At 34.0% G+C, this 72089-nt stretch overlaps 2 long non-coding RNA genes across 2 annotated transcripts; both read right to left on the bottom strand.

Annotated features, from left to right (window-relative positions):
• Window positions 1-4018: 4018 nt before the first annotated feature.
• On the bottom strand, window positions 4019-20097 carry LOC114074390. Its single transcript, XR_003574775.1, has 4 exons — window positions 19842-20097; window positions 16011-16075; window positions 5495-13031; window positions 4019-4205 (listed from the first exon to the last, which is right to left on the bottom strand). It is a non-coding gene; the product is annotated as an uncharacterized LOC114074390 (long non-coding RNA).
• Window positions 20098-29402: 9305 nt separating this feature from the next.
• Window positions 29403-36675, bottom strand: LOC114074356. Its single transcript, XR_003574730.1, has 2 exons — window positions 36199-36675; window positions 29403-29800 (listed from the first exon to the last, which is right to left on the bottom strand). It is a non-coding gene; the product is annotated as an uncharacterized LOC114074356 (long non-coding RNA).
• Between the last annotated feature and the right edge of the window lie 35414 nt (window positions 36676-72089).

Raw genomic sequence — 72089 nt, forward strand, 5'->3', positions numbered from 1 at the left:
GTTGTTTAGCCCCTAAATTATGTGTTTTTGGAGCTTTTTGGCCTAGTAAACTAATTATAACCTACCCTAGTAAATTTTTACTCAAAATAGTTGATAAAAATTAGAACCAGAGGAGAAAAAGTCGACCAGAACTTTCCAAAGTGCGACAAGTTTTTCATCCGTTCGAGCCCGAAATCAAAAGATTTTTCTGTGGAATTCGTCACTAGGTATGTGAGATTTCACGAGTGGGTTCCTTTTACCCATTAGGTCCCAAGATTTCAGTCAGATTCTTGATTCCCTTAATATAATCTAGACATAGGGTTTCTTGAATGTTAGAAATTCTTGGGTTTTAAGTTTTAGAATGATCCAAATTAGATTTTCATAAATTTAGTATCATTTTCTGTAGATTCTTTCACGAATTAAGAACCCCTAGTAATGTAGATTCTTTTACTTCATGAGCTACACATGCTAGACCATTTACTTCATACATATAAATATATGGCACAATTTTCAAATGTTTCATTATCAGTATATTAATGTCGTATTCTCAGTTTTCATGTATGTATTTTGAGCTATCCAATATTACAAAAATCTAGTCATAAATTGTTAATTACCTAATCCATTGGGAGTATTACCAAGTGGACTAGGGTCAGTCACCCTCAAGTTCCAAGAACTACATGCCCCGTAGGTTAAGTCCCCTCTGTTAGGAATTATATTTTTTTAGTGATCACGCCAATAATGTCTCTATACCTATGGTAGGGTATATTGGATCCTCTCAAAAGGGCGTATACATCAGACTTAATATTTAGCTCGTGTGGTCTTGTGTTGGTTATTAGTACATCCCACAAACCAATCATATTCTATTATATTGACCATGTTATAAGTTACAAATCATATTTAAGTTTTAGCATGTTATAAACTTGGTAATTGCATTTATGTTAGTGTATATTAAGTATGGCTCAGTATCATTATCATGTTCATCTTATATCATTTCTCAGTATTTATGCTTTTATCCAATATGTTTATTATTCAGGCTTATTCTATCCTACATGCTCAGTACCTTTCAAGCAATAACACATACTTTACGCTATATTTTCTCGTGATGTAGGTTTAGATTCTCACCTTCCAGATCACGTATAGATAGGTTCTCGATCTTCAGTTCAGCAGCATCAGTGGTGAGTCCTCATTCTTCGAGGACAAGTGACATGATTATCTTCCTTTTCTTTTAGTTTTACTTTCAGTTTCAGGTTTGCTATATTTAGTTGGGGCATGTCCAACACTTCTAGTCATTTAAAGTCTATTTTCAGACATAGTTAGATTCAACTTTCATGTTTGAGTTTGACTTTTCACTTGTTAAACTCTCAGTTTTCATTTGTTCTGATTTAGTATATAAGTATTCCCCATCATTTCAAATTATCTCATTATTAGCTTCCGTTCAATATTTATTGATTCAATTTATCTTTTCATAGAATTGTTTGGTTTTCTTATGATATGCCAGCTCAGGGTTATCTTGGGGTTACTCGTGATCCTATGTCCCGTGTTTGCGTCTTGGGGGTAGCTTCGGGGTGTGAAAAACATAGTATCATAGCCTTAGCTTTAAGAGTCGTAGGATGGCTGAAAAATCACATTAAATAGAGTACTTTTCATGGGTGTGAAGTTCACCACATCTAATAAATAGAGCCTATAAAGTGTTTTAGGAAAACTTCACTTCTTTGCTACTCTATCGTGTGTAATCTTTGATAAAATTCCCCATCATAACTCGATATTTTGCACTTTTAGATCATGCCTCTTGGTCGAGATTATGGAAAGAATGTGAATGCACACAATGTTAACATAACTTCTCTAGTCCCAGATCAGGAAGATTTGAATGCTAAGTTTTAGAATGCCACTCAGCTCTTAGATCAGATTACGACTAACAAGAACAACCAGCAGGTTCCAATTCATGCAAATGGTAGTGGTGGATTAGTGGCATCCAGGGTTCGCGATTTTGTTAGGATGAATTCGCTAGAATTCTAAGGATCTCAGATTTGTGAGGATCCCAAAACTTCATAGATTTGGTCAAGAATATTTTTGGAGTGATTCAAGTGACAGGTAATGATAGGGTAGAGTTGGCATCCTCTCATCTTAAGGATGTAGCTCATATATGGTATACACAATGGAAAGAAAACTAGGGCACAAATGCAGTCCTATCACTTGGGAATTCTTTAGTGAGATCTTTCTTGACAGGTTCTTCCCAACAGAGTTGAGAGAGGAAAAAACTCAGGTATTCATAAATTTGAAGCAAGGTAACATGACAGTCCAAGAGTATGGGCTCAATTTCACCCAACTCTTCTGGTATGTTCCTCACATAGTTGTCGATTCCATGTCTTAAATGAACACTTTTCTATATGGGGTATTCGACTTAGTGAAACTAGAGTGTATGAATGTTATGTTGCTGGAAAGTATGAATATCTTTATGCTCATGACTCCTGCTCAGCAGGTTGAGGGAGACAAGCTTAGGGAACATGCTAAGGAGAATAAGAAGGTTACGATAGGCAACTATGAGTATTCTCAATTGAAATCGGGTGGTGGAAATTGCAAACAGTTTCAGCAAAAGTTTTCAACTCCTTGACCTTTATCAGCTAGTGTTACATTCTCCAAGTTCTGACATGATCAGAAAGGTAGGGCATCAAGCTCTATGTCTCAAGTGAGTGTTTTACGCACCAGAACCTACCTAATTTGTCCAAAGTGTGGTAAGAACCATCCAGGCGAGTGTCTTGCAGGAAGGGAATGATGTTTTGGGTGTGGTCAGACTGGTCATAGGTTGAAAGGTTATCTTGTTGCTAAACAAGGTCAAGGGGGCAATAATAGTAGAGCTTGGTCTAGAACTTCAACAACACTAGTTTGGTTTCCTGACTAAGCAGGGTAACTCAACTGGTACAGAAGGCGGTCGACGCCAATGTTTTCCAGGCTCACCAAGATAAAAAAAGATTCTCCTAATGTAGTCACTAGTATGTTATGAGTTTTTAATCTAGGTGTTTATGCTTTGTTAGATCCAGGGGCTATTCTTTCCTTTGAAACTCCATATATAGCAGTAAACTTCAATGTTAGTCTAGAAAATCTCTCAAAACGCTTCTCACTCTCTACTCCAATCGGTGACCCAATGATAGCTACACGAGTATACATAAATTTCTCTGTCACAATCTTTGAGAAAGTCACATCAAAATATCTTGTAAAATTAGAAATGGTTGACTTTGATGTCATTCTAGGCATGAGGTTACATTCCTGTTATGCCGGAGTTAATTGTAGAACTAAGATTGTTCGCTTTTAGTTTCCAGAAGAACCAATCTTAAAATGGAAGGTTAGTAGCTTAGCGCTTATGGGTCAATTAATTTCTTGCCTAAAGGACAGAAAGATGGTTTCCAAAGGTTATCTCTACCATCTAGTTTGGTGTTAAGAATTCAAGCTCCAAAACCCCAACTCTTGAGTCAGTTCCTATAGTTAATGAGTTTCCAGAAGTGTTTCTAGAAAAATATTCTCAAAGTTCCTCCTGAAATAAAAATTTACTTTGTAATTGACCACCTTCTAGATACCCAACCTCTTTCTATTCCTCCTTACAGAATGATTCCAACTGAGCTTAATTAATTGAAAGAGTAATTGAAATACCTTATAGATGAGGCTTTATCAGACCCAATATTTCCACATGGGGTGCACCAGTGTTGTTCGTGAAAAAAAAAAGATGGTTCCCTTAGAATATGCATTGACTATAAGAAGTTGAACAAGGTCACAATCAAGAACAAGTATCCTATCCCCAGGTTGATGACTTGTTTGACCAACTTTAGGCTTCTAGTAATTTATCGAAGATAGACCTCAAATTCGGTTATAATAAGCTCGGTTATGAACCAAGGGTACCCCCTATACGTAACATGACACATAACACCCCTAAAGGAACTACGTAGGTCACTTAGCATATCATCACATAATCAAAGAATAATAAAGAGTAATAAAAGACATTCAAGTCTTTAAGAAGTTTCCATAAAAGAAAAGCAGAAGTCTGGACATAGTCTCATTTAGCCATCTATTACAATTGAAGTCTCGAAATAAATATGGTCACAACCCTTACAATAGGAAATCTGAAAGTTTAGTACAATAAAAGAAAAGAAACAACAACATAGCACTTGTACTCGGATCCATCAGGACATACCACAAGCTTCGGATAATAGTAAATCCAACGCCGGAACCAACACCTTGTAGAAAAATGTCAAAGAAATATGAGTTAGCACAAAAATGCACTAAGAACGGTAGTTATGCATAAAAATCCTTGAGATCATGATAAAAAGGACATTTTAGGTAAAAGGTCTGCACTTTACCAAGTTTAGAGTTCATCATGAAAATTTGTCTAAAAGCATTTGATACAATCATATTCAACATATTGAGCATCATATCAGAATGATTACAAACCATAAGTACCATCAAAACATCCTTGTTCAATGTATGAACAAGATCTCATACTATTATCCACACTAAGGAGAACTTATTAAGTAACTATTATCATAATTCCAACTCTAGTCATACCATCATAGTGAGATTAACTTTAACCAACATAAACAATGAGAGCTTAATCATGGAATCCGATGTCTATCCCAAACCGAAAAAGGGTTATCCTACTTACCTAAGGTAAAACTCAACTATTAACTTTTAGGTGGACCCACTAGCTAAAGACCTATGTTGGCACATAGTTTATGGGATAATGGGATTTCTTCTAGAAACCCGCCCTCTATTAGCGGAGGAGCTTCCATACCATGAAACTTCTTCTAGAAACCCGCCCTATACTAACAAAGGGGCTTTCATCTCAATATAAATATCCACTCGGTACTAAGCATTATTATCATTGAGTTTATATTAAGTTTTGCCTTAAATTGATAATTAAAGAATAATGTCTTGACACTCAATCTAACAACTCATGTTAAAACTTCTAAATTCATTAGGGGAGACTACTCTTCAAACCTTAGAATCACTATATGTGACAAACCTTTGATATTGTATGATGTTCATACCTATGTGAAAATGAGGATAATCATCCAACCAACATAACAATTAGATTATAATATAAATACTTCACTCTCAAAGCAATCCAATTGTATACACACAAGTCTCATACATATATCTAGTTCTCATGTTTTTCCCTTCAAGGGATACAGATCACATTCAACCAATCAATCTAGAATCACTACAGTAGATATAAATAGTAACATGAATCAAATAACTTAACTACTACAAGTATTTTTATAATTACTACATTTCACCTAATTAGCAAGTCATAAATTAGGTTATAGGAAATTCATGGATTCACGAGAGATTTTATCATAAAACCACCATAAAACAGTAATTCAATCATAATATAAGACAATTAAATCATTGAAATTCTTTTTAGAAAGAATCCATGACTTGGAGTGAAAACCCTAGATTGACTTTGAAATTGAGAGTTTGAGGACTTCATGGATGAAAATATAAACATGAATAAAAATTACCATACCTTAGATGAAGATTCTTCATGAATTTGGGTGTAAAAGATGAGTTTTTGAGCCCTATACTTCAACTTCTTCTTCATCTTCTTCAATGGAGGTTTTAGTGAGAGAAATATTGGAGAGGTATTGATTCGATTTCGGGATTTTTGAATTATGATTTAGATGGGTTATTTTAGGTGGGAAAAATAATTATATCAGTATTTAAAATAAGATTAAAAATACACCACCTAACAATTTATTGAAAAGGAAATTACAAAAGAACCGGCAACCTTAACTGGCAAATGGCAGTTTCAGGAATGACATATGTTTAGTGACCTACGGACCATAGGTGGACCTATTGTCCATCCTGAAAGTCCTTAGGTCCATGGTATGGGACTAAGAAAAATAGGGTAGGTCGATCCTTGACCCACGACCTCCACCTACGGGGCGTGGGTCCATTCACGGATCGTGGATGCCCTTCGTGGGTAGGCTATCTCTTGACAACTTTTTGGGATGTCTCAACGTCCTCTTCAAGGACTTATGGTTGGTCTTTGGGGATTATGCCTTGACTTTTGCACCGAAAAACACTTATATTGATTACCGGAGATTATTTTATGACTCTAACCTTTTCATTAAACCCCAATTAGGCTACTATTTTACACATTAGGCTCTAGCTTAGTTTTACTAATTTTTTAGAATGTTACAAGCTCAGAGTCAGAGATAGTTACATTCCAAAAAGAACGTTCAGAACTCGGTATGGTCATTATGGATTTGTATGTATGTCATTTGGACTGACCAATTCCCTTACAACTTTGATGGGTTTGATGAACATAGTGTTCAATTTAACAAATGTTTTTCTCTAATTCCATGTTTACTTCACCTAGAATCGAACAATTTCGCTCGAACTCTTTTGGATTCCTAAACCCAACATAATTGCAAAAGAATCCACTGAAAATTCCTCAATAAAAACCTTCAAACACAAAATACTCATATGAAGAACTTGACAAAATTTCATTGTTAAAGAATGAAGAACAAAACATCAATAAACTCAATACTTGAAGTCTTATGAATGAATTCAATTAGGGAACTTGTGATTGGTGTGATGGGGAACAAACTCAGCACTATGAAAGCTTACATACCTTGAAATAATCAAATCCATGGTGAGAATCCTCAAAGCTCGCAAGAATTTTGAAGAATTGATGCTTTTCTCCCATTTTCCTCTTGAACTTCTCTCAAAAACCTTAACCATGTTTAGAAAGTACTAAATTTGATTCCAATCAGTTTGAACCCTAATAGGTTAACAAAAACGAGTTAGTCTAGTGGGGGTAAGGAAAAGACCAAAATACTGCTTCTTAAAATGAATGAATTTACTTAAATGGACAGGATGTATTCAAACGACCATCGGTTTTTCATCCAAACTTGGAATTTAGGAAACTAGGCGGAGTTTGAAAGATGACTCAATGATCTTTCATTTGATACCTTGTGGGTCACCCAATTCATTTTGAACTGAAAGTTATGATCGTTTGAAGTTGACCCAATATTCACATTTGGAGACTAACTTGCAAAATTCTAAATTTAGCTATTTTTGGTTTAGCTCTTTCTAAATTTAGATCTCTCTAAGATCAGGTGTTACAATATCTTTCCCTAGGGATTATTCTTCTTCGAATGAGATTACTCTAAGAAGAAATGAGGGTGGAAACATCTACACCCAACTTAAACACCCAACATACAATTTAACACACTTAGCATTTCAATTTAAAGAGTGAAAAAAAGAGCTATTACCTTCATTTGGAATTTCTCCTTGATCAAAGATATGTCGATATCTCTTCGTCATCTCCTTCTCAGCCTCTTAGGTAGCTTTCTTAACGAACAGATTCCTTCATAAGAACTGTATTGATGCTACTTCCTTGGTTCAACTTGCGAACCTAACGATCAAGGATCTAAACGGACATCTTCTCATAAAATAGATTGTCTTTAATACCAATATTCTCAGTAGGTATAATAAGCGAAGGATTTCCCATACACATCTTCAACATAGTAATTTGAAACACTAGATGGACTGCTTTTAACTCTGGCGGTAGCTCCAACTCATAAGATACATTGTCGACTCTTGGATATCCTACAAGAACCAACATATCGGGGACTAAGCTTCCCTTTCTAAACAAATATCATAACACCCTTCATGGGTGACACCTTCAAGTAAACCCAATCATCCACCCCAAACTCCAAGTCTCATCTCCTAACATCCATAATGGATTTCTGACGACTCCACGCTATTTTCAACCTCTCTTCAATGATCTTCATTTTCTCCACAGCTTGATGAACCAAGTAAGGTCCTATAAACCAATAGCTTCATAAACTCAATCCTTTGAATAAGAAAATCTACATCATTGCACATAAAGAGTTTTATAAGGAGACATCTGAATTCTATAATAATAGTTGTTTTTGTAAACAAATCCTTTAAAGTGTAAGTCGCATTCTCTACATAACCGTCACTCGAAGGATGGAAATTAGTATTCAAAATTACCTTTGAAACCCGCAGAACCCTCCGTGATGCGAAACTTAAATTCCTAAAACTGAGAACTAGCTCCGCGACGCGGAGGTTGTGCGACATTCCGTTTGACAAAATCTTCTTTATTTGTTTTTAACTCTAAACCCCATGGGTTCTTTCACCAAACACTCAGAATCCACTAAATGTTCAACATGCATTATATTGTACTCAAAATTGAACCTAATATCAAGGACTAGGATCAACAACTGCCTAATGAATTCCATGAAACAAGAATTTAATAGAACTTCAACAAAACTCATCAAGAATTCAACTTCTATGCTTTCAAGAACTTAAATTCGCTGAAATGAATCATGATTGGCACGTGGAAAATTAACCCAATGCTATGTGATCTCACATACCTTTGTTGTCTCACTCCTAACAAAATCCACAAGCTAATCTCGACGATATTGATGAATTTTGAACGTTCTTCGTCGTTCTCCTCTTTTCCCATCTTCTTTTCTCTTCTATAAAAACCCCAACTCTTTCTCCAAAATAAACTGACTAAGTTCATCTTAGACCCCTAATTAATTGCCAAAAATGAATTAAAATAAAAGGGTAAAGAAAAGACCAAACTATCCTCCTAAAATCCAGATTGGACTTTCCTTATTCGAACAACCTAACTTCCAAAACACATAACTTGCTCATACGAACTAGGAATCTAGCAAACTCAGTGGCGTTGGAAAGATCATTCCAAGAGTTTACCAACCATATATGGAAATAAACCTAAATCATCATGATCGAGGAGGTATGACTATTTCAAGTTTACCAAAAACTCACTTTTTCCAAACTTGACAAATTCCCTGATTTTTATTATTTCCAAAAATAACTATTTCTACTCCTTAAGTTCTTCTTAGCTATTTCAAATTGTGAGATGTTACAGTATCTCCCTCTTGGAAACATTCCTTATCGAACGAGATTACTCTTACTAGGCCAAGGTTGAATATGCAACCATTCATTTCAACCACCCAACATCCAATGCAATTTTTTCTACTCCACTAATAGACTTCTCTCAAGTCATGGTACATCTTAAGGGAACCCGGATGAATGGAATATCTGGGGCTATGAACTTCCACCATGATCCTATTTGGGAGTCCATCCACTATTGGTACACACAATCTACCTTGATACCTTAATACACTATATCCCCCTTGTTCAAAAGCTAATATTTTTTGCTTATGAACATTTGACTTTAATTCAAGCAATAAAGGATTTTGGTCTTGCTTCTATTTTACTCTTACACTAACGAGGATTCAGTCATTCATCACCACTACTCCACCTTCTATGGAATTGATTCATCAAAATCCTAATTGTGCAAGTCTATGCACCTTTTTTCTCTTTCTTATCTTCCTCAATATGGGAGGAACTACCCATAGACAACTTGCTTGGGGAATCAACAACAATATTAGCTTTACCGGGTGATAAGGAATACTCATATCATAATCCTGTAGTAATTCTAAACGCCTCTTTTATCTGAGGTTAAGCTCATTTTATGAATGAACACATACTGAAGATTCTTGTGATCAGTAAACACATCCACATATACACTATAAGGGTAATGGTGTCATATTTCCAAAACAAAAACTACGGCAGCCAACTCTAAGTCATGGGTTGGGTAGTTCTTCTCATTAACTTTTAACTATCTGGAGGCATAAGTTATAACTTTGTCATTCTGAATTAATACACAACCCAATCCAACTCTAGATGCATCACAATTCATCACAATTGAGTATTTTTCTCTAAGGTCAAAATTGGGTAGTAGTCAACCTCTTTTTCAATTCCTGAAAGCTTTTCTCACAAGCTTCAGACCATGAAAACTTAATTGTCTTCTGATTCAACTGGTCAAATGGGATAAAATAAAATGAGAACCCCTCTACCAACCTTCTATAGTAGTCAGACAAGCCCAAGAAACTCCTAATATCATTCGGAAAGGTGGTTCTAGGACAACTTTGCGCTTTTTCTATCTTTAAGGTAACAACTCTAATTCCATCACCGGACATTGTGGCTCAAGAACACCACATACTTAATCGAAAACTCACATTTAGAGAAATTATCATATAATTCTTTATTTGTAAAAGTCTAAAGAGTTATTTAGAGATGGCTAGCATGATCTTCTTTGTTTCTCGAATAGAATAGAATGCCATTAATGAAGATGATAACAAACATATCTAAGTAGGCTTGTATAATTTATTCATAAGCTCCATGAATGTTCTAGGCGCATTGGTCAAACCAAAGGACATGGCCAAAAACTCATAATGACCATATTGAGTTCTGAAAACTGTCTCTGGAATATCACATTCCCTTGCTCTTAACTGATGCTAGCCAGATTTGAGGTCTATATTTAAAAAACGGGTGGCACCCTGAAGATGATTGAAAAAATAATCAATTCTCGGAAGAGGATACTTGTTCTTGATGGTAATCTATACACATCCTAAGGGAACCATCTTTATTTCTTGCAAACAAGACACGTTCGCTCCAAGGTGAGACACTTGGTTGAATGAAACCTTTATCTAGGAGATCTTTCAACTGTTCTTTAAGATCTTTCAACTTTGATAGTGCCATCCTAGATAGCGAAATAGAGATAGGAAGAGTACACGGAAGAATGTATATACCAAAGTATATTTCTTTCTCAGGATGGACTTTGGGAAGATCATCAAGGAAGAGTTCTACAAACTCTTTTACTACTGAAACTGACGGAACAAGAGGTACCTCAACACTTGAGTCATTAACTCGGACTAAGTGATAGACACACCCCTTAGAAAATAAATTCCTTGCCTTAAAGGTACGAAATAAAAGGACCCTTAGGCACTGTTGAACTAATTTTCCACTCTAAGACTAGCTCATATGGAATTTGGGGCTACACAACTCAAGTTCTACAATCTATTGACGCATAGCATGTATGAAGCCAATTCATACCTAGAATAATGTCAAAATCTAATATGTATAAATCAATTAAATTAGTTATGGTCTCTTTGTGATTGATGAAAATGGGACAATCATGATAGACTCTTTCTGCTAGAATGAACTCCCTACTAGGCCTAGAAACATTGAAGGGCTCAGACAGTTTCTCAATAAGAACATCACTTATTTGCGACATAAGGGGTTACAAAAGATAAACATGCTCCTGGGTCTAGCAAAGAGTAAACATCAAAAGTAAATACTTGGATCATACAAGTGTCAACATCTAGAGAATCCTCTTTCCCTTGGCGACTATTGATATCATAAAAGTGGGTTGTCCCACCGCTAGTATCTGAAGTAGATCCTCTAGGTGTAACTCTGACTGGTGGAGTAACTAAAGAAGATTTGTCTTTATTGCCCCCATAAATTTAACCTGCATGTTCTTTGGGCACTCTCACATGAACTGCCCATTGTGGGAACACTTGAAACAACCGGTAGAGCCCTTACAACAAGTACCTAGGTGGTTCCTACCACACTTAGTGCAGGCAGGAGGCTTACGACCCCTTTCCGTCATACTACCCTCAGAATAGGCAGACTTAGCTATGAACTTTTGACTATTATACTCACTTTTATTACTAGGTGTAGGTGCTCTCGCATATGATGGAGAAGGTCCCTTTGATTTTGGTTGGAAAGAAGAGAAGTTGCCATTTCTATTTTGTTTGCTGAACTCATTTCTTAATGTCTCAGCTCTCTCATTCTGAAAATCTTTTTATTCTTCATCTTATCCTCCTCAACTTATTGCACACGGATCATTAGTCTTGCCATGTCCATATCCCCTATCATCATAGATTTCTTGCCTTCCTTGCTTGACTGATGAGACAACCCAGCAATAAAAAAATTCATTCTACTCCTCGTATCAGCAACCACCTCCAAAATATAGCGAGAAAGTAGTGTGAACTTCAGACTGTACTTATTAAAATAATAGACTCTAGCTTAAGGGTGGTATTTTCTCTTATCCTTTCCTCTCGCGACTCATGGGGAAGGAAACGCCCCGTGAAATCACTCTCAAACACATTCCAACTTAATATTAATGCATCTTTAACCCTATTCTTTTTCCATTGGTCGAAGCAGATTCTAGTGACACCCTTTATTTGGTATGCAGCTAGTCCCACCCTCCAACATCAAAAAAATGCAATATCTCAAAAAATTTCTAAAGTACTTCAACAAAGTTCTCTAGATCCTCTATGACACTTGAACCTATGAAGCTTGGTTGATTCATCCTTACAAACTCATGGATCCTTAAAGTATCAGCCACTTCCTGTCGATTATGTCTCTATCCAACTTGATGAGTCACAACTTGATTTAACATCCAGATAGCTTCACTGAATTTAACATTGGTGACCTCTCCTTGGGGCCGCACTTCAACTGCATTAGTTACCCCTTGTTCCTCAACATCTATCCTAGCAAGAAGACCTCAAACAACTCTTTGTCGAGGCATGATTATCTAGGAACACACACAAACATGAGTTAGAAGAAAACTTTGTAAAGACTAAACTCTAACGCATGAATGAGTATGAAAAAGTGAAGGAGTTCCTAAATATTGCAGCCTCCTAATTATAGATGTGGCGCGCTCCACAATGATAACTAGGACTCTATAAACACGACTTCATAGACTCCCTAGGACTCTTCAACTCTCCGCTCTGATACCATGTTTGTCATGCCCGAACCTATACCCTGGGTGTGGCTAGCACTCGAGAAACATTGTTGGCCCCAAGTGAACCCTTGTCCTGACTTACTTACTCAACAGAAAACTTAAACTCAACAAGATAAGTTCATATAATAAATTGGAACGTTATCAAAGAACATTCAACTGGCTATTAAGGCAAACTCAAGGCTCAACATGGAATAATGACAAAGAAAAGACTTAAGAACTAACTGTCTATGAATCCTCTAAAAACAACTAAGATAGATGTTGGGAAAACCTCAAAACATCCTAATGAACCAAAACTAATACTGAAAAATGAATATGGATCCTCTAGAAAGCAAGTAGGCTCACTAACTGCCTCTGAACTGCTCATTGGATCAATGGTGCATTGGATGTCAATCCTAGTTACCTGTGTCTGCATCATAAAACAATGCAGAACAACTTGTATCAAAAAATTGAATGTATGAGTAAAGATTCTGAAAGAAACGCTTACCTTGGCTCTTCTAAACTGATGAATAAACTTAACTTAAAGTAAAGCAATGAAACACATACAATATATCAAAAGCTTTATGAAACAGTAAAAATAACTTCATTCGTTAAAGAAAATGTAATAACAACTAGACTATACTCATATTAAAAGTTACTATAGTTTCTGTTGGGAGATTCTGTAACTGACAACCTCCTCTATGAGCCTAAGTAGTGATACATCACTTCATCTCACAACCATCCTATACCTTGCCGGGGGTATATGACCAAACTCACTTAATGGATCCACTAGTATATGCAAACAGGATTCATATAAAAATTATGACCCTTTTCTACCCATGATGGCTACATGGTTCATGGAGACTAGAGTTAATATGAACTCACATCCTCATATCGGTTCTCTATTCTACTCCCAAAATATATTTAGCTCATGTGTTTGTAAAAACAAACTCTTTCTTTGGTTTGAGATTATTACTCAAAACTTTGCTTAAAAGCTCTCTTGGAATCGATGTTCCCTTCTTACTCAAAATGTGAAACATTTCGTACTTCTTGGGAATACTTAGTTCTCATATACTTTTTTGAAGAAAAGAACTTCAAATATTTAATATTTGCTTAACTTGAAACTTATATCTTAAAATAATACTTTTGTGAAAGACTTTTAAACGCTTTAAGAACTTATTTTGACTTAAATTTTTGATTTCTTGACTTGACTCTGAACTTCTTGACTTGACTCTTAACTTTATTTGAATTGAATTTTGGATTCAAGGATTAAGAGTTGCGATAGGAAAGATCTGATCATGATGGTTAGGAATAATTTTAGATACATAAACAAGAGAAAAGACCAAAGAGAAAAACTTTATGGTGGGTCCTGACGTGGAGAAGCTTTTAAAATTTGGTTTCAAAAATGTCTTTTAAAGGAAAATTATATCCACGATGCGAAGGCAGAGCTGGATCCCGCCTGACGAAATCTTCTTCTTCGTTTTTCAACTGTAAAACCCCATGGGTTCTTTTGCCAACCACTCAGAATTAACTAAATGTTCAAAGCACACTAGATTCTACTCAAAATTGAACCTAATATCACGGATTAGGATCAACAACTCCTCAATGAATTTCAAGAAACAAGAATTTAATGGAACTTCAACAAAACCCTTATGAATTCATTTTCTAAGGTTTCAAGAACTTAAATTCGATGAAATAAATCATGATTGGAGCATGGGTAAATTAACCCAACGCTATATAATATCACATAACTTTTTAGGGATCACACCCCACAAAATCCACAAGCTAATCTCAATGATCTTGATGAATCTTGAACGTTCTTCGCCTTTCTCCTCTTCTTTTATCTTCTCTAAAAAGCCTAACTCTTTATCCAAAAGTGTAAACTGACTAAGTTTAGCTTAGACCCCTAATTAATTACTAAAAACAAATTAAAATAAAAAGGGAAGGAAAAGACCAAATTACCCTTTCAAAATCCGGATTGGACTTACCTTATTCCAACAACCTAACTTCCAAAAATCATAACTTACTCACACGAACTCGAAATTGAGCAAACTTAGCGGCTTTTGAAAAATAGTTCCAAGAATTGTCCAACCATATATGGAAATAAACCTAATTCATCCTTATCTAGGAGTTATAGCTGTTTAAAGTTTACAAAAAACTGACCTTTTCCTAACTTAAACAAATTTTAAGATTTTTATCATTTCCAAAAAATAACTATTTACAGTTCCTTGCTTCTTCATAGCTAGTTTAAATTGCGAGATGTTACATCCCAACACTATGAAAGCTTACATACCTCGAAATAATTAAAACCTTGGCGAAAATCATCAAAACTTCCAAGAATCTTGAAAGTTGGAAGCTTTTCTCCCTTTTTTTCCTCTTGAACTTCTCTCAAAGACCCTAAACATAATTAGGAATGACTAATCCAAAGAGTTTAGACCCCTAAAAGGTTAACGAAAACGAGTTAGGCTAGTGGTGGTAAGGAAATGACCAATATTCAAACAACCATAACTCCTTCACCCAAACTCAGAATTTAGAAAACTTAGCGGCATTTAAAGGAGGACTCAAAGATCTTTCAATCGGTACCTTATTGGCCATCTAAACTCATTCTGAGCTGAAAGTTATGGTCACTTGAAGTTGACCCAAAACTCATATTTAGAGACTAACTTTCAAAATTCTCAATTAGCTATTTCAAGTTTAGCTCTTTCTAAATTTATCTCTTTCTAAGACCGAGGTTTTACAAAAACCCATGCATAGACGCCCATCCACCCATTTAACCGGGCATGAATCAGATTAAGGCATGCATCTTTTAGGGTACAAGTTTTCTCTCTTTTTGGTGGTGATTTTTTAGGATTAAAGTTAAGAGACCAGAAGCTTCAATCTTGCAAGCCAAAGAGCTTCAACCACATAATGAAGAAGTGGGACACAAAATTTTCTTATGAATGATAGATACACTTATTTCTCCATCATAGGAAGCAACTACATTTTTGTTACCCCATCTTATATAACAAATAAAAAGATGAGAATACCCATTACAATAAAAAAACATTAGTTTTAACCAACAGAAAATTCTTCCTTTTAAGCTTGACCAGATAATCATAATATGGAGTTGAAATTTCTTCTTTTACTCATTTTCTTGTCAGTGAATTTATATCCCATGACATCCTTGGCAGATCATGGAATAAGGTACACTAAATTAACAAAGTCTGATCTATAAGATACCAAAACTAACTTTTTAGACCATGAGAATAATCAATATGCTATCCAAATAGTACTAACTATTGTAAACGATGGCACAATAATTCAGAAATCTAAGAAGCAAGTTTATGGAAATAAGCTTATATTTAAGGATTATCAAAAGAAATAATGTAATTAAATGGTAAGGACATCATCATCTAAAGAAGAAACTCACTTTTGCCTTAAAAACTCATATTGAGATATATGAACAAATGACATTACTCCTTCCGATAGTTGGACCTTCAATAAAAAAAAATAGTTCACCTCATTACTTTATATAAATAGGCATACTGTAATGAAAAATCATTTATAACATAAGAAAACGGGTTGAATGTGTTATACTGGCTCCATAAACATTACTATATATTGTTACCCTTGCAAATATATGATTGATAATAACAAAATAACAACTTCTTTACATAAATCATGAAACTGATGTGAGCATCCATGTTTTGATGGAATGGAATATAAATTAACTCAATAATAAGAGCCCTTTTTAAAAATTAAAGTTCATTAACAAACATAGTAGCACTAAGAGTTTGGAAACTGTAAAACACTTATGACAATAGTTGTGACACCCTAGCTTAATATTAGAAGTTCCATATCAACAAAATAAAAGAGAGTATTGGGTATTTAGTTAACAAACCTTATCAATTAGTGACACATTTTAAAGTCATGTGGGACTAAGCTTAGAGAGGAAAATATCACTAGTGGGTGGGCCAAAAAAATGGTATCAGAGCAACTATTGTGTCAACCTTGTCAAATTGGGCTAGAGTTCTACTGAGTTTAGACAAATTCTGGTAAGGAGGGAGAGAGGGGGGGGGGAACCGCAATGCTATGTATAGGCAAATCACATACGATGAGGAAAATCTTAGCAAAAACATTGAGTCCATTAAGGGGTGTGTGCGACGCCCGACTTAATATTAGAAGTCCCACATTGGAAAAACACCAGAAAGATGTTGAGTATTTAAGTAAGTAGCCTTACAAACTAGTGAACATTTTAACTTTATGCGGACCTATGCTCGAACCGAAAAATATCATAAACAAAGTGGGCCATTACAAATGGTATCAGAGCCAATCATGTGTTACCCTTGTCGATGTGTGACAGAGTTCGACTGAGTTTAGGCAAATCCTGGTAAGGTGGGGCTAACCTCAGTGTTGAGCACAGAAAAATCCTATATAATGGGGCAAACCTCAGCGAGGACGCTGAGTCCATAGAGGGGTATATATGATGCCTCAACTTAAGATTAGAAGTCCCATATTGACAAGGTACAAGAAAGATCTAATGTATTTAAGTAACTAGACCTTACCAACTAGTGACACATTTTAAAGTCGTGTGGACCAGGCTTAGAGCGAACAATATCACTAGCGGGTAGGCATTTACGATAGATCTTTCCTTATGCAAGAAGTCAATATAGTCCTAAAGAGTGAAATAATGACTTACATTTTTATCTACATTTAATAAGCCCAGTTTTGTTGAGAGAAAAAAGTTGAGTTTGTTGAGGAACTACAACTTTCAAATAGTTATCTACAATGGAAAAAAACAAAGTAGAGTAATTTAGACATGTGCCGAATCAATATCACCTATTTAAAAAGTGATGAAAATACCCACTTTTCAAAATAAATCTCTTTTGTTCATAAATACAAACCCCTTATAAGTACTCAACAAAATACCATAATCTCCACAAGAATTATTTCTATTTTTCTTAAATTTATATCTTTATAGTGAAAGCAATTCCTCAAATCCTTTGTAGGAAGATGTTGGTATAAAAGAAGAGAAAAGGAACAAGTACCTTCCTAGACTATGACTGAAATCTCAAAGACACACCTAAACTTAACTAGGATCTTATATATTACCCCTTGAACTCTTTTTTTTTTTAATTTTTTGTGCATCTTTTGTGTTGACGTGACACCTTCAACCTATAACACCCTAGAAAATTTTGAGCTAAGACTCCAACCACGCGTCGTTGTAAGTAGGATTTGACCAAGGAATTTATAATTTCTTAACTTTTAAGTTCACTAGATGTATTACCTTGAGTTCCAAAAAGAACTAATTGAAAATAGCAAAATATGAAATATTGCAAATTATGCTTAAGTTAGAAGTTTTGGGTCAACTTCAAATGACCATAACTCTCACTAAATATGATTTAGGTGTACCATAAGATGTAAAATTAAAGGTCTTTGAAATATCTTTTCAACCCCACCGAGTTTGCTAAATTTCGAGTTTGTATGAGTGAGGTAGGCCCTTTTAAAGTCAGGTTGCCCAGTTAAGAAAAGCTACCCGAAAATAGTAAGGGGTATTTTGGTCTTTTCCAAACCCAATCAGGTTTAATTCATTTTAGTAAGTTTTTAAGGTTATGATCTGATTAAGTTCAATTTTATAATCCTAATATATGCCTAAGGTTTTAGTTGAGAGTTCAAGAAGAGAAAAAAAGAGAAAAGACGAGAAAAGAGGAAAGAATCAAAGCTTTCGTCGAGGTTCTTGAGTTTAGTTGCGAGTTTTCTCAATAGGTTTGATCCATAAGACTTATGTGAATTCACACAACAGTGGGTTTGTTCAGCCACGTGCCAAACATATTTATTTCAGCGTAAATTCATCATAAAAAGGTTGAAAATTTGATGTTCTTGATATGTGTTCTTGAATTTGTCTTCGTTCTTGAATTGGGCTAAGATTGAGTAATTCTTAAAATTATTGCATAAATTTATATAGTTTATTTGAGATTGGTTCTTGTGTACATATAATGGTGATGTAAGGCCAAAAATATATATTTTAATCATTATTTGCCTCACAATTATTATTTATATTTGTCCTTTTTAGCATAGATTTAATGGATTGTGCTAAATAGTGTATTTTATTTGTAAGAGTAAATTGGTATAAAGTTGAAGAAGTTTGGAGCTTAAATTGACCATAGGAGAGACAAGATAGACCATATAATATAGAGAGCTTGGTCAACCCATTAAATTGAGGAGATTAGTGTTCAGGAATGACGCTCGGAAGACGAACACCTTGCTTGGTTAAAAAATAGGATGAAATATAAATGTTCGTCAGTTAGTCTATTTATCCATGCTCAACAATATAGTTAGATAGCTAATTGGGGTAGGCGATAAGAGGTGTGTAACCCGGATCATACTATCATCCTTATAAACCAGTAATTTGACAACTAAAATTAGTTCTAAGCCAATAATATGATACATGATATCCAATATATGTTGTAGCCAGAGAATTTTCAATTTATTATTTAATTCCTACATTCTTTTCTTTTGACACTCTTAAGTAAATAATTGAACTAGTATAATTGGGTAAAAATAGTTATTTGACAGGTCCTTTGGTTCGATAATTTGGTTCTTTTAAGAGCCACTATATTACTTGCGTGACCACGCACACTTGTGTGTGCAATTGGGAGCAACAAGTTTTTGGCGCCGCTGAAGGGGACTTAGAAATTAACTATTCTTCTAGGTTAGATTTTTTTTTTAATTTTATTTTAGTTAATTTTTTATAAATAATTATTTTTTATGTTTTTATTTTTTTCTTTGAATAATTTGGTACTCTTATTGATATGGATGATTGGGATAAATCGTGGTTGGGTGATGAAAGTTTTTTATGTAATTTATGTGGTCGTAAGTATATTCATTGGAATGGTTGTCCAAAATCTAATTCCTTTCCCCCAAACCCCTATTATTATTATTCTATTATTTGTGATGTTGGTAGGGGCGATGAAGTGCAAATTGCGAAACAGGTTTCACTTATAGAATGTACGAACATGTTGGATAAAGTTAATTTAAAAATCATTGGAGAAATATTTGAATGCACAGAAGGGTACAAAGAAAATTACAATATAAGCTTGATGTTCTTCAATCAACAATTACAATACAACATGAATTAGAAGATATTGAGGCCCAACAAGGAGAAAGTTATGGAGAAAAAGAGATAATAAGCCAATATTGGATATATGGACGAATTAAACCTATAAAGATTGAAGAGTCTATCCGTGATGAAATAACATACCTGTCAATCCATCTGATCGAAGAAAGAGTTGAGCTCACACAAAAAATTGATAAATTTAGCTCAGATATTCATGACTTAGAGGCTTACTTAAACAAAAGATTGAGGCCTCTGAAGCCCAATTACCAATTGTTGTGGATTATGACCAACTAATGGAGAAAAAAGAGGAACTTCAACCATTCAACTACACCTTATTTCTTAATATTGATGTTGAGAAAGAGTACAAAAGTGAGAATGTTGTAAATAATGTTGCTTTAAAGTTTAGGGCTATTGAATCTTATTCAGAACATTTTTCTATAAAAATTTGCACCAATGGATGAGTGTATTGATGAGGAACAAGGTTCCTACATTCTAAAGCTTTTTAGTCCACGTAGACAAAATGATATTCCTAACTTAAGGGCCAAGAAGTGCAAGATGTGACATATATTTCTTGGTTCCTTTATATTTATACCACTACAACTTGAGTGGAGTAGAAAAGTAGATGCAAAGTTAGGGGTAAAATTCATAAGTTCAAAGTGGAAAGGAAAGTGGTTAATTTATTTGTATTGTGCCACGATGTTAAAATAAGCGCTTATTGGGAGGAAACCCAATTTGTAGTCTAACTTCTTATTTTTATTTTTTATTATTAGTATTATTTTTTTGTGTTGTTCTTACAGGTTTTAGGGAAGTCTGAATATCCAATATTTGGAGTTAAGGAGCATGTTTGAGCTTAAGTGTGGTGTGACGACCCTTGATGAAAATTGAGAGAATATACTACTAGCTAGGCCTAAAGGCATCAAGGAGTTTTTCTTACCCTTGTTTTAAATTTTATTTGATGCTTTGGGACATAGCATACTTTTAAGTGTGGGGTCGAATAATAAACTTCTAGGTTTTATTGTTTTATTGAGTCTTTTATTTTTTTAGGATGGGTTCCTTGGCTTTTGTTTTCGGTTCTTTTCCTGAGGATAGTCCCTTTTGAACCATATGTCTTTTATTTTTTTAGGAATAACTTTTTTTTATTTTATTTTTTTTAGAGAAAAGAAAAGACTCTTTTGAGTGTTGTGTGATACTTTCTATTTAGGCCTAACTTTTGAGAAGGTATTTCTTGTGAATGCTTGACTGATAAGGAAATTGCAGACTCTTTGGCACCTTAACTCATGGTTATGCCTTTGTATGTGTGTGTATGTATATCTATATCTATATCTATCTATCTATCTATCTATATATATATATATATATATATATATATAGTTTTTCTATAGTTTGTTATGATCCTATCTCTCTTAGAAGTGGAATTGATCTACCTTGATTGATACTTGTGTCATGTATGGTGAGATTTTGTGTATTCCATGTTTCTCATCTTAATCTAGAACTTGCCCTGCATGTTATTGAAGCGGAATAAAAAGTGTTTCTTTGTTTAGGAGATGATAATAGACTTACTTTTATTTGTCTGACAAATTTTAGTCTTTTCATATATTATATCACTAGTCAACCTTTTTAAGCGTGTAGCTTTTTGGTTGTAGCCATATTTGTGTATTGCTTCCTTAAGAATTATAGCATAGACGTATTATAATTATCAATTCTGAGAAAAAGGGATGGTTGACTGAAAAGGTAATCAGTGATCGCTACAAAGTGCTTAAAAGCCCTCTTTGAAAGAATGTGATATGAAAAAAAAAGGTTACCTTGATGATGGCTCTGGTCCTCCCAAGGACATCGTGCACCTTAACGCATGTGAAATACATAAGTTGAGGGTGGCTATTATGAAGGAAAACTTAAAAAACAAAAAAGAAGATTGAAACATTCTTGAGATGATGAGAATTACTTGTGAAATAATTGTTGAAGAGAAGGCTGAAAAAAAAGAGAAGAAAATAATGGATGATGCAGTTTTAAATTGCAAAGTGCTTAAGGAAGTGTAAGTCACTATTATATAGTTCTCCTACCTGTCTCCTAGCCTACATACATCCCGCTAAAGTCCTATTTGATTCTATTCATGCATACTTAATTAGTGGATATGTACATAATGGGGAAACTTATGGTTCTTTATGCATACATGCGAATTTTCTTTGTGAGTGTGAGAGTTGTTTTTTAATTCTAAATCCTTAATTATATTCAATCTTTTGAATAGAGTGTGCAGACTTTTTCTGTTTGCGAGGGCACTTGTTTCATGATGGGGTGATTTTATTATATTTCTTTGATGAGAGAAGGTGATCTATCTTAAATTTGATGAGTTCAAAGTCTTTCCTTGAGGTTAGGAGGTTAGAGGTTTGTTGTTTATTTGAATGTATTGCATAATGATTGATAATTGTACTTGATGTTTTGAAATTGGTATATGGCCTAATTATTTGTATTAACCAAATTGATGACATTCCTAGTATGATTTATTTGAGATGAACTTTAGTACTTGCTCGAGGACGAGAAAACTTTAAGTGTGGGGTGGTGATGTGAGGCCAAAAATATATATATTTTACTCATTATTTGTCTCACATTTATTACTTATATTTGTCCTTTGAGCATAGATTCTATGGATTATGCTAAATAGTGTATTTTATTTGTAGGAATAAATTGGTATAAAGTTGAAGAAATTTGGAGCTTAAACGAATTAAATATGAAAGATTGAAAAAGGAAATCAAGCAGACAACTTTCTTAGCCGCTGCCACGTGTCAACATAATTGAAATTCAATTGAAATTAGCCGCTGCCACGTGTCACCAATCTAAAGACACCTCAATTGTTGAGGTTTTGCGCAACATGAATTCTTATTCTAGTTGGTTTTGGTATTCTAGTTTGTTTTGGACATAATTATTTTATTTAGGGTTTTCTACATCTATAAATAGTCTATAGAAATAAATATTAGAATATCAATCTAGAGGAGGAGAAAAATGTAGGTCATCAAGAGAAAATTCGTCAACACTTGTTAGGGTTCTTTTCTTCTTATTATTTTCTTAGAGATTAGTAGCTAAGACCCTTGTTCTGGGGTTGTAGCTAGGGATTCAATGTTGATTATTTAAGGTTTTTTGAATTAATTCTTGGTTGTCATTATAAGTTTCTTTTATATTCTTGTTTCACTATTTTATGTTTGCGCACCATAAAATAAACCTAGTGTCTGATCTTGAATTGACCATACGAGAGGTTAATAGACCAGAGAATATAGAGAGCTCGGTCCACCCATTAAATTGAGGAGATTATTGTTCAGGAATGACGCTCAGAAGACGAACACCTTGCTTGGTTACAAAATAGGATGAAATATAAATGTTCGCCGGTTAGTCTTTTTATCCTCCAGCTCAACGATGTAGTTATATAGCTAACTGGGGTAGGCGACGAGAAGTGTGCAACCCGAATCATACTATCAACCCTATAAACCAATGATTTGACATCTAAAATTAGTTCTAAGCCAATAATATGATACATGAACTCCAATATATGTTGTAGCTATGGGATTTTGCAATTTATTATTTAATTCCTACATTCTTTTCTTTTGGCACTCTTAAATTTATAATTAGACTAGTATAATTTGGTAAATATAGTTATTTGACAAGTTCTTTGGGTTCGATAATCTGGTTCTTTAAGAGCCTTTATATGACTTGCAGGACCTCGTACACTTGCGTGTGCAACTGGGGAGCAACAACTGGGTATCCGAAACTAAAGAGTTTTTGATAAAAAGGAATCGAATCTAGGTGAATTGTGGTTATAAAACGAAGAAGAAAAATTCAGGAGAATCAGGTACCACGTCCGTATTGCGGACCTGTTCCTTAGGATGAGAAAATTTTTCTCCGCATCATCGACCTTTCTGCCTCAATTTTATTTTTGTGACCAAATATTTAAATGCATCTCCGCGTAGACTTGTTTCCGGATAGTGATTTCTCGATAGTTTCTCATGTTTAACTATCTAAAAACACTCATAAACATCAAGAGATCCTTCCTATCACAAATCATAACCTTGAATCCATAAATCAAATTCAAGGTAGAGTTGAGAGTCAAGTTTTGAAAGTTCTTTCGAACATTTTTTAGAAAGTCCCTTTGAGTCTTTTTAGGAGCTTTCTACAATTTCTAGTAACTTGTTTCAAGACTCGACCAAGTGAGTATAAGAGTGAGGAGAATGTAATCCTGAGAGAGTTAAAAGTAGAATTCAAGAAAACCTTCGAGTTCAATTATGAATCCTTTGCTTTCAAATATTGATTTGAGCTAAATATTGAGGAAGTAAGTATGAGAATGGGAAGAGTCGTATTTATGAGTTCCATGTTGTTACGTAGACCGTTGAGTTAAGTAGTTCATGCCATAAATTCCGCATGAAATCCATAAGTTGAGAATCTTTGAGAAGAGTAGTATCTTTATGTTCTAAGTCTTGAGTATTGAGTTCATAGTCCTTTTGAGATTATATTCCTTATCATGAAACTATTATATGTTACCCATGAAGTCCTTGAGTTGCTATACCTTATTCATTGTTATTCTTTTTTACCATATGCTAAAAGGCTAGGAGGGTTAATAGAACAATTTCACAACCCTAACACTTTTCTTGCGTTCAAATACATACAATGCATTTCATTCACTAAGTAGTGTCTGGCTGTAAATATTTGTAAAAAAATATTAGAGTTGAATTTCGAAAATCATTTTTCACCATATAAGTCTAAAAATGGTTATGCAATTTGAAAAACACCAAAAAAATTGTTTTCACTCCAAATCAATCACAAAAATACAAAAAAAATAGAACTCTAATTTCCAAATACTTCCACCATCCAAATTTATGTGATGATGTTTGAGTAGGCATAAAGTTTAAGATACAGAGGAAGACTTTGTAATCTTCCAAAACTATCCTTAAGATAGTTAATTTTTAAATAGAAGAGCAAACTTTTGTGGACTTTTCTGGAAAATAAGTGAGACCCAACATGGATAAAAATTTGATATTGTTATTAAATATTTGTCAAAGAAGGAAATATATTTTCTTTTGGCGATTAACTAAAATGTAAAGTGTGTCAAATTAATTGGGACAAACTAAGTATCATTTTCCACTTTGAAAATAAAAACTACTTTTTTCAGGTACTCACAGTTTTCATAGTCAAACAGACTCTAAATGTTTAAAGTAAATTGTTCCTTTTACAAATAGTTGGTCTAGTAAGGTAATAATAATTTACAAATGGCATCCATAGGCTCATTTATGGTTGAACAATGCACAGTTACATCATTTAAATTTCATAACTTGCACTCTCTTTGCTCTAGTAATATTTACCTATTTTTCTTTTTATATCCATCTAAAAATAGCTTTCCTTGAATGGAAAATTCTCCTATTTTTCTTTTTATATCCATCTAAAAATAGCTTTCCTTGAATGGAAAATTCTCCATCCAACCATTCAAGTCAATAAGTTAACTTGTGTTTTGATCGTAATGTTTAACTACATTTTCTACTTTTTCATACTTAAACCTATTAATCTTAAAACTTGTTAAAAGATGTTTTATAAAAAGCTTTTTACAAGCATAATATAATGAACTATTATTATGTTCACAAAACCTTTGCTATTTTTGAAGGCGAACAAAAGCTGGGTAGAAAAGAGTAATTGATTTGTTGCATTGACAATGAGACAAGAGGTAATGTAATTCGATTTAAAAGAATCCCAATAAAAGGGTAATTATTAAAGCAGGCCTTTTGAAATTGAGAAGGGGGGAGGGGGTGGATGTGATATGTATACAAGAAACAAACATGGAGACTCTAACAGAAATCATGAGTAGAAGTGTGTGAGTGTGTGTTAAGTGTCATATGGGGAAATAGGATATACCTTGGATGTTGGGGGGACTTTAATGCCATAAGATTTCTGGAGGAGAGCTTTGCATGTAGGGTGATGTCTAGGGCCATTGAAGAATTTTCAGAGTTTATTAACAACTAATAAAATTAGTCGTACTTCGCACAAAAATTAACATCACGGAGTATATAAAATAATTCATAAAACCTATCGTCCATTAAAACTAAAACACTATATTATCTTATCAAAAGATTAATAATGTAAGCGAAAATGAAAATTATTACATCTTATCATTTATCCTTAATAACATAAGATTAAATTAATGACTGTAAAAATACATAGAGGATCTGTAAGATAAGCAATGGTGTCACTGAGCCACTCAACATGAGTAAAATACACAAATATTTAATTGTGAAGAAGAAGAGTTTCAGAATTTTCGTTGTTTAGAATTCAATGAAAATCTCTCTATTTATTGAAAACAAATGGTAGTATGAACAAATAGTTATTGTATCTTATCAGAAAGGTTACAACTATTTGAAAAAATTTCAACTATTAAGAACGGTCACAACCTTTTATAAAAGTCATAATTTTTTTATAAAAGTTGCAACACTTCATTAAAGTCGAAACTTTTCATAAAAGTCACAACTTTTTCATAAAGTCATAAATTTTAATCAAAATTTCAATCTTTCATAAAAGTCACAACTTTTTATAAATATCACAACTTTTAATGAAAGGGGAAGACTAGTTTTGAAAATAAATTGCATTACCTCTCATACTCAATGCAACACAACAAATCAATTACTCTTTTCTCCATCCACCTAATAGATACTCCTAAATACTTCCCAAAATTAATACATTTCTCTTCCACCCACTTTGAAAGATTTTGTTCACCTTCCTTACAACTATTTGTAAAATGAACAATTTTCTTTGGACATTTAGGGTCTGTTTGAAAATGAAAATTGTGAGCCTCAGAAGGGTTTTTATTTTTAAAGTGAAAAAATGTTACTTCCTTAGCCCCATTTTATGTGATATACTTTTATTTTTGGTGAATTTCCAAAAGAATAGCACATTTCATCATTTGACAATTATTTAATGCCAATATGAACACTTTATCCATGTTGGGTCCTACTTATTTGCTAAAAATGTCCATAAAAGTTTGTTCTTCTAATTAAAATTCACTATTTTGATTAAGGATGGTTTTGCAATGTTGCAAAGTCTTCCTATAGTTTCCTAAACTTCGTACCCTATCAGACTTCGTCACATAAATTGGGATGAAGAAAGTATTTGAAAATTATAGTTGTGCTTGGCTATGAATATAAGTTAGGTTGTTTTTTAATTTTGTGCGTGATTTGGATTGAAAACAACTTTTGAGTTATTTTCAAATTGCATATTTCAACTTCAAGTTGAATTCTGTATTTCCTAATTTTTTTTAATGGACAACATGATTTTCGAAATTTAATGTTGCTCCCAACTGCACACATAAGTGTACGTCGTCGCGCAAGTAATATCGTAGCTCTTAAAAGAACAAGATTATCGATCCCAAAGGACTTGTCAATTAAATGTTTTCACTAAATTATACTAGTCTAATTATTTATTTAAGAGTGCCAATGAAAAAGAATGCAGAAATAAAATAATAAAATTACTTCCAATAGTTTGAAAATCTGAGAATTGTAGCATGTATTGAATCTCACGTATCATATTATTGGCTTTGAACTAATTTTAGTTGTCAAATTACTGGTTTATAGGATTAATTTTATGAGTCAGGCTACACATCTATTGTCGCCTACTCCAATTAAATATCTAACTACATCATTTAGCGGGAATAAGTAAACTAATTGGCGAGCATTTATATTTCATCCTATTTCGTAACCAAGCGAGTTGTTCGTCCGGGCGTCACTCCTGAACACAAATCACCTCAACTTAATGGGTCGATCAAGCTCTCTATATTCTCTGGTCTATCTAACCCCTCCTCTCCCGAATTTAAGATTAGACAATATAACAAGAATATAGAAGTAACTTATAATGACAACCAAGAATTAATTCAAAAGGCCTTAAATAATCAATATTGAATACTTAACTACAACCCCAGAACAAGGGTTTTAACTACTAATGTCAAAGAAAAGAAGAAGAAGAAAAGAACCCTAAAAAGTATTGACAATTTTCTACTCCCTATTATTGATCTCCCTACAATTGAATGTCTCCAATAATTATTTGTATGGACTATTTATAGATGTAGTAAACCCTAAATAAAATAATTAAGTCCAAAGCAAATTAGGAATCAAAAACCAAAAGGAAACTGAATTCCTTTATTATTTTCTACGTGAACCAGTGCTCCGCCACCTTCACATTCGGTCGCTACTCTCTGAGTGACTGTCATGTGGCAGTTCAATTTGCTTCAATTCAATTTACAGTCATATGCACTTCTTATATATTATATATTATTATATTCAATTTAATTCATTCAGTTGTGTGCTTGATTTTCTTTTTTAATATTTCATCTTTAATTTATTTTAGCTTCAAATTTCTTCAATTTTATTCAATTTATTCCTACAAATAAAATACATTATTCAGTACAATTCATTAAACAAATGCTCAAAAATGACAAATATAAAAAATAAATGTGAAGTAAATAATAATTAAAATATATATTTTTGGCCTCACATCATTTAACTCTAGAAAAAAGTTTAAAATATTCCTGGCCAAGCATCACTTAGTTAACTGAATGCATTGTCTATATTTGAACACAAAAAAGTGTTAGGCTTGTAAATTATACTTTAAACTCTCCTAGCTTCTTTAGCATGCAGTGAAAAAGAATAGCAAAGAATAAGAAAAAAACAAAGATTGAGAAGAAAAGTTCAAGGAAGCAAAATCAAAATCAGTTGTGCCGCACGAGGGATTTTTGGAACATTTTGGTATGATTTTAGTTGTTTGATTTTGGATTTTGAAAAACAAAATGCTCATTTTTGTATTTTTTTATACATCTGAATACGTATTGATGAGCTAGATCCATGCACTTATCTCATTTTCCTTAATTAGCATGTTTTACATGGTTTAGAGATTATTTTTCTATTTAAGCGAGAGACGCTTTTCTTGGGTGAAATGTGAAAAGATTGAAGAATTTAGAACTAAAGTTCATTGTTCGTTTATGATGTAATTATTCATTGCAAATGTGTTCTAGGTCATTTGTGTCGCTAAAAGGAGATGATTTTTTACTTTATACCAACACACCCCTACCAAGGATTTGAGGCGTTGGATTGCCTATGATTTTTTAATAAAATAAATTTATGAAATTTAGAAAAAATTCTTGAGGAATATTATGTTTTTCTTTTGAGTACTTATAAAGGGTGTGTATTCATGGACAAAAAGAGATGCATCATGGAAAGTGAGTAGTTTTATAACTTTTTTCCATGTTAAATTGAGTCGGCACATGTCTAGATTACTTTATTTCGTTCTTTCCGTTGTAACTAACTAGTTAGAAGTTCTAGTTCCTCAATAGTTGATCTTCCAATAACATACTTATGATTAAATGTACAAAACATAATCTTTCTTCATTTGAGATAGTTGTTCAAAATATCTTCTTAAAAAGGTAATTGCTCTGAAACATCTGTGAACTCATTAACTCATTTCGAAATCAAAGTTTATCTTTTCTCAATGTAAAAAGTGATAGCGTTGACATTACATAGTCCCCCTATACTCTTATTCAGCTCATATTTGAAAAGTCTTTCTCAAAATTCAACTTTTGCTCTCTTCATAAATCGATTGAAAGAAAAAAAATTGTTTTGAAAATTTTTCAAATTTAACTCAATAGTAGGGTTCATGAAAAAATGAAGTCATGAACAAATAACATCAAGGATCTCAATACAATAATATATACCTCAATACTCATGCATTAAGAATTCACTACTCAACAATATAACTCGTCTCAAGAATATTCAAAATCAAGGATAATACCCTATATTACTCTTTTACTGAATTTAGACATATGTAGGGCATGAAGATGAACTAGTTCAACACTACGATAACTTACATACTGGATTATGACGCTATTAGAATGAACACTTTAGTGGAGACTACTTTTATCTTCAGCTTGCGGAAGAACATTAGCTTTTCTTGAAAGAAATCTTTGAGCTTGGAATCTTTAGGCTTGATCTTGAGATAAGAAAACCTTTTATGTTTGAATTGATGGGAAGTTTCTCTGTGCATCTTGAGTTTCTGATTTGAAGATTTTAGGACTCTTATGGAGAAGAGGAACCCTAGGTTAGATTTAAGAAGATTTGTAAATACTTGAATGTTTAAATTGATGATTTTGAGAGGAAAACTAGTTAGTTGACCGATATACTCAGTTAAAACACTCAAAAACAACTTAGAATATACAAAGCTTGGAAAATGACCAAAATAACCTAGGAACGTGTGCAGGAAGTTCTTGGAAAAAATTGTAGCTAGTCTTCACGAAAAGGTCTACAGATCGTGGAAAATTCCACCATAATTAGGTCCAATAGTCAAACATTGGCTGCCCGATAGAGCTTCACTAGAATGGACATAACTTATATTCAGAACTCAAAATGAAGCAAACTTAGTGGAGGTAGAAAGAGGACTCATATTCCTTTTGTTGGATAGACCATGGGCCACCTGATTCATTATATGCTGAGAAATATGATCATTTGAAATTGACTGAAGTATAATCCTAACTCAAAACTTAATCGGTAAAGAACCTTTTCAACTCAACTTTGTGCTAGGTGTTTCTTTTGACCTGAATTAGGTGTATAAACATCGGGCCATATTTAAAAAGTGTGGGAAAAGACTAAAAATAACCCGACTTAAAATCCAACATGTTTTCTACCAGAGGGTTTATGGTTCGTAGACTTTTATACGGACCGTAGATTACTTTATCAATCGTACGAAGCTTACTGGGATTGTTTCAAGACATGGATTCTATGAGGCCTTTACTGTAGAAGATTCTATGAGCCATAGTTTGATCATAAAACAGACTTTAGAACACTTTTCTCAGAGCATGGTTCTTCGAACCCACCTATGGTTTGTAGATACTTCTACGAGCAGAAGATTTCTTCCGTGGCACCAGTCTAAAAAAATATTCTAGGTCTGATTTGAGTTGGAATTTCGGGGTGTTACATTTATAATATCATCTCTTATGTGTTTTTTTTTTTTTATCAAACTCAAGAAGTTGTTACACAAGATTGTCTCTACTTTGCAGAAAGCTTTTGTGGAGAGCAGACAACTTCTAGATGTAGTGCTGGTGGCAAACAAATTGGTTGATTTACGGAGAAAGTAAGGTGTGTTAGATGTGTTGTTTAAACCTGATTTTAAAAAGGCATGTGATCATGTGAATTGCAAAATCCTGGAAATCATTATGCTTCAAATGGAATTTGGGAAGCCGAGGAGGAAATGGATTTATTTTTGCATTGCCTCAGAGAAAGTTTTTTATGTTGGTGAATAGTGACCCATGTGGATTTCTTTTTAGTTTGAGAGGTTTAAGACAGGGATACTCCTTATCACGGATATTAGTTATTTTAGTTATGAAAGCTAAATAGGATGATGAACAAGGCTGTTTAAGTGGGTTACTTAATGAGTTTTAGTGTTGTGGTTAGAGGTTTAGGGACAAGCCAAAATAATCCAACTAGGTCTCAATTGCATCACAACAAATCATGGTATCACCCGCAAATAACATATGAGACAATAAGGCTATTCCTAGATTTAATCGCAACACTGAAACACATCGAAGTAACCCCTAAAACAACTTTATTCATTATCCTATTTTACACTTTCATAACTAAAATAAACAACATTAGTGATAAGGGATCTCCTTTTCTTAAATTCCTCGAACTCCCAAAAAAACCACATGGGTCACTATTCACCAATATAAAAAGCGTCACCGAAGAGATGCAAAATGAATCTATTTCCTCCTCTTCTCCCCAAATCCAATTTGAAGAATAATAGAATCTAGGACTTTTACGGTTCGCATGATCATAAACCTTTTGAAGATCAAGTTTGAAAAACATACCTAATACTCTTTGCTTTCTCTCTAAATTCACTACTTCATTTTCCACCAGTACTGCATCTAGATTGGTCTAACCTCCACATAAACATTTTACGAAGTCCAGATTAGTATTTTCTAACAATTTCCTGAGTCTATTAGAAAGTAGCTTGGAATTTATATTAATGATACTTCCCACTAGACTAATAGGTGTATATTCCTTAATACTTCTAGCTCTATCCTTTTTAGGGATAATGACGGTTGACATCTCTATATTATTCAAATAAGGCACAATGTCACAGACACTCTAAAAATAATAATCAATTAATTCAATAAAAATAAAAAATAATTCAAAGAAAAAATCTTAAATCCTAAACCCAGACAATTTAGGAGTCTCCATCTTATTTTAGAATAATTAAGAAATCATTTAATTAATTAAAAAATATTTATGAAATCAATAGATTACGTATAAAAGCTAAGTGACTCAAAGGAAAGGTACTAAGCACCCTTTAAAATTCACAAACGTAGGTCCCTACTGAACTCATTTTTTCAAATTAAGGATAAGATACAATAATGTACAAAACTACAAATATAATAAATATGCTATACATAAAAATAAGAAAGTGACATAATAATATAAGAAACGACCTAATGTTTATCTATCGTCAATAATATCATATCATCGTATATTATTATAAGTGGGAAGCTCTAAAGTAAAAAGTTGAATTACCATTTTGCGCTTACACTAAAATCAAATGTCATTAAATATTTAATCAATTAAACAATAAATAGTAGAATTTCTATGATATTTTTAGTTGGTATACATGTGAGTAAATAAAATAAAATAAAAATAAAAGTTATCCCTTTAAATAGATACATGTATATGTTTTATCTTTCAAATTAATTTATGTTTTTAATTAATATTTATCTTTAATTTGTTGGAATACTTGACTTTTCAACTTTGTAAGTGAATCTTCATATTCCGAAGCTATACTTTTTCCTATACATACAAGTTTTTCAATTAGTACTTTTATAGAAAGATTTATATGTAATACAATTTTTGTGTGTGGAAGACTAGAGAAGCTTTAATCAAGTGAATGTAATTTCAAGGTAGAAAAGTTGAATTATCATTTTACCCCTATGCTAAATTCAAATGTTATTAAAATATTTAATTAATTGAATAGTAAATAGTAGAATTTCTATAATATTTTTAGTTGGTATGCATGTGAGTAAATTAAATAGAAAAAAATAATAATAAAAATAACAGTTATCCTTTAAATAGATACATGTATGTGTTTCATCTACCAAATTAATTTATGTTCTTAATTAATACCTGTCTTTAATTTTTGTAACACTTGACCTTTGAACTTTGTTAATGAATCTTCATATTCCAAAGCTATATTTTTTCCAATAAATACAAATCTTTCAACAGTATTTTCATACAAAGATTTATATGTGATACAATTTTTGTGTGTGGAAGACTAGAGAAACTTTAATTAAGTGAAGAAAATTTCAAGACAAGAGGATTTGTGTCAAGATTACAAGGCATAATGTGATTATAGGATGAATTACACTTCAATTACTAGAATATTGAAGCTTGATGTATTCGTTTTTTTACTTATTTGTTGCGATCAGAACTATGATACGACCGCACTATTTATGTAGTTGAATATCACTTCCATTAACTTGTCTTCCAAAGATTTTAACTCTTTTTATGGTCAAAGGTTGAATGTTTATTACTATAATTTTGTTTCAATTTGCATTATCAATAAAAGAAACAGAGAAAAGATTGTCTTAGAATTTATTTTTTGTTGGTAGCCTTATGCGAAACTTGCTCCTATATATGATACTTTTTCTTTGTATTTGTAATTTTGTTTTAAGAATATTTGATTGAAAGCAGTATTTTTTGCAAAAGAAAATAAGTCAAATACAAAGGTAAAAATAGTGTATAAGGCATGTAAAACAATTAATGCCTACTAGATATTCTAATTTCAAATTATTAATAATTACATTTTTGCATCTTAAATTTTAAATACTTTAAGAGAATCATTCTTACATGTGCTTGAGGATAAAATCTAAATTTTTTAGACAATTTTTATTAAAATTATCGTGAGATTCAAATTCCAAAGTAAAAAATGATACACCAAAATGCTTAAGAAGTTACAAGATTTTTTATCCTTCGACCAAATATTGCTCCTATTAATTTTTTAAGAGAAAATGTAAATATATTTTAACATACTTTAAATTGTAAGAATATTAATTTTGTCATTTTGGCTCACCCACTAAATTAAAATCTGATTTGTTTAATTAATTATTAATATTTTATTTATGTAATGACATAATTTAAATACCAGTCGTTGCACTTTAAATCTTTAGTTATTTCCTTCTAATAAGTTTTCTTATTTATAAAATTACTTAATTGCATTCTACTTCATGAGAAGGAGAATTTCATCTTTTACTAATTAATGTCAAACATTTTGTCTTCTTGAAATATATATCTTGTGTAACTATTCATTTAATTTCAACATTTTTACTCTATTCTATGAGACTAGAGACATTTTATGAAAGAATTTCACTATTTTAACTTTATTCTATGAGACAAAAAAAGATACTTTAATAAAGTTAATCATAAGATAGTATGCCTTTATGTTTGTTTTTGCTACTTTATTTTCTCTTTTAAAATAACTATAAAATTTCTATATCAAAATTATAATAAAGGGAGGACTAAATGCAAAAAAAAAATCTTCAATAAGTTAACTATACAATGCAAATATTTTTTTAAAAAAGTTAAATCGTGCATTGCCCTTTTATTAATAAGTTTATACACTAAAAACGTTTATCATTTTACTTTTCATATTTTTATTATAACTCAAATACTATTTTTAAAAGAATTATATGAGTTTTTAATAGTTTATATTCATCGTTATGAAGTAAACGTGCAACGCACATGCCCATATACTAGTACATAATGATGGATCATAAATATTATTCAAACTTCATTCTAATAACTTCCTTGCAAACCAACTTTGGGTAACCAAAAATACACTTAGTAACAGTATCAGTAATGGATTAATATGAATCAAAATAAATGAAATAAATAATAACTTAGAATAAAGTCTATCTTATATACATAGGAGACCTTCGAAATCGGCGGTAATTTCTTCATCGACCAATTTTAACATAAAAAGTAAATGAACTTAAATTAATTTTTCCTTCTTCTATAATGGAAAGGCTTCAAAAATCGACGTTCAGATTTTTTTCATTGGCCAACTTTAATCATCTCTATTTAATCTAAATTACGATAGAAATAACAAACCCTAGAATTTCATCTTTTACTAATTAATGTCAAACATTTTGTCTTCTTGAAATGTATATCTTGTGTAACTATTCATTTAATTTTAACATTTTTACTCTATTCTATGAGACGAGAGACATTTTATGAAAGAATTTCACTATTTTAACTCTATTCTATGAGACAAAAAAAGACATTTTAAGGAAGTTAATCATAAGATAGTGTGCCTCTATGTTTGTTTTTGCTACTTTATTTTGTCTTTTAAAACAACTATAAAATTTCTATATCAAAATTATAATAAAGGGAGGACTAAATGCAAAAAAATCTTCAATAAGTTAACTATACACTGCAAACATTTTTTTAAAAGTTAAATCGTGCATTGCCCTTTTATTAATAAGTTTATACCCTAAAAACGTTTATCATTTTACTTTCATATTTTTATTATAACTCAAATACTATTTTTAAAAGAATTATATGAGTTTTTAATAGTTTATATTCATCGTTATGAAGTAAATGTGCAACGCACATGCCCATATACTAGTACGTAATAGTGGATCAAAAAGTATTATTCAAACTTCATTCGAATAACTTTCTAGCAAACCAACTTTGGGCAACCAAAAACACACTTAGTAATAGTATTAGTAATGGATTAATATGAATCAAAATAAATGAAATAAATAATAACTTAGAATAAAGTTTGTCTTATATACATGGGAGACCTTCGAAATCGATGGTAATTTCTTCATCGACCAATTTTAACATGAAAAGTAAATGAACTTAAATTAATTTTTCCTTCTTCTATAATGGAAAGGCTTCAAAAATCGACGTTCATATTTTTTTCATTGGCCAACTTTAATCATTTCTATTTAATCTAAATTACGATAGAAATAACAAACACTATTTTAAGAAAAAATATAATGGCAACAACGATCAATAGTTAATGAGACACTTATAGAATCAAAACAATAAATAAACTATTTGAGAATAAAAACATTAAACCATAATCATAAAAAGAAAGACTAGACCAAAGGAAACAATACCAACAATACCTAGGCATAATCAAGAAAAAAAAAATACTAGAAATGATCTTTTAAAAACAAAAGGACGGTAAAAACACTGAAGATAGCAGCAAACAAAAGTTTTAACTAGGATATAAAATAAAATAAAAAAATTAACTGACATATTAAGAGAATTGAACGTAACCATGAACGAGTAACATTCGAAATTAGTTGAAGTCAAAACAAAATGCTTAAAATAATAATGGAGCAAAACTTCACTTGAGAAGAGCCCAAAAGTCGAATAATAACAACAAAATAAAGTAACATAAATTTATTTCTACAAAAAAATAAAAAGGAGAAGAGATCTACCTCAATGTCGGAGTCTCGCCAGCCGGCTGGCTGTTGTCCACCGGAGTTAGAGTCACCACGGTGCTTCAATTTTTGTTCAACAGAGTTTGATTCATGCCGGAGATCATGTAGTTCAGAGCTTTAATCTCTTTGTTTGTGGAGCTTTGATCTCACTTATAAACTGCAAAAAGCAAACAAAATATCAAAAAGGGGTAAAGTGGAAAAGACTGGCGGTCGTCAGGTCTTGAAGCTTTGTGGAGATGGCATCGTTGTTGTTTTTTAACTAAAATAGTCGGAGTTTTTGTCTGGTTTTTCCGGAGAAGAAGAGTGTGGAGGCATTGAGGTGGGCTGGAGGAGATCTGGTGGTCCCGTGACGGAAATGGAAGGGGAAACTGAAGTGTTAGGATTTCAGGAGGTGTGCTGGTGGCAACTTAAAAAATTGGAAATGATGGAAAAAGCTTTTTTAGGGTTTTTGTCAATTTAGAAAAATTGCAAGTGTTCACCTCCGCCTTTATTTTTGGACAATATATGGACTTAAATAGAAAATCTAAAAAACTACTTTTGTACAATACAATGGGCTAAAAAATATGCACTAAACCATTGGTTAATAAAAAAAGGTGGAATATCCTAGGAGGTTCTTGTACTTGGCTTCGTTTGTTGGTTATAACCCTTATACTCATGATTTTGTCAACTGAACTCTTAAATTCATTAAAACATGATACTTTGAACCCTTTTCTCATTTGATATGTGCGCGTGCAGCACAATCATTAAATGTAAAATTTCATGTCATTTTGTAGAATTTCATGTCATTTTAAATAACACATAAGAAATTATATTTTTTTTAAAAAAAAACATTCTCAAATTTCTCATTATTATGTTCTTCAACATTTGCTCACATATCACAATTGAGGACGAAATTCAAGCCAGATAGGTGCAATTCTTCCTATTGAATTGAATTTTTACTCTAAAAATTCACAAATACAAGCTCAATAATTTTTCATCATAATTTTAAATTAATATCATAAATTAACAAAACCATTTTGTTATTCTTCAATCTTATGCATGAAAAGTTTTCAATATATCAATATATATCATCTACATGGGCCACACTACCCATGGACAACCTATAAGGAAATCCACCACCACATTAGCCTTGTTGGGGTGATAGAGGATACTCATATCATAATCCTTCAAGAATTCTAACCACCTTCTTTGTCGGAGAATCAAGTATTTTTCGCTAAACACATATTGAAGACTTTTGTGATCAGTGAAGAAATCTACATGGAACCCATACTAGTAATGTCTCCATATTTTCAAGCAATTACTACCGTCGCTAATTAAAAATCATGGGTCGGATAATTCTTATCATGAACCTTAAGTTGCCTTGAAGCATAGGCATCACCTTACCATGATGCATGAACACACATCTAAACTCCACTCTAGAGGCATCACAATATACAACACAACTATTGGTACCCTTCGATAAGGTCAACACCGAAGCAGAAGTAAGTCTATCTTTCAACTTTTGGAAGTTTTTCTCACAAGTATCAGACCACTCAAATTTAGGCATCTTTTGAGTTGAAGCCGTCAATGGAGAAGCAGTGGAGAAAAAACCCTCAACAAACCTCCTATAGTGTCACGACCCGAGTCTACACCCTGGATGTGACCGACACTCAAGAACCATTACTTGTCCACAAGCGAACCCTCATCCCGGCTGACTACAATCGAAAGACTAACTTAAGCATGCAAAAGCTTAAAAAAACTGAATAAAAATTCATGAAGCTGAAATACAAAACTTACCTCAAAAGAAAACTCTGAATAATATAATATATTCAATTCACCACAATAATAGGAAACTTAAGTCTTTAAAACATTTACTAAAATAAATTATTAATACAAACTCCTCAACTATACTAACTATCTATGAAGCCTCAAACTGATAAAGATGGAAGTCAGGACAAGACCCACGACATCCTGACTAAACTAAAAAGTAAATGAAATCCTCCAGAAGAAAGGAGGCTCACCATAGCTAACTTGAACTCTAAAATGTATCAACAAAACTCCTGTTGAAGATCCTAAATACCTGTGTCTGCATCAAGAGACGATGCAGACCAAATGACTCAGTGCGTGTAAGGGGAATTCTAAAACATAACATAAGCTTGAAATTTATAGAAATGAAAATATACTTACCTCTTTTCAAACCTACTTAACTTAAGGAATACTCGGGGATACTCAAAACTACTCAACTTACTCAACTTAGAAGTACTCAAGGATAAGATACTCAACTCAGAGATTAGATACTCAACTTAAAGATTCGGTACTCAACTTCAAAGATATGATACTCGACTAAATGAAGCACAAATCAAATCAAGATTAGATACTCAACTTCAAAGATATGATACTCGACTCAATGAACACAAATCAACTCAAGATACTCAACTTAAGCTACTCAACTCCTGATACTTAACTGTACTTATTTTAATATAAAGCAGCTTAAGAAAAGTGTAATATAAAGAAAAATTGTTTAAAATCATGATTTCAATTATGTGTATATAACAAGGATACAACGTAACTCTGAAATGTATATGAAAATACAATTAACTGGTGTATATAAAAAAACAATAACTTCTGTGGGAGTTTCTCTAACCGACAACCATCAGTTAAGAGTTATAGTGATGATATAACACTTTACCTCATGCTGCCAAGGACCATCATATACCTGGGTATCAGTATAGGACCTAAATTAACTTAGTGGATCCACTAGTCTATTGTGAAAAAGATTCATCTAGAAAGTATGATCCTTTTATACCCATGGTGGCTACATGGTTTTATGGAGACGTGAGTTATCTTAACTCATGCTCTCCCTCAATTCAGTGCTCAATACTACTCCCAAAATATACTAGCTCTTATGTTTTAAAATATACTTCTTCTTTGATTTAATATTAGTACTAAAAAACTTAGCTCAAATGTTATACTGGAAAACTCGATTTCCCTTCTTGCTTCAGTTAGATAGCTATTACTCTCAGTTTCTGGTCTTATTTAAATGTGAAAACGTTCTAAATATCTTTGGGAATACTTAGTCCCCATATACATTTGAAGAAATGAACTTCAACTTTACTATTTACTCTTTACTGTTTACTCTTTAACTCTTTACTCTACTTGAACTTTAAGTCTTAAAACAAGTTAAAACGTTTCTAAAAGACTTTTGAGAATTTTATAAACTTTGCTTTGTCGTGCTTCATAACTTCTAGACTTGACTCTTAACTTTCCTTGAATTGAAGTATGGATTCAAGGTCATGATCTCATGTTTATGGATGATTTCATGATTTTCAACTTGGAGGGTTCATATGGAATTATGAGCATGAACTACTCAACTCGAAAACTCAAAGGTACTTCTTATCTTAAGATTGTTCGATTTATACGATTCATGCAAAATTATGGGAATGAATATTTCAACTCAAGGTCTTCATGGGTAACATGTACTAGTCCCATGATTAGAAATATAATCTCAAAAAAAGATTAAGAACTCAATACTCAAGACTTAGAACTTGAAGATACTATTCCTCTCAATGATACTCAAATGATAGAGTCCATGAAGAATGTGTGGTAATGAACGACTCGACTTGAAGGTTTAAGTAATTACATGTAACTCATGTATACAACTCTTCTCAATCTCTTGCTTACTTCCTCAAAACTTAGTTTAAATCAATATCTGATCTCAAGGATTCACTATTGAACTCAAATACTTTCTTAAACTCTATTCTTAACTCTCTCTTGAATGTGAATTATGAATTCAAGAGTTATGGTTCATAATATGAAGGATTCCAATAACAATATAGAAATTAGATAATTAAGAATAGAACTTTTTAAAAAAACATGAACTCAATAACTCGAAATCAACTTATCTCCACAATACTCAAATATAGGGGTAGAATCCTAGATTATTCTTTTACTGATTTGAAAGTAGATGTAGAGCGCGAGGACGAACTAGTCCCACACTATGATAGACCTACATACCTAGAAGAACAAAATTCGTGAATAATCTTGAAAAAGAAGCTTGATTAGAAGCCTAGAAACCTAGCTTGAAGGTAAACAATCAAGAAAATCGTTTTTGAGATTCTTGAATTAGTTTCTTGAAATCTCTATGACTAAGGATTATGATTTTCATTAGGAACATGAATATCTGATTGTTTTTAGCCGTTTATTAGACAAGAAATTCTTTTATGATTTTCTAGGAATTAAAAAAAGATAAAAATGACTATTTCTAATATTTTTTCGTCGGCTAGTTCATAACAACACTGTATAGGTTACTAAGTTAGCCTTAACTTTTTACTCAAAAATTAGATTGACGCGAAATTGGTGGCGCTAATAGTAGATTTAAATACCTTTAATTGGATAGGTTATGGCTCACGTCATTCTTAATATTCTGAGAGATATGGTTGTTTAAAGTTGACCCAAGTAGAATCTTACATCAAAACTTAATGAAACTTCAAGAACACTTATTAAGAACTCATCAACAACTTAAATCCTTAAATTTCAAGGACGAAATTACGCAGAATAAATAATTATTGGCGTGTGGGAGAATGAATCCAACACCATGGAAGCTTACATAACTCAAAGAACTAGGTTCTTGGTGAAATCTTGAATTTCTTAAACAAAATCTTTGATTCATTCCTCTTTTCTCTTCTTGAACTCTCAATCAAAACCCTAGGCGTATATTAGGATTATACAACTGGACCTAATAGTATTAGACCCTTAAAATCTTACTAAAATGAATTAAATCTGATTGGGTAAGGAAAAAACCAAAATACCCCATACTATCTTCTGCTAACTTTCCTTAGCTAGACAGTCTAACTTCAAAAGGTCATAACTCACTCATCCGTACTTGAAACTTAGCAAACTCGATAAAGTTGGAAAGATGATTCCACGGTCTTTCCTGAGATTTTAGCACACCTAACTCATTATGTGCTACGAGTTATGGTTGTTTGATGTTGACCTGAAACTCATACTTAACTTAAATCTCCGAATTTCAGATTTTTGTTATTTCCAATTTAGTTCTTTTTAGATCTCAAGGTGCTAATACATCTAGTGACCTGACCTTAATACTTAAAAAAAATTAATTTCCTTGGTAAAAATCACACTCACTATAAAGAATGGTTTGAGTCTTAGTTCAAAAAAATTCTAGAGGTGTTACATATAGTAACCGACCGAACTCAAGAAACTTCTAATGTCAGTTTGAGTTAGAGGTCTAGGCCGACTCTTGACCGCATCCATCTTCTGGAGATTTACCACAATACCCTTGATTAACAGGATATGACCAAGGAAAGCTAGGAACCTCAACCAAAATTCACACTTACTAAATTTTGCAAAAGGTTATTGGTCCTTGAGAACTTGCAATACAATTCTAAAATGGTCAGCATGCTTATCTTCACTTCTTGAGTAGATCATCATATCATCAATAATCATTATCACGAACATATCAAGATATTGTCGGAATACTCTATTTAATAGGTCCATAAATGTCGTCGGGGCATTTGTTAACCCAAATGACATAACCAAAAACTTATAATGACAATACCAGGTCCTAAAGTCCGTCTCGAGAATATCAACCCCTCTCACCCTTAGTTGGTGATAACCCGAACAAAGATCTATTCTAGAGAAACAGCTAGCCCCTTGGAGTTGATCAAACAAGTCATCGATTCTCGGAAGGGGATATTTAATATTTATGGTCACTTTGTTCAATTGGAGATAATCAAAGCATATTCTAAGAGACCTATCTTTCAACCTAACAAACAACACCGGAGCACCCCAATAAGAGATACTCGGACGAATAAAATCATTATCTAGCAAATCCCTTAATTATTCCTTCTACTTTTCCAACTCGGTCGTAGCCATTCTATAAGGAGGAATAGAGATAGTTGTGTATCTGACAAAAGATCAATGTCAAAATCTATTTCTCAATCGAGAGGAATGTCGGGCAAGTCATCGGAAATACTTCCAAAAATTCATTCACCATCAGGACCGACTCTAGGGAAGTGGTATCGGACTCAACATCCATCACTCTAACAAGATGGCAAATGCACCATTTGGAGATAATTTTCCTAGATTTAAGACAAGAAACAAACTGTCCTCGAGGGATATAGTTCCCCCCTTTCCACTCTAAAATAGGATCATTTGGAAATTGGAAAGACAACCCGAGTCCTACAATCTATAGAGGCCTAACTTGCATGCAACCAAACCATACCCAAAATCAAATCAAAATCAAACATGTCTAACTCTACCAAATCCACCAAAGTAACTGTATGAGACAAAGAGATAGGAAAACTTCTATAGACTGTTTTTGTCACTACCGAGTCACCAATCGGGGTAATAACCAAAAAAGGCTCTACTAAAACTTCGGGGAGTATTTCAAAATTCATAGCTTCCAAAGGTGTAACAAAGGAAAATTTGCCACCGGGATCTAACAATGCATATACATCAATAGAAAATACTTGTAACATACCGGTCACCGGGGAGCTCTCTAGGTCAACTCAAGATCAAAGAGTAATAAAGTAGTTTTTTTTTTGGGGCATTGGAGTTGGAATCGCTTGGAGGGGCTTTCTTCACCTCTTTTGGCCTGGCCTTTCCGCAAATGTTTAAAAATCTCTCATCTTGTGGCCACTCTTCCCACAACCATAGCACCCATCCAAGCCAACTAAGCATTTGCCTTCATGTTTTCTACCACATTTTGCACAATTAGTCCTAGCAACATATAAACCACCACTATTATCTTCTCGGGATTTAAGATTGGAAACCCTAGCATTGTCAACCCTTGGAGTACTAGAGAAGTCTTGATCGGAGAATCTTTTCTTGAACCTTTACGGACCTTGCCCATAGGACTTAAAATTGGAGAAATTTCCTTTACCGATTCTAGCTCTTTTAACCTGCCTATTGTTGCCTTGGAGTTTCTCATTGTCCATTTGTATTGCATACACCATAAGGCGTAAGAAATTAATGTCATTAAGGAGCATTTTCAAATGACATTTTCCTCTTACCATGTTGTACATACCCGTCACATACCTATTCATCTCATACTTAGGATTCGCCACCATATGTCACACCTTGAGCTTATACCCTGGGCTGAAATTCACTCGAGAACCATTGTTGAACCCAAGAAAACCCTTGGTCTAGATTGCTTACTCAGAAGAAGACTTAACTTAACATAAAAATAAACACATATATCTCAAGAATGTTAATAAGAAAGCATTCAACTAGACAATAAGGCGAACTCAAGTCTTTAAACAACATCTTAAATGAACAAGACTAAAAACTACAAATATCTGTCTATGACGCCTTTAAACAATGAGGTATGTCGGGACATGACCCCCGCTCATCCTAACAAGTGAAGTACTAGGAAAAAAAAAGTAAAAGGAGCCCTCCGGAAAGCAAAGAGGTTCACCAACTGACTCTGAGTGCTCAACTGGATCAACGAGGCGCTGGATGATGATCCATAAAGTATGTAGCCAACGTGGGTAGAAAGATTCATACTTTTTAGATGATTCCTTAATGTTTTTTAGTATAGACTAGTGGATCCTCTTAATTTAGGCGTTCTATATCCCGACAAGTTATAGGATAATTCTGAAACCGTAGGCGAGACATTGTATCATCACAAAGGTCATTGTGATGGTTGTCGGTTAAAGAAACTCCACAGAGTTATATTATATTTAAAAATTGAGTTGTTGTATTCTTCAATACACTGAGTTTCCTTTTATTGTTTTAAAAGATTTTCATACATTGAATGTGTATTGTTGCTTTTTATTGAGTTGAATATCCAGAGTTGAGTACCCAGAGTTTAGTACCTAGAGTTGAGTATATTATTATTGAGTTGAGTATTATTTCACTGAGTTGAATATCTTATCATTGAGTTGAGCTATGTTTCTTATCATTGAGTTGACTTTAGTTGAGTGAGTTGAGAGGAGTTAAGTATGTTTTCTTTTTATCAAGTTCAAACTTATGTTATGCTTTAGAATTCTCCTTGCATGCTCGTGTATTTCACGTACTGGGACTTTTGGCTTGCATCAAATATTACACAAATACAGGTATTAAGGGTCAACAACAAGGGCTTTGTTGATACCACATGGAGTTCGAGTAATATGGTGATCCTCCTTACTCCTGGATGGTTCCACTTTTACTTTCAGTTATATCAGGTGTTAGGATATCGTGGGTCTTGTCCCGACTTTGATCTTTGTCATTTAGAGTCTTCATAGTTTGACAGTAGAGTTTGAGAAGTTTGTTTCATTTATTTTGTTAAATGTTATAAAGACTTAAGTTGCCTACTTTATGGAAAGTTGAATATTCTATTTATATTCAGAGTAAATCATTTGAGTTAAAGCTTGTATTTCAGTTTCATGAGTTTTATTAATTTTATCCTGTTTTATGTTTTGTTTGCTTTAGTTAGTATTCCGCTTTTTAGTCAGCCAGGATGAGGGTTCTCTTGGGGACCAGAAATGATTCTCGAGTACTGGCCATGTCCAGGGTGTAGTCTCGGGTCATGACACAACCACCCAAGTTGGTTGTGTTTTTACACACGTACATGTGATGTGTGTAAACATTATTTTTATTTTTTAAAAAAATAACTGTTTTTGAAAATATTCTTATTTTTTTATCTTGTATTTAAATAAGTTTAAGAGATAATTACGTTTTATCTTGTATCGAAACTTTTTTTTACCTTCATTCATTATTTTTTCTCTTTTATTTTTTTATTAATTTTATTAACTCTTTTTGTTTTCTTCTTCTGTCGTTTTGATTTGATTTCAAGTGTCTTGTATTTAAATTAAGTTAATTTCAAACGGATATCAAAACAAGACATACAAAAATAAACATTAAAATTAAGTACGTTTAAAATAAAAAAATACACATAATTTTTAAAAACAATTAAAAGTAAAAAGATAATAAATTAATTTTAAAAAAGTTCAAAATGTGTAAAAGAAATTATAATAAATATTTTACAAAGAAACAAATAAAAATAATTAAATAAATATAAGCTTTTAATATCAATAAATATATATACTAACTAACTATAAAGTTACCAATTAAGAAATTACATTTGTCCAATTTGTGCACTCGTCACTTGCCTTCAAGAGAGGGTGCACACTCTTTATGCCACATCATCATTTTTTATGCATTTATCCCATTTTAAATTAGTTTGGGGGCGGGGTAAGAAGATCCTAGTTAAGTTTAGATGTGTCTCTAGAATTTCACCATTGTCTAGGAGGTGCTTGTATCGTAGATCATCACTTCATTTGATGCATAAATGGACTATAGAACACATTTGGAATGAATAATACATCATACACGAACAAAAGACTTTAGATCTAAACTCTTTAATCAAGGAAACTGTCGCTTAGACTTGCAAGACCTAAATAAAACATAATCGGTAAACAAAGTAAAAAAATTGAATAAAGAAAACAAGATAATGCATGTATCTTACTCATAATATGTATCTAGATATATCAAATGCAATAACAAAAGTTTTTTCAAAATCCAAAATCAAACAACTAAAATCATAACAAAATAATCTTATGAAAAGCCCTCGTGCCCCGCTTGTTATTTTGATTTTGCTTCCTCGAACATTTATTCTCAATATTTGCTATACCTTACCCATTGTTATTCTTTTTGACGGTATGCTAAAAGGCTAGGAGGATTAATAGAACAATTTTACAACCCTAACTGTTGAATGCCTTGAATTGGACCCATTACAACAGAAAGAACGGGGGTCTCCATAATAAAACTGCTCCCTCTCTTCCCGTGGACGTAGCCAATTTATTGGTGAACCACGTAAATCTGTTGTCTTGTTTTTCGCGTTTATATTTTCTCGTATTATCTCGAATTCCGCATAACAAATTGGTATCAGAGCCTCTCGGTTAATCAGTCTTTTTTGGATAATTCGAGATGTCTGCTTTTAACGTGAAAATCGACAAATTCACAGGGAGGAACAGTTTCAGTTTATGGCAGATCAAGATGCGGGCTTTGTTAAAACAACAAGGCTTTTGGGCGCCGTTGTCAAAAGACAAGAACGCCGTCGTTACTCCTGAGATGGCGATTCTGGAGGAAAAGGCGCATTCGACGATCATGCTGTGTCTCGCGGATGACGTCATCACGGAAGTCTCGGATGAAGAGACTGCTGCTGGTCTGTGGTTGAAGCTGGAGAGTTTGTACATGACAAAATCTCTAACCAACAAGCTGCTTCTGAAACAACGTCTATTCGGTTTACGAATGGCTGAAGGTACACAACTCAGGGAACATTTAGAGCAATTGAATACTTTGTTATTAGAATTGCGTAATATCGATGTGAAGATCGAGGATGAAGATGCTGCCCTGATTCTGTTAGTATCTCTCCCAATGTCGTTTGAGAATTTTGTTCAATCGTTCATTGTTGGGAAAGATACTGTGTCGCTGGAAGAAGTCAGATCGGCCCTTCATAGCAGGGAATTACGGCATAAGGCTAACGGCACAAGTACGGACATACAGCCTTCCGGTCTGTTCACCAGTAGCGGAAAGGGAAGGAAAAACGGCGGAAAGAAAAATAAGCCGATGTCGAAGGGTGCAAAGCCAGATGATGTTTGTAATTACTGCAAGGAGAAGGGACATTGGAAATTTGATTGTCCGAAGAAGAAGAAGCAATCGGAAAAACAATCAGTTTCTGCTGCTGTTGCTGAAGAAGACACCAATTCTGAAGAAGACATTGCCCTAGTTGCGGATGAGCACACTCATCATTCAGATGTGTGGGTTCTCGATTCTGGGGCATCCTATCACATCTGTCCTAGGAGAGAGTGGTTCACGACTTATGAGCAGGTAGACGGATGCAGCATCTCGATGGCAAACAATTCTGTCTGCAAGGTGGTTGGGACAGGCTCGATCAAGATAAGGACACATGACGGTAGCTTCTGCACATTGAACGAGGTCAGGCATGTTCCATTGATGACGAAAAATCTTATATCTCTCAGTCTTTTGGACAGCAAGGGATTCAGCTAGTCGGGAAAAGATGGAGTCTTGCGGGTCTGGAAGGGTTCAAATCTGATTCTTAAAGGTGTCATGCATGGTACTTTGTATTTTCTACAAGGTTCCACGGTTACAGGTTCAGCCCATGTTGCATCGTCAGAAGTTCACCAGGAGGATATGACTAAGTTATGGCACATGAGACTTGGTCATATGGGTGAAAGAGGGATGCAAATTCTGTCAAAGGAGGATCTTCTTGCTGGTCATAAGGTTAAAAGCCTAGAGTTTTGTGAACATTGTGTCTTTGGAAAACTACATCGCAACAAGTTTCCAAAAGCCATTCACAGAACAAAAGGCACTCTTGATTATATCCATTCTGATTGCTGGGGTCCATGCCGTGTTGAGTCTTTGGGAGGCTGCAGATTTTTTGTGTCCATGATTGATGACTACTCAAGGATGACTTGGGTGTACATGATGAAGCATAAAAGTGAAGCTTTCCAGAAGTTCAAGGAGTGGAAAATTTTGATGGAAAATCAAACAGGGAAGAAGATCAAGAGGTTGCGAACTGATAATGGGCTGGAATTCTGCTGGTCTGAATTTGATCAATTCTGTAAGGATGAAGGGATTGCTCGACATCGTACAGTCAGAAATACACCACAGCAGAACGGTGTAGCTGAGCGGATGAATCAAACACTTCTGGAGAGAGCAAGGTGCATGCTCTCTAATGCTGGGCTAGATAGAAGATTCTGGGCAGAAGCGGTTAGTACAGCTTGCTACTTGATTAACCGCGGACCACATACAGGCATACAGTGCAAAACACCTATGGAGATGTGGTCAGGAAAAGTTGCTGATTATTCAAATCTGAAAGCTTTTGGTTGTACGGCTTACTATCACGTCAGTGAAGGTAAGTTAGAACCAAGAGCTAAAAAGGGAGTATTTGTGGGCTACGGAGATGGAGTGAAAGGTTTCAGAATCTGGTCTCCAGCAGAAAAGAGGGTTATTATGAGCAGGAACGTTGTCTTTGATGAAAGTTCTCTGCTTAGAACCATTGTGAAGCCTACAACTACGTCAGAAACTGGGAGTCTTGATAAACAGGTGGAGTTTCAAGTCATTCAGAACGAGAGCGATTTGAAAGAACCTGAAGAGGAGGATCAAGAGCCACAGACAGAAACAGATATTCCAGAATCTATGCCATCAGATATCCATCGGAGTATAGCTCAAGATCGGCCAAGGAGGGTTGGAGTTCGGCCACCTACGAGGTATGGTTTTGAGGACATGGTGGGTTATGCACTGCAGGTTGCTGAAGAGGTAGATACATCTGAGCCGTCTACTTACAAAGAAGCCATTTTAAGTTCTGATTCTGAAAAATGGTTTGCCGCTATGGGAGATGAGATGGAGTCCCTACACAAGAATCAGACATGGGATCTGGTCATACAGCCTTCGGGGAGAAAGATTATTACTTGCAAATGGGTTTTCAAGAAGAAGGAAGGGATATCACCAGCAGAAGGAGTCAAGTATAAAGCCAGGGTTGTTGCCAGAGGTTTCAACCAAAGAGAGGGAGTGGACTACAATGAGATCTTCTCACCAGTGGTCAGACATACTTCCATCCGAGTGTTACTAGCGATAGTTACACATCAGAATCTGGAGCTTGAACAACTTGATGTGAAGACAGCGTTTCTACATGGAGAGTTGGAGGAAGAGATATACATGACTCAGCCGGATGGTTTCCAAGTTCCAGGGAAGGAAAATCACGTCTGCAAGTTGAAGAAGTCCTTATATGGACTTAAGCAGTCTCCAAGGCAGTGGTACAAAAGGTTTGACAGCTATATGGTGAAGTTGGGCTATACTCGGAGCTCATATGATTGTTGTGTCTACTACAATAGGCTCAAGGATGATTCATTCATCTATCTGGTGCTTTATGTAGATGATATGCTGATAGCTGCAAAGAAGAAGTATGACATTCAGAAGCTGAAGGGTTTACTTAGTGCTGAGTTTGAGATGAAGGATCTGGGAGCCGCTCGGAAGATTCTAGGGATGGAGATCATTAGAGACAGAGAGAGAAGGAAACTTTTCTTGTCACAGAGAAGCTACATTCAGAAGGTCTTGGCGAGGTTTGGCATGTCTTCATCTAAGCCTATTGATACCCCCAGTGCTGCCAATATCCATCTCACTGCCATGTTCGCTCCACAGTCAGAAGAAGAGAAGGAGTATATGTCACGAGTCCCTTATGCCAGTGCCGTAGGAAGTTTGATGTATGCTATGGTCTGTACAAGGCCAGATTTAGCACATGCAGTCAGTGTAGTGAGCAGATTCATGGGACAACCAGGGAGAGAACATTGGCAGGCTGTGAAGAGAATTTTCCGGTACCTTAGAGGTACATCTGACGTTGGTCTCATTTATGGAGGTGATACTCAGTGCTTGGTTACTGGCTATTCTGATTCTGACTATGCTGGAGATGTTGACACAAGAAGATCGATGACTGGCTATGTGTTTACCCTTGGAGGATCTGTCGTCAGTTGGAAGGCAACTTTGCAACCTACAGTGACTTTGTCTACTACGGAAGCGGAGTACATGGCCTTGACAGAGGCTGCAAAAGAAGGGATTTGGCTGAAAGGGCTGGTTAGTGATCTTGGTCTGCATCATGATCAGGCTACGGTGTATTGTGACAGTTTGAGCGCAATTTGTCTAGCCAAGGATCAAGTCCATCATGAGAGAACCAAGCATATTGACGTAAGGTATCATTTTCTGAGAAGTGAGAAGAGAATCAAGGTGAAGAAAGTAGGAACTGCTGATAATCCTGCTGATATGTTCACAAAGCCGGTTCCACAGAGCAAGTTTCAACACTGTTTGGACTTGCTCAACATCAGAAGCTGTTAATTGCCCTGCGGGGCAACTCTGAGGAAGAGGGGGAGGCCTGGCACTATCATAGTGCGTCTGAAGAATCTGTTCGGAGAATTCAAGTCAAGGTGGAGATTTGTTGAATGCCTTGAATCGGACCCGTTACAAACAGAAAGGACGGTATACAATGTTGTTGTATTGGGCCCTTAATTATCTGTCAATTCTGTATGTTGGGCCCAAGCCTGTTAGGGCGTAGCTTAGCACTATATATAGACGCTATGTCAAACCCTATTCTGTAATTCTGTTCTTGCCTCTCCATAATAAAACTGCTCTCCCTCTTCCCCGTGGACGTAGCCAATTTATTGGTGAACCACGTAAATCTGTTGTCTTGTTTTTCGCGTTTATATTTTCCCGTATTAACTCGAATTCCGCATAACACTAACACTTTTCTTGCGTTCAAAAACAGATCTCAATGCATTTAGTTAACTAAGTGGTGTTTGTCTATGACTATTTATTAAAAAATGTAGAGTTGAATTTTGAAATTCATATTTCGCCACATATAATTCTAAAAATGGTTAAACAATTTGGAAAACACCAAAAAATTATTTTCACTCCAAATCAGTCACAAAAATACAAAAAAGAAAAAACGTAATTTCCAAATACTCTCACCGTCCAAATTTATGTGATGATGTTTGAATGTGCATAAAGTTTAAGAAATAGAGGAAGACTTTGTAATGTTCCAAAACTATCCTTAAGATAGTTAATTTTTAAATGGAAGAGCAAACTTTTATAAACTTTTCTGGAAAATAAGTGATACCCAACACGAATAAAAAATTGATCTTGTGATTAAATATTTGTTAGAGAAGGAAATATATATTCTTTTGGTGATTAACTAAAATGAAAAGTGTGCCACATTAATTAGGACATACGAAGTATCATTTTCCACTTTAAAAATAAAAACTACTTTTTTTAGATACTCACAATTTTCATAGCCAAACAGACTCTAAATGTTTAAAGTAAATTGTTCCTTTTACAAATAGTTGGTCTAGTATGATAATAATAATTTACAAATAGCATCCATGTGGCTCATTTATGGTTGAACAATGCAAGGTTACATCATTTAAATTTCACAACTTGCACTCTCTTTGCTCTAATAATATTTACCTTTGTTAATGCAATTTATTATGTTATGTTGGTAAGAACTATGCATAAATAGTTTTGAAACAAGTTTATAGATTAATAGGTTTTAACATGAAAAAGTAAAAAATTTAGTAAACCATTATTATCAATACTCTAGTTAACTTATTAACTTGAATGGTTGAATACCGAATCTTCCATAAAAGGAAGGTAACTTTTAGATGGATGAAAAAGAGGTAAATATTATTAGAGCAAAGAGAGTACAGGTTGTGAACTTTAAAGGGAAAATGCATAAGTAATCCCAATCCTCAACCTATGTCTGAAATCTCAGAGTCACATTTATACTATAATAAGGTTGTATTATGCCCTTTTACTTATTTTACAGATAATTTTCTACCCCTTCTCAGCCAACGTGACACTATCATTGAAAAATTGTCAACACGCGCTAGGCCCGAAAGATAGTGTCACGTAGGCCAAAAAATGATAGAAAATTGTTTATGAAATAAGTTCGGAGGTAGTAAGACCTTAGTATGATATAAATGTGTCAAGATTTCGTGCATAGGTTAGGGGAGTACTTATGCATTAAATAATGTAATTTACCAATGTTCAGTCATATATGTGTCTATTGATGACATTTTGTAAATTAATATTACAACACTAAGAACAACTATTTGTAAAATGAACAATTTACTTTGGACATTTAAGGTCTCTTTGACCATGAAAATTGCGAGTACCTAAAAAGAGTTTTTATTGTCAAAGTGAAAAATGTTACTTCCTCAACCCCATTTTATGTGACACACTTTTATTTTTGGTGAAGTTTCAAAAGAATGGCACATTTCATTATTTGACAATTATTTAATGCCAATATGAACACTTTATCCATGTTGAGCCCTACTTATTTGCTAAAAATGTCCATAATAGTTTGTTCTTCTAATCAAAACTCACTATTTTGATTAAGGACGGTTTTGCAATGCAAAAGGCTTCCTATATTTTCCCAAGGATAAAGGGTGTGATTTATCCCTGAACTTTATGATTTGGAGCTGATATACCCTCTGTTTAAAAAGTGGCTCATATATGCCCTTGCTATTATAGAACTGACCCTTTTACTTAACAGATCAATATTTAATAAAATTAAAAATACATTTTTTTGTCTTTAAGTTTGAGAAAATGCCATGTGGATTTGTAAATACCTAAATAATTTTTCACCATGCCCACCCGACCTTAATTGAAAACAAAACCCCCTCCCATTATAAACCAAACCCATTTCATTCCATTGTCTCCCCAAAACTCCACCCATTTAAAGTTTACACTAGATAGTATTTGATCTATTAGCTTTCTAAATTTTTGAAGAAATTGGTGCCTTTTTCTTATAAATTGCTCAATTTTGTTAATCATGTCAGAGAAATTGGTGAACAAGCAAGCTTCTACTAAATCATACTGATTTTAAATGGCGATAAATTATTTTAAAAGTTCAAATTGAATTGAAATACATTGTTGTGTGTGTGAGCTCGCCTATCTTCCTCTGTCTTTCCTATTGGTGTGTGTCATATGCCATAGATTAACCTTTAGTAAAATTTATTGAATAAAAAATGGGTTTTGCAGAATATTGGAGCCGCCAACAGTGATAATGCCTTCTACAGGTTTTGCCAAAGCTCTAGCAAAAGCCAACATCTTACGCACAAAATTTTAATGAAGAAACTGTTAAGTAAAAGGGCATATATGAGTCATTTCTATATATAACGGCATGGCATATATGAGCTATTTTTCAAACGGAGGGTGTATCAACTCAAAATGATAAAGTTCAGGAATAAATCAGGACCTTTTCCCTTTTCCTAAACTTCGTACCCTATGAAACTTCATCCCATAAATTGGGATGAATAAAGTATTTGAAAATTATTTTTGTGCTTGGCTATGAATACAAATTAGCATTGTTTTTGAATTTTTGTGCGTAATTTGGAGTGAAAACAACTTTTGAGTGATTTTCAAATTGCATATTTCAACTTCAAGTTGAATCCCGAATTTCCATTTTTTATGGCCAAACATGATTTTCGAAATTCAATCCTAGAAAAAAGTTTACAATATTCATGGCCAAACATCACTTAGTTAACTATATGCATTGTCTATATTTGAACACAAGAAAAGTGTTAGGGTTGTAAAATTATTCTTATAAGTCTCCTAGCTTCTTTAGCATGCGGTGGAAAAGAATAGCAATGACTAAAAAAAAACAAAGATTGAGAAGAAAAGTTCAAGGAAGCAAAATCAAATTCAGATGTGTCGCATGATTGGGCTTTTTGGAAGATTATTTTGGCATGATTTTAGTTGTTCGATTTTGGATTTTGTAAAGAATGATCAATTTTGCATTTTTCATACATCTGGATACATATTGATGAGTTAGATCCATGCAGTTATCTCGTTTTACTTAATTAGCATTTTTTACATTGATTAGAGATTATTTTTCTATTTAAGTGAGTGACACTTTTTTGGGGTGAAATGTGAAAAGATTGAAGAATTAGAACTAAAGTTCATTTTTCGTTTATGATGTAATTATTCATTCCAAATGTGTTCTAGTTCATCTGTGTCACTAAAAGGAGATGATCTTTTACTTTATTCCAACATACACCAACCAAGGATTTGAGGCATTGGATTACCTATGAATTTTTAATAAAATAAATTTAAGAAATTTAGGAACAACTCTTGAGGAGTATTGTGGTTTTCTTTTGAGTACTTATAAAGGGTGTGTATTAATGGACAAAAGAGATGCATCCTGGAAAGTGTGTAGTTTTATGACATTTTTAGAAGTAAAATTGAGTAGGCACATGTCTAGATTACTTTACTTCGTTCTTCCCATTGTAACTAACTAGTTTGAAGTTGTGGTTCCTCAGTAGTTGATCTTCCAATAACATACTTATGATCAAATGTACAAAATATACTCTTTCTCAATTTGAAATAATTGCTCAAAATATCTTCTTGAAAGAGACAACTGCTCTGAAACATCTTTGAACTCATTAACTCATTTTGAAATCAAAGTTTATCTTTTCTCAATGTAAAAAGTGATACATTTGATAATACTTAGTTCCCCTATACTCTTATCCAATTCATATTTGAAAACTCTTTCTCAAAACATAACCTTTGCTCTCCTCATAAATCAATTGAAAGAAAAAAATTGTTCTAGGGTTCATACATAAAATGTAGTCATTAACAAACAACTCAGGGATCTCAATACAATGATATATAACTCAATACTCATGAATTAAGCACTCACAACTCAACAATATAACTCGTCTCAAGAATATTCACATCAAGGATAAAACCCTAGATTACTCTTTTACTGAATTTAGACATATGTAGGCATGAAGATGAACTAGTTCAACACTATGATAACTTACACATCTGATTATGAAGGTATTAGAATGAAAACTTTAGTGGGGACTATATTTATCTTGAACTTGGAGAAGAACATTAGCTTTCTTGGAAGAAATTTGACCTTGGAATCTTCAAAAACCTTTTAGAAGTTCTTATAGTGGAAAAACTTGGGAACACCTTGGATACGATGTTTGTCTGTGTATCTTTAATTTCTGATTTGAAGATTTTAAGGTTCTTGATGGAGAAAAGGAACCCTAGCTTAGTTTTAAGAAGATCTGTAAATACTTGAATGTTTAAATTGATGATTTTAGAGGAAAATTAGTTAATTGACTAATATACTCAGTCAAAACACTCGAAAACAACTTAGAATAAGGTTAAAAAGCTTGGAAAATTACCAAATTAACCTAGGAACTCGTGCAGAAAGTTGCTGGAAAAACATTGCGGCAAGTAATAACGAGAGGGTCTATAGATCGTGGAAAACACCACTCTCTGTAGGTCCAATAGTGGAACATCGCTTGCCTGATAGAGCTTCACTAGAATGGGCACAACTTTTTATTCCAAACTCGAAATGAGACAAGCTTAGTGGAGGTATAAAGAGGACACGTATTCCTTTAATTTGATAGATCATGGACTACCTGACTCATTATATGCTGAGAGATATGATCATTTGAAATTGGCCAAAGTATAATGTTATCTCTAATGTGTTTTTATTTATCAAAATCAAGAAGATTTTGCACAAGATTGTCTCTACTTTGCAGAATGCTTTTGTCGAGTGTAGACATTTCTAGATTCAGTGCTGGTGGCAAACGAAGTGGTTGATTAAGGGAGAAAGTAAGTTGTGTTCGATGTGTTGTGCAAACTTGATTTTAAAAAGGCATGTGATCATGCGAATTGGGAAGTCCTAGAAATCATTATTCTTCAAATGGAATATGGAAAGACGAGGAGGAAATTAATTTAATTTTACACTGCCTTGGAGAAAGTTGATTAAGTTGGTGAATAGTGACCCATGTGGATTTCTTTGAAGTTTGAGGGGTTTAAGACAAGGATATCCCTTATCACGATATTAGTTATTTTAGTTATGAAAGCTAAATAGAATGATGAACAAGGCTGTTTAAGTGGGTTACTTAATGAGCTTTAATGTTGCGGTTAGAGGTTCAGGGACAAGCCAAAATAATCCAATTAGGTCTCAGTTGCATCATGAAAAATCAAGGTATCATCCGCAAATAACAAATGAGACACTAAGAATATTCCTAGATTTAATCACAACACTGAAACACTTCAAAGTAACCCCTAAAACAACTTCATCCATCATCCTATATTACACTTTCATAACTAAAATAAACAACATTAGTGATAAGGGATCCCCTTGTCTTAAATTCCTCGAACTCCCAAAAAAACCACATGGGTCACTATTCACCAACATAAAAAGTCTCACCGTATAGATGCAAAATAAATCTATTACCTCCTCTTCTCCCAAAATCCAATTTGAAGCATCCTTTAAAATTCACAAACGTAGATCCCTACTGAACTCATTTTTTCAAATTAAGGAGAAGATACAATAATGTAAAAATATTTATAATAAATATGTAATATACAAAAATAATAAAGTGAAATAATAATATAAGAAACGGCCTAATGTTATCTATCGTCAAGATATACATAATAATGGATCAAAAAGTATTATTCGAACTTCGTTTGAATAACTTCCTTGCAAAGCAACTTTGGGTAATCAAAAACGCACTTAGTAAAATTGTTAGTAATGGATTACTATGAATCAAATAAATGAAATAAATTATAACTTAGAATAAAATTTATCTTGTATACATGGGGAGCTATTTAACTTAGAATAAAATCTATCTTGTATACATGGGGAGCCTTTGAAATCAACAGTAATTTCTTCACGACCAATTTTAACATAAAAAGTAAATGAACTTAAATTAAATTTTCCGTCTTTTAAAATGGAAAGGTTTCAAAAATCGACGTTCAGATTTTTTTTCATTGGCCAACTTTAATCATCTCTATTTAATCTAAATTACGATAGAAATAACAAACACTATTTTAAGAAAAAATATAATGGCAACAACGATCAATAGTTAATGAGCCACTAATAGAATCAAAACAATAAATAAACTACTTGAGAATAAAAACATTAAACCATAATCATAAGAAGAAAGACTAGACCAAAGGAAACAATATCAACAATACCTACGCATAATCAAGAAAAACCAAAAAAAATACTAGAAATGATCTTTTAAAAAAAAAAAGGACGGTAAAAACACTGAACATAGCAGCAAACAAAAGTTTTAACTAGGATAAAAAACAAAAGGGTGGTACAAACACTGAACACAACAGCAAACAAAAGTTTTAACTAGGATAAAAAACAAAAAAAAAATAAAATAAATCAACTAACATATTAACAGAATTCAACATACCATGAATGAGTAACATTCAAAATTAGTTGAAGTCAAAACAAAATGCTTAACATAACAATGGAGCAAAACATCCCTTGAGAAGAAACCAAAAGTCGAATAATAACAACAAAAATAGAGTAACATAAATTTATTTGTACAAAAAATAAAAAGGAGAAGAGATTTGCCTCAATGTTGGAGTCTCGACGGATTTATCTTCATGACGGCTGGTTGTTGTCCATTGAAGTTAGAGTAACCAAGGCGCTTCGATTTTTGTTCAATAGAGTTGGAGCCACGCCAGAGATGGATTTCAGAGCTTTGAGCTCACTCATAAACTGCAAAAAACAAACAAAGTATCAAAAAGGGGTAAAGTGGAAAGGACAGGCGGTCGTTAGGTCCTAAAGCTTCGTGGAGATGGCATCGTTATTGTTGGTTGTTGTTTTTTTAACTGGAATTGTTGGGGTTTTGTCCTGATTTTTTCGGAGAAGGAGAGTGTGGAGGCAGTGAGGTTGGCTGGAGGAGATTTAGTGGTTCGTTGGCTGAAATGGAAGGGAAAAGTGAAGTTTTAAGTTTTCAGGAGGTGTGGTGGCAGCGACTAGAAAAAATGAAAATGAGTGAGGAAAGAATTATTTAGGGTTTTTTTCAATTTAGGAAAATTATAAGTATCCACCACTATCTTTATTTTTGAACAAAGTAATAACTTAAATAGGAAATTTTAAAAATCACCTTTGTACAAGATAATGGGCTAAAAATAGAGCCGTCAATATGCTAAGACCGTTGGACCGTCCTGGCCTGGCCTAAATCGAGATTTAATAGGGTTGGGTTAAGATTTTTGGAGCCCATTTAAGAAAAGGGTTCTTAGCCCGGTCTGGATAAGTCTGCTGATTTGTGGGGCTTGAGAAATACTAGTATGGTCAGCCCGTGGGCTAATAAAAATTATATAAAAAAATAAAATATAATATTAAAATTTTAAATTAAAGAGAGTCTAAACTCAAAATAATTAGATTAATATGTCTATTTAGATATTTATACTTTTACTTGAAAAAAATTAATAAATATTATAAAGATAATTTCATTTGTAAATTTGATTAACAAATAGTAACATTAATATCACGCAATATTATCTTGTTGATATTTATGATAATATTTTTAAATTATAATATAATATAATAATTATAAAATATATAATTTTAAAAAAGTGAACTGTCCCGGCAAGCTTGTAGCCCACGTACTTGTGGGTTAGGCTGACCGTTTTATGGCCCACACCAAAAATGGGCTAGCCTTGCCTGGCCTGTAAAATGTCAAAGCATGTATGAGTTGGCCCGTATGGGGTGGGGTAGACCATATTGACAGCTCTACTAAAAAATGTGTGTTCAAAACCATTGGTTAATAAAAAGATTATGTGTATGCAATTCTTATATGTGTTTCAATATATTTCAAAATTGTGCTAAAAATATTTAAATAAATATAAACAAATGTAACGAATGTAATTAATGGATTGTGCAAAAAACAATAATGTACAAATTAACAAATAAAAATCGTAGAATTTTCACAAACAAGGATAATTGTTGATAAATCATATTAAAATTGAAAAACATGCATTTTGAACTATTTAACAAATAAAATATTTTAAAATACCAACTTTGAAAATACAAGCCAAAATTTGGTATCAACAATGACAATGAATGGAACTTTCTTATTGTTCTTTAATTCACATCTTTCATGAAACTCAACAATACTATACATCATTCAGTGTCAATTGTATTCCATCAATGTTGATAACAAAAATAAAAGAGAAACCATTGAGTTCCGAAGCTTTGTCACCTGTAGAACACTCCACCTCCTCGATTTTTTTTCTAGAAACTTACCCTTATCCCCTCCCAATTGATTCAAACTTAATCCCCTCAAATTAGGTTTATCCACCTTGCTTCCTCTTTCAAAAGATGTTCATGAAAGTCAACAACTCCCCCATCTTCTTCTTCCTTCTCCACATGGTTCACTCCATTTACCTCCTTCGACTATATTTAGTTCCTTCTCCTAATTGCGACCTTATTTTAGGATAAGTAGGAAAAAAAACTACCCTTAATTAAAATAGTGAATCTTTAAATAGAGAACTGTTTTAGAAAATAAGTAGGACCAAATGATAACGCTCAACTACACCTCTTCCAATTCAAAGTGCATGCAGTCGCTACCAAGTATAAACCCAACGATGTGTTGGGATCGATCCCACAAGGAGTGATACGGTAAAGAACTCAATTATGAAGTAAAAATGTGTTCTAATCGTCTGTAGGTAAAAGGAATCACGCGACATAAACTAGATCAATAAGTTTCAGAGACTAATATCAAATGGGGGAAATTGGTAACATGTTGTGAAGAAGAAATCACTAACACTTGAATAAAACAATTAGAGATCGAACCTTAGGAATGTGATTAGCCGAATGTTTATTTTACGTAATGGGTAATCATTGATTGCTAAAAAGAGTTGAATCTCAGCGGGTAGGCTAGGTTTTGGATACAATAACCATCTCTCAATCAACTATTATGTTTCAAGTGGGTTTTCTTAAACCTCAGCAAGCTTAGTTTTACCAAATAAACCAAATCCTTAATTTACCCACTTTCTCAAGCAGAGTTTGTAAAGATACAATCAAATCAACTTTCTCAAGCTAGATTTTGAAGATGCAATCAATTGTTCTACTCTAACACCTTTTTCTCAAGCAAGTATACAGAACTAATCTAGAATTATATTTGCAACTTCAATTCCTTAATTAAAACATGAACAAATGACTAAACCAACTTCAAATGAACAATTAAATCAACAATTAATAACACCCGTTAGTAATTAATACATTTGACTACATGATCACACCCTATGGGGTTTTAGCCAAACATAGTGGAAAATAAAAAATTGACCAAATAAATTATCCATCCGAAGTTGCTAACAGTTTGCACATACCCATATGCTTAAATTAAGCTAAAATTTCTTAAAATCTCAAATTCTAAGTCTCAAAATTCTCTCAAAAGTACTGAAACAATGTGTGAAGGTGAAAAACTCTCCAAATGGAATACACAGAGTGAGAACTCATTTTCTTCATTTCAAAATTGTATTTATATGTTCCCAAAGCTACCGTACTAATTCAACTCGGTGAAGTAAGTCGGGATCACCAACCCAGTCAGTGATCCACCGAAATGCTCCTTTCATCACCTTTCAGCTTGGTTCCTTCATCAATTTGTTCATAAAAGTTTGGACAGTCTGATTGTTGTCGCCGACCCATTCGGTGTGTCGCTGAATAATCATTTGATCGCTAAGTTGGTTTGGTCCATGAGCTATTTCGAGGGAAATTTAGGTGAGTTGTAAGCCCACTCGGCGGCTTTTGCAAGCTCCCACTTCTCTTTTCTTCAATTTTCCAACTTTTTCACTCCTTTTTGCATCATAATGTCCTTGCCTCACTCTTAAGCCTTCATTTCTGCATATCAACATATTATCACCAGTTATGAGCACTAATAGGCATTGAGGACACTAAATAATGGATAATAAGCCCTAAATGAGTCGAAATTCCTAACTGATCAATACCCCAACTTAAACTTTTGTTTGTCCTCAAGTAAGCCACAAGATCAATCGAGCCAAAAGAGATGTGTATATGTAGTACTACTAGAGACTAAACATGAATACACACAAGGTTCAATTCACACATGAAATCTTCACTTGTGCACCAAAAGTTTCAAATTATGACTAGTCATCATCAAATAGATTTCAAGCTCACTTCAAATGCATATTAATGCTCAATAAGAGTATTCGAATGCCCTCATATCAAGATGATTTCATGCTCTCATAAAATGAATCTAGGATTAGAATTTAAGGAATCGAACTCAAATTTTACACTACCAATGAGAAAACATGCAAGATTTTACCCATAGACTTGCCCATATTTCCCAACCAACATATCATTAGAATCATGTAAGATAAAAATAGGTCTTTAAAAGTCTTGTAACTGGGGTGAGGATAAATGTATGATTATTTTGGCTCAGTGACTCCCACATTCACGAAGCATTGCTCAAATTTAACTTCTTTCCCTTTTCGTTTATTCTTTTCATCATTACGACATACCCTTAGCATATTCAAACACACAAATTTTTTGGTGTAGCTCACCGAAGACCCCTTTTCTTTCCACAATGCATAGTTAATACAAAAGTTTCATTACTTTTCTCTTGTTTCTTTTCTTTCTCTCTCTTTTTTTATATGGAGGGGTTACATATTTTTATTTTCTTCGTATAGGATTTCTGACGACTCTGCTCTGTTTTCAATCCCTCTTGTGTGATTTTCACTTTCCCCCTAGCTTGATGACTAAGTCTAGTGCTATCAACCGAGCTTCACTGACCTCAAACCATCCAATAGGAGATCTATATCTTCGCCCATAAAGAGCCTCATAATGATCCATCTGAATGCTAGAGTGATTTTCGTTGTTGTAAGCGAACTCTATAAGAGGTGAATGATCATCCCAATTACCTTTGAAATCGATCACAGAAAGCCTCAACATCAGTGTTTTAAAATAAGTCCCATAGGCGAGTCTTGGGAAGGGGCGTACCAGAAATACTCTAGGCGTAAATGAAAAATGTAGATCCATAAGGCGTAAGTCCTAAAGTTTGAGGCGTAAGCCGCGAACATAAAAACGTAAGTCCTAGGCGTAAAAAAGTACACTGGGCATTTTCAATTTATTTTTTACGATTTGTTTCTTTAAATCATATTTTTACTATTTGTATAATGATATTTCTCAAATGGTAATCATAATACTTTTTTCTTTGTTATTGATTATTAATACTTATCTCAAAATAAAATCATAAATCATTGAAAGATTTATTTTTTCTTATTTTATTAGTAATAAAATTATAAAATTGAATATACATAAGACTACGCCCCATAGATCTATGGGACTTACGCCTGGTTTCTCGAGGCTTACGCCTCGCCCTATACTGTATAAAACGCCTCGCCTCACACCCCCGCCTTTTAAAACACTTCTCAACATATACTATAAAGTTTGAATCGTGCGTTATGCTTTACCATCAGTATGAGGATGGAAATAAGTACTCAAATTTACCTTCAAACCCAAACCATTGTGGAAAGACTTCCAAAATTGTGCGGTGAATTGAGAACCTCCATCTAAACTAATAGAGACAAGAACTCCATGAAGTCGTACTACCTCTTGAATGTATAATGTGGCATTATCTTTTGTTGACTATGTAGTCTTTACCAGAAAAAATGGGTTGATCTAGTTATTCAATATACAATCACCAAAATCGAATCATGTTGTATTCAAGACCGCGATAAACTAGTAATGTAATCCATATTGATCATCTCTCACTTTTATTCAGAAATTTCTATATTCTGAGCCACACCACCGGGCCTTCGGTACCCTAACTTGACCTGTTGACAATTTGGGCATTTAGAAATTAACTTTTTAATACACCTCTTCGCTATACATAGTTTAGATCTTTCTAAATTTGGATCTCTCTAATACCGAGGTGGTAAAAAATCCACCGATATTCTCGCATCCACCCACTTAACTAGGAATGCATTAGATCAAGGCATGTATATTTTAGGGCATTTTCTCTATATTTGGGTGATTTATTAGGATTAAAGTTAAGAGGTCAGAAGATTCAATCTTGGAAGCCAAAAAGATTTAAACCACATAACTAAGAAGTGGGACACAAAATTTTCTTATAAAGGAAACAGAAACATATCTCTCCATCATATGAAGCAACTTCATTTTTGTTACTACATTTTATATAAAAATAAAAAGGTAAGCATACTCATTAAAAGAATGTTGCTTTTAACCAACAAAAGATTATTTCTTTTAAGCTTTACCACATAATTATAATTAGATTATTAAAAGAAATAACGCAATTAACTGGTAAGGAAATCATCATCAAAAGAAGAAAGAGAATGATTTGAGCTCACTTTTTCCCTAAAACTCATTTTCAATAATATGAACAAATGATATTACTCCTTCCAACAGTTGGACCTTCAATAAAGAAAAAAAAACCAATTCACCTTATTACTTGATATAAATAGATATGTTGTAATGAAAATCACTTATAATATAACAAAAGGGGTTGAATGTGTTATACTGGCTCCATAGACATTACTACATGTTGTTATCCTTACAAATATATGATTGCCAGAAAATAACAAATTTTTTACATAAATCATGTCACTGGTGTAAGCATCCATGTTTTGATGGAAAGGAAAATAAAGTAACTCAATAATAAGGAATATACATCATAACACCAACCATCCAAACCACTAGGATATTCAAGAAGAGCCCTTTTGACAATTAAAGTTTATAAACAAACATAACAGCACTAGGAGGGTCTTGAGCCGTAGAACACTTGCGACTATAGATGTGACACCCTATCTTAAGATTAAAAGTCAATCATCAGCAAACCACAAGAGAGGTGTTGGGTATTTAAGTAAGAAGACCTTACCAACTAGAGACACATTTTAAAGTCGTGTGGGCCTAATCTCGGGGAGGACCATATCACTAGCGGGCTGGGTTGTTACTTTCACGCCCCGAGTTTACACCTTGGACGTGGTCGGCACCCAATGACCATTGTTGGTCTTGAGCGAACCCTTGTCCTCGCTTAAATTAACTCAGCGGAAGACTTGACTCAATTAAAACAGTCTCATCATGTAACTTAAAGAAATAACAAGTTGGCCATACTGGCACTTAAGTCTCATAACAAAGAAATCTGAAATACAGAAATAAGACACTAAAAACTGACTATCTCACTGTCTATGAAGCCTCTACAATACTAAGATGGATGTTGGGACAGACCCTACAACATCCTATAAATGAAATACTAGAAATCTAATAAAAGTTTCCTAAAAAATGCAAGGAAGCTCACCACTAACTACGAATGCTCAACTGGATCAACGAAGCATTGGATAATGCTGAGCCTGGTTACCTGTTTCTACATCATAAGACGATACAGTCCAAATGGCATCATCACATTGAATGTACGAGTATGCGAGTTGGAATGCTAATGAGAACTTAAAACTTGAAAAGGATAAGATGAACTTACCTTGGCTCTGCTCAACTCATGAACGACAAAGACGTTCGAATGTTAGCCTTTAAGTGTACTAGTGTGTTCTAGTGTGCGTTTGCATGTTTTACGTGTTGTTTGGGGTTCAAATTTATAGGAGAGGTTCCTAACAAATAGATGGACGTGTTTAGGGTCGAAATGTTTGGGAACGACTCCCTAAGGACCATCCTAGGGGTCCTTGAGGAGGACCCAAACTGCATGAAACTACTCGAGACAATCCCAAACCACGCCTAGCCAAACGGCGCCTCCTGCATCGTCAATGCCCCGTTGATTGGAGGCGTCTCTCCACATTTAGGTGTGAGAGATAAGTCCCCTAAAATGTGAGTCTCTGTCACAAAATACGTACGTGAAGGACGGTGCATCAACCAGATGATGGCCCATCGACTGCAACTATCGTTTGAGCCTGTAACTTTACTGTAGGTGTCTCGGCAAGCTAGGGGTGAATTGGGAAATTCACCCCACGTTTCAAATAAGTATTGGGAGGTTATTTTTAGATTTTTTAGGTATTTAAAGTATATTTAAGCAATAAAATAGCCATTTAGACTCTAGAATCCAAATCAAAACCTTTTTCTCCCTAAAACTCTCTCGAGAACACCATTGAAGGAAGAAGAGAAATAGGAGGCATCTTCTTGAAAGAAATTCACCATTGAATCAATCTCGGTATAAGGGTCTAATAAAATGTATGTGAAGCTTATTCTTCCATCCAAGGATCCCCTATAGTTACCCCTCAATTGTGAATCCAGAAGACCTAAACCTAGATAGGGTTGTGATTGCATTGTGGGTAAGGTTTGATTGTTATCCCAATCTAGTGGGTAGCATTCAACTATGATTATATGATGATTTTGTGAAGTTTTCATGTGGTTTACTTAATGAATTCTAAGTTTGATTATGAAGGTGATCATGTTGGGTTTAGGCCATTATAGGAAAGATTGAAGGTTCTAAGTTGATCTTCTTAATTCGATTGTCTTGAATACTAATTGATCATAGTAGGATCACCTAGATATGAATTGAACTAGGCCTAATTGATTAAGGAGGATCTTGACTTCTAAAGTTGGAATTGAACATATGTGATCAAGTATGTCTAGACCTTCTAATTATCAATTGAATGAAATGGCTTGTAATTTGATATGGATCATAATAGAATTAATTTAGCATTGATACCGGCTTGTATGTCATTGTTGTTAGGTATTTGGGGGTGAAGTCATTATGAGGGGAGTGTGATGATTTGTTCTCTCACCTATACACTTAGACATGAACAAGCTAGGGAAAGCAAGTTCTCTCACATAGATGTATTCTAGGTTGACCAAAGAACCTAAAATAAATCAAGGCATGATAGACTAGAATAGCTTGAAGTTTTATAGAATAGTCACTTCTTGTGTGATTGACTTGGTAAGATAAGACTAAGGTGTGATAGCTTGAGATGGTGAATCTCATGGAATCTTGAGTTGAATTACTCATGGAAGCTTGAGATGGTGAATATCATGGAAGCTTGAGTTGAATTCTCATGGTAACTTGAGATGATGAATCACATGACAACTTGGTATGGAGGAATCAAGCTCTCCCATGTTTATCTTGATCTTGTAAGCAAGGATGCTTGATCATGGTAGCTTGCATTAGTAGTAGGCAAGACAACCTAGGATGGAGGATCGATATTCTCCTAGGATTATCTTGAAGCAGCATGACAAAAATTCCTTCATGTTAGCTTGACTTGGTTAGGCCAAAACCATTTCATGGAAGCTTTAGGGGAAAGGCCTATACTCTCCTAATGGTAGCTTGATTTGCATTCAGGTGCATTTCAAGGAATATCTTGAGATAAGTTTCTCATGGTAGCTTAGGGATGAGTATTCATGCTCTCCTATGGTTAGCTAGCATCGTGGTTAGGTTGGTACTTTTGTATCCTTCCTTTGTTAGCTTGGATTGTATGTTACAATGTTTTCCATGGTAGTAGGTATATTATGTTAGTATGGACGTAGTATGGGATGTCATTCATACATGGCACAAGTTTGACTTGAAGCTACCTATGACATAACCCTATATGATGTATTCTTATCTTGGATAGTTGCTAGTTGCCTTCCATGACATGATTGACTTAAGATGATTGTTCCTTGTCAATATGAAGTAGGTTTACTAGTCAGACCTAAAGTTGATGAAAGAGAATAGGGTGACTTCAAGATATGCTTAGTGTGTAAGGTAGAATAGGATGTCTCACATGCATTGCAAAAGTGTGCCTTGGGGTGATCTAGGGGCATAGTGCTCATTGTCATAAAGAACTTAGGTCTTAATTATGAGAGTGGATTATGATCAAGATTGACCAAAGAGAGGTACTTAGCTTGGGTAGTAGTATGGGATGCTACCTTACCCTTGCACAAGTATACTTGGAGGTGACTTGTGAAGTAGTTCATTTGAGTAAAAAGAACAATGGTTTAAGTTTGAACTTACGTATGATTTCTTAATGATTGAGTATGCTAATGATATTCATGTTATTATCTCTTATGATTATGTCGATTGTTGACTATCTTTTCAGATATCTTATGTTTGGTACGATAATTTTCCTACTTGGTACATTTCGTACTGATTGCCTATGTTCTTATCCAATGTAGGGTGTTGAGAAGATTAAGTTTCCTTGAAGGGTAGAGTTTCCAAGGCTTTCAAGTAGTGAAGATTTGTGAGTCATCATAGCATCCGAGGACACCACCCCTATGTTCTTTACTATGTTTAGACTTTTGTGGGTTGCGTCTGAAGACATTTGTACTCATGTTGTCATAGATGGTTTTTGAGACATATGTTAGAAAGGCTTCCATTTTATGAAATGATTTCCGCTTTATGTTTCAAATAAAAAGTTTTAATTTCGTGCTACTCTTTATATATATGCAATTAAAGATGTCTAAGGGCTTGTACAAAATTTCTTAGAGATCAAGTATGTCATCTTAATTCTAGGGGTGCTCCTCGGTCGTGACATTAGAATCATTAGAAGATGCTAATCTACCGTGGAAGGACTTACAAAGGCTAAACTATGAAACCATGGTGCAAAACGCCGATACGAGCGTACTAGTGGCGCGCCACGCCAGCCTCTGTTGACTGAGGCATAGTTCTGGCGCACTCGTGGTGCACCGCGTTAGGAGCCAGTTGACTGAAACCACTTTGTGGCACACTGCAGGCGTGACGCGCCTGGCTTGCCCAGAGTGTCTGACGAATTTTTCAACTCGTTTTCTAATCCTAAAGGACTAAACCTCCATAATTCAATACCCAAAACCTTAAGATCATCAATAGTATCAACACACAATATATCTAACTCAAAAACAACCACGAAAGCTACTAATTAACATCAACGGATATTCAATCAACTCAATAAAAAAAGATTCGACAAGATTATCAAGAATTCATTCAAATCATGTAAACAAATAAAACAAGATTGATGTGTGGATGAATTAATCCAACACGAAAGATCTCACATACCTTAATAGGGATCATCCTCGACGAATTCCACGCGAGGATCTTGGCGTTCTTGATGAATTTTTTTGTCTTTTGTTCTTCTCTTTTCTCTTCTCCATGCCCTAAGCGTAAATAACCTTTGTATTCTGAATCCCAACTTATTTTGACCCCAAATAAACCCTTAAAATGAATTAGGAAATAGATGGCTGAAAGGACAAGTCTGCCCTTACTAAAATCGGAAAGTGGACTTTTCTCACTTTAACAACCCAACTATCGAAAGACATATCTCCCTCATATGATATCAAAATTGTGTCAACGCGGCGCTGTTGGAAAGATCTCCCAAGGTATTTCTAACTATATAAAGAACTTACCCTAACTCATCCTGAGCTAGAAGTTATGGTCGTCTAAAAATGACCAAAAATCACATTTTTAAACTTAGGAAAATTTCTAGATTTTTCATTTTCTTTCCTAAAATGATCAAATTTTAGTTTCTTGACTAATTTCTTGGATATTACAAGTTACGAGATGTTACATATATCCCCCTTGGGAAAATTAGTCCTCGAATGAGTTTCCTTTCACTATGCTATGAATGGTAACATCAAGTTTAACACCCAACAACCCAAAAACAATTAACAATAATTATGCTTACTTATAGTTTTTAAAATACTAAGAAAAGAATTAATACCTTGATCTGCATTCTCTCCAGATTCAAAGAGATATGGATACCTCTTTTTCATATCCTCTTCAGCTTCCCAAGTTGCTTGTTCAACAAATTGGTTCCTCCAAAGAACCTTGATTTACACAACTTCCTTTATTCTCAACTTCCAAACTTGGCGATCTAAAATCTGAACCGGAATCTCTTCATAAGATAAGTTATCCTAAATTCCACCATTTTCAGTTGGTACAATTAATGAAGGATCACCCATTCACTTAACATGGAGATATGAAATACCGGATGAATCGCTGCAAAATCTTGTGGTAGCTCCAACTTATAAGCTACATTGGCAATTCTCTTGGATATTCTATAAGGTCCTATATACCCGGGGACTAAGCTTTCCCTTCTTACCAAACCTCACACCACCTTTAATGGGTTAAACTTTTAAATACACCCAGTCATCCACTTCAAACTCCAATGGCCTTCTCCTCACATATGTGTAGGACTTTTGACGACTCTGTGCTATCTTAGTTTCTCTTAAATCACCTTCCCTTTCTCCATGGCTTGGTAAACTAGATCTGTTCCTATCAACCCTTCTTAACCAACCTCAAACCACTAAATAGGAATTCTACATCTTCTCCCATAAAAAGCTTCATATGGATCCATTTGGAAGCTCGAATGGTAGTTGTTGTTGTAAGCAAACTCAATGGGAGGTAGGTGATTATCCTAATTCCCCTTGAAATCGATCAAACAAGATCTCAACATGTCTTCTAAGGTATGTATAGTACGCTCTACTTGTCCATCCGTCTAAGGATGAAAATCAGTGCTTAAGTTCACCTTTGGACCTAAACATTTCTGGAAAGACTTCCAGAACTGAGCAGTAAATTGGGAGCCTCTATCTGAAATAATGGATACCGGAACTCCATGAAGTCTTACAACTTCTTGAATGTACAACTTTGCATAATCCTCCACCGAATAAGTGGTATTTACCTTCAAGAAGAGGGTTGATTTTGTCATTCGATCGACAATTACCCAAATAAAATTATGCTGCTTGCAAGACCTTGGCAACCCTGTGATGAAGTCCATATTAATCATCTCCCACTTCTAGTTCGGAAATTCTATATTCTTAGCCAACACTCAAGGCCTTTAGTGTTCCACTTTCACTTGCTGGCAGTACAGGCACTTGGCAACAAACTCAGCAATGGCCTTCTCCATACCTTCCCAGCAATATACTTCTCTCAAATCGCGGTACATTTTGGTGGAACCCGGATGAATGGAATATCTGGAGCTATGAGACTCCTCCATGATCCTCTCTTGGATTCCATCCATCCTAGGTACACACAATCCACCTTGATACTTTAGCATACCATCTCCCTCTTGTTCTAAAGCCAATACTCTTTTCTTGTGAACATTCACCTTCAGATCAAGAAAAATGGGTCCTGGTCTTGCTTTTCTTTCACCTATGAACCTAGTGATGATTCAGCCTCATTAGTCACCATTATTCCTCCTTTTCTAGAATCCATAACTCTGACTCTCAAGCGTGCAAGTCTGTGCACATATTTGACTAACTCCCTCTTTTCTTCCTCAACATGGGTGGTACTCCTTGTGGATAACCTGCTAAAAGCATCAAGAACAACATTAGCCTTACCTGGGTGGTAAAGAATACTCATGTCATAATCCTTGAGTAGTTCTAACCACCTTATTTGTCTAAGATTGAGCTCTTTTCGGGTGAACACATATTGCAGGCTCTTGTGATCAGTAAATATATCTACATGATTACCATGGAAGTAGTGACGCCATATCTTCATGGCGAATACTACAACATCCAACTCTAAGTCATGGGTTGGATAATTCTTCTCATGAACCTTCAACTGTATGGAGGCATAAGTTATAACTTTTCCATTCTGCATTAGAACACAGCCCGACCCAAATCTAAAAGCATCACGATACACCACAAAACCTTGAGTACCCTTTAGTAAGGTAAAAAATGGGGCACTAGTCAACTTCGTTTTCAATTCCTGAAATCTTTTCTCACAAGCTTTAGATCATTGAAATTTAACTGTCTTCTAAGTCAACTTAGTCAAGGGAGATGGGATAGACGAAAACCCTCAAAAAACCTTCTATAATATCCAACCAAAGCCAACAAACTTCTAATATTAGTAGGAGACATGGGTCTAGTCCAACTCTGAACTGCTTCTATCTTTTAGGTATCAACCCGAATCTCATCATCAGAAACTATGTGGCCCAAGAATGCTACAGACTTAAGCCAAAACTCATACTTAGAGAACTTGGCATGCAACTGCTAATCTTTCAAAGTCTGAAGGACTATTCTCAAGTGACTAGCATGATCTTCTTCACTTCTTGAATAGATTATTATGTCATCAATGAAGACGATAACAAACATATCTAAATAAGGCTTGAAGACTCTGTTCATAAGATCCATAAACGTTTTTGGTGCATTGATCAACCCAAAAGACATGACCAAAAACTCATAATGCCCAAATTTGGTTTTAAAAGTTGTCTTCAAAATGTGACATTTCTAACTTTCAACTGATGGTAGCCAGATCAGAGATCAATTTTTGAAAAAACAGGTGGAACCTTGAAGTTGATCAAAAAGATCCTATCCTTTGGAAAGGATACTTATTCTTGATGCTGAACTTATTAAATTAGTGGTAGTCTATACAAATCTTAAGATACCATCTTTCTTTCTTACAAAAAAGACCGGAGCGCCCCAAGGTGAGACACTTGGTCGAATAAAGCCTTATCCAACAGATCTTTCGATTGTTTTTTCACCTCTTTTAACTCTCCTTGTGCAATTCTATATGGCGAAATAGACATAGGATGAGTATATGGAATAATATCTGTGTCAAAGTTTATTTCTCTCTTATGAGGGACTCTGGGTAGATCATCAGGAAAGACTTCTTGAAGCTCTTTTACTATGGCAACTGACTAAAGGAAAAGTACCTCAACACTTGATTATTAACTCAAGCTAAGTGATAGATACAATCCTTTGAAACTAACTTTGTCTCCTTAAGGTATGAAATGAAGTGACCCTTAGGCACTGCTGAACTACTACTCCACTCTATAACTCGCTCATTAGGAAATTGAAACTTGACAAATCAAGTTCTACAGTCTACTGACGAATAACAGGCATAAAGTTGATCTATACCTAGAATGACATCAAAATCTACCATGTCTAACTCAACTAGGTTAGCCATGGTGTTCTTGTGATTGATATAAATAGAGCAATCAAGATAGACTCTTTCCGCTAGAATAGACTCTTTAACAAGTGTAGAAATGCAGAAAGGTTCAAAAAGTTTCTCCGGAAGAATCTCAAACTGATTTCAAACATGAGGAGTTACAAAAGATAAACTTGCCCCTGAGTCTAACAAAGCATAAAAATCAAAAGTAAAGACTTTGATCATACCCGTGACAGAATCTGGCAAGTTCTCTTGCTCTTGGCGGCTAGTGATTGCATAGAGGTGGTTTGCCCCTCCACAAACACTAGAAATGTCTCCTCTAGGTGCAGCCCTGTCTGGTGGAGTAACTGATGAAGATTGGCCTTTGTTTCCCGGATTTCCACCACCTGTATTATTCTTAGGACAATATTTCAAAAAGTGACCCTTTTGACCGCACGTGAAATAACACGACTATACATCACGACACTTACCGGCATGGTTTATACCACACCATCCACATGTAGGAGCCCAATTATCTTCTTGTGCCACACTACCTTGGAACTGTGCTGGTCTACCCTTGAAGTTCTGCAAATTTTGGTCATTATACTTACCTCTGTTTCTGGGCACAGGTGCACTAGCAGATGATGGTGCACGCTCTTTTTGTTTCAGAACCTGTGGCCGATTTGAACCACCCTTCTACTGTCCAGACTCATTCCCGCTCTTGGATTTCTTGTTCTTGTACTCCTCTTGGTCCCCTAACTTCTCCTCTTTAACTTGCTGCACATAAACCATCAACCTGGATATATCCATGTCGCCTATCAGCAT

Source organism: Solanum pennellii, chromosome 10 (genome assembly GCF_001406875.1).
Source record: "Solanum pennellii chromosome 10, SPENNV200".
NCBI lineage: Eukaryota > Viridiplantae > Streptophyta > Magnoliopsida > Solanales > Solanaceae > Solanum > Solanum pennellii.